Consider the following 58,924-nt stretch of genomic DNA (forward strand, 5'->3'; position numbering starts at 1 on the left):
TCGCAAACCCTAGATTTCATATTCGTCGAGTACTTTTCGGCTGAAACCTTCGAGATCTACTTGCCCTCTACTTCTAACTAAACCCTAGCCTACAATCTATAGGCATTGATAAGTTAATCCCTTGTCACTTGGTTTAGTCTGTTGATCTATCTTATACTAAAGGTTACTAAAACATGAGCATTATTGTGGAGCTTGTTAACTCCGGCATTGAGGGTTCGTGTAATCCTACGCAATGTGTTCATCATCCAACAAAAGTGTAGAGTATGCATTTATCCGTTTCGTTATGTGATCAATGTTGAGAGTGTCCACTAGTGAAAGTGTAATCCCTAGGCCTTGTTCCTAAATACCGCTGAGTTACTACTGCTTATTCATTGTTTCACTCGCGTTACTACTGCTGCGTTACTACTCGCTACATTACTACCGCTTGTTTACTCGTCCCGGGCAAAGCACTTTTCCGGTGTCATTGCCGTTGCTACCGCTTATTCATACCACCTGTATTTCACTATCTCTTCGCCGAACTAGTGCACCTATTAGGTGTGTTGGGGACACAAGAGACTTCTTGCTTTGTGGTTGCAGGGTTGCATGAGAGGGATATCTTTGACCTCTTCCTCCCTGAGTTCGATAAACCTTGGGTATCCACTTAAGGGAAACTTGCTGATGTTCTACAAACCTCTGCTCTTGGAGGCCCAACACTGTCTACAGGAAAGGAGGGGGAACGTAGACATCAAGCAACACAAAGGAAGATTTAAGTTTCAGCAGTTGCTTTCAACTTTCAACATGTATATCTCATGGATAATTGTCAACACAAAGTAATATGATGAGTGCAAATAAGCAAGTATGTAAGAATCAATGCACACAGATTGACACAAGTGTTTGCTTCTAAGATAGAAAGAAGTAGGTAAACTGACTCAACATAAAGTAAAAGAAAGGCCCTTCACAGAGGGAAGCAGGGATTACTCATGTGCTAGAGCTTTTTATTTTGAAAACATGGAAACAATTGTCTCAACGGTAGTAATAGTTCATATGTGTTATGCATAAAACCTCCTATAAGTTGCAAGCCTCATGCATCGAATACTAATAGTGCCCGCACCTTGTCCTAATTAGCTCGGACTTCCATGGATTATCATTGCATTACATATGTTTCAACCAAGTGTCACAAAGGGGTACCTTTATCCCACCTGTACAAAGGTCCAAGGAGATAAATCGCATTTGATTTCTCGATTTTGATAGATCTCAACTTGAGGACATCCATACCGGGACAACATAGAAAACAGATAATGGACTCCTCTTTAATGCTTTAAGCATTCAACAACGAGATAATATTCTCATAAGAGATTTGAGGATTAATGTCCAAGCTGAAACTTCCACCATGATACATGGCTTTGGTTGGCGGCCCAATGTTCTTCTCTAACAATATGCATACTCAAACCATTTAACTCATGGAAAATCTCCCTTACTTCAGACAAGACGAACATGCATAGCAACTCACATGATATTCAACAAAGGTGTAACAGGTTGATGGCGTTCCCAGATAACATGGTTACCGCTCAACAAGCAACTTATAAGAAATAAGATACATAAGCGACATATTCATTACCACAATAGTTTTTAAGCTACTTGCCCATGAGCTATGTATTGCAAAGACAAGGAGTGAAATTTTAAAGGTAGCACGCAAGCAATTTACTTTGGAATGGCAGAAAAATACCACATAGTAGGTAGTTATGGTGGACACAAATGGCATAAGTTTTGGCTCAAGGTTTTGGATGCACGAGAAGCATTCCCTCTCAGTACAAGGCTTTGGCTAGCAAGGTTGTTTGAAGCAAACACAAGTATGAACCGGTACAGCAAAACTTACATAAGATCATATTGCAAGCATTATAAGACTCTACACTGTCTTCCTTGTTGTTAAAAACACTTTTACCAGAAAATATCTAGACTTTAGAGAGACCAATCATGCAAACCAAATTTCAACAAGCTCTACAGTAGTTCTCTACTAATAGGTTTAAACTGCATGATGCAAGAGCTTAAACATGATCTACTTGAGAGCTCAAAACAATTGCCAAGTATCAAATTATTTAAGATCATATACCAATTACCACACGAAGCATTTTCTGTTTCCAACCAAATAGCAATAAGTGCAGCAGCTTTTAACTTTAGCCATGAACATTAAAAGTAAAACTAAGAACACAAGTGTTCATATGAAAAAGCGGAGCGTGTCTCTCTCCCACACATGGATTGCTAGGATCCGAATTTATTCAAACACAAACAAAAATAAAAGCACACAGACGCTCCAAGTAAAGCACATACGATGTGACAGAATAAAAATATAGTTTCACTAGAGGTGACCTGATAAGTTGTTGATGAAGAAGGGGATGCCTTGGGCATCCCCAAGCTTAGATGCTTGAGTCTTCTCGAAATATGCAGGAATGAACCACGGGGGCATCCCCAAGCTTAGACTTTTCACTCTTCTTGATCATATTATATCATCCTCCTCTCTTGATCCTTGAAAACTTCCTTCACACCAGACTCAAAACAATCTCATTAGAGGGTTAGTGCATAATATAAAATTCACATGTTCAGCGAGGACACAATCATTCCCAACACTTCTGGACATTACCCAAGGCTACTGAAAGTTAATGGAGCAAAGAAATCCACTCAACACAGTAAAAGAGGCAATGCGAAATAAAAGGCAGAATCTGTCAAAATAGAACACTCCGTAAATACGAATTTTTTCGAGGCACTTAACATGCTCAGATGAAGAAGCTCAAATTGTATGAAAGTTGCGTACATATCTGAGGACCACTCATGAATTTTTGCAGAATTTTTAGATTCTCCTACAGAGAGATCAACTCAAATTCGTGACAGCTAAAAATCTATTTCTGCGCAGAAATCCAAATCTAGTATCAACCTTACTATCAAAGACTTTACTTGGCACAAAAACGAAATAAACATGATAAGGAAAGGTTGCTACAGTAGTAACAACTTTCAAGACACAACAAAACAGTAGCAAAATAAAAACATGGGTTATCTCCCAAGAAGTGCTTTCTTTATAGCCATTAAGATGGGCTCAGTAATTTTAATGATGCTCTCGCAAGAAATAAGAGTTGAAGCAAAAGAGAGCATCAAAAGCAAATAAGAAACACTTTTAAGTCTAACCCACTTCCTATGAAAAGGAATATTGTAAATAAAGAAGTCATGTAAGCATAATGCAATAAGCATAGAAAAACAAGACAAGCGCAACTTCAAGATTTTCAGTAAAAAGAGAGGTGTTTTATTAACATGAAAATCCCTAAAACCATATTATCCTCTCTCATAAAGATTTTCAGTAGCATCATGAACAAACTCAACAATATAACTATCACATGAAACATTATTATCATGAGCTACATGCATAAAATTATTACTCTCCACATAAGCATAGTCATTACTATTAATTGTAGCGGGAGCAAATTCAATAAAATAGCTATCATTATTATTCTCATCACCATAATCATCATATATAGGAGGCATATTGTAATCATAATTAATTTTCTCCTCAATAGTAGGTGGACTGAAAATATGATAGTCATCATTGTAATCATCATATATAGGAGGTAAAGTATCATCAAAGTAAATTTTCTCCTCCATGCTTGGGGGACTAAAAATATCATGCTCATCAAAACCAGCTTCCCCAAGCTTAGAATTTTCCATAGCATTAGCAACAATGGTGTTCAAAGCATTCATACTAATAACATTGCCACTAGCATGCATATAAAGTTCCATAGGTTTTTTAATTTTCTCTTCAAACACCTCATGTCCTAACTCAAGATAAATACTATAAAGATCTCTAATATTTTTGTTGTTTTCCATTAAGCCTAACTAGTGAAATAAAAACAAGAAACAAAAAGATATAATTGCAGAATCTAAAGGAAATAGCTTCGAGCACTCACACACCGGCAACAGTGCTAGGAAATAGCTTAGTAGTCGGAGGATGTGAATACCTTTTACCTTACCTCCCCAACGAACGGCGCCGTAAAATAGCTTGATGTCTACGCACGCTTCTATTCCCGTAGACGGTGTTGGGCCTCCAAGAGCAGTAGGTTTGTAGAACAGCAACAAGTTTCCCTTAAGTGAATCACCCAAGGTTTATCGAACTCAGGGAGGTAGAGGTCAAAGATATCCATCTCAAGCAACCCTGCAATTAAGATACAAGAAGTCTCTTGTGTCCCCAACACGCCTAATACACTTGTCAGATGTATAGGTGCACTAGTTCGGCGAAGAGATAGTGAAATACAAGTAATATGGATGGTTGTAAGTAGTAATTGCAATCTGAAATAAAGATGGCAGCAAGCAAACATGTAACAGAACTTGTTGGAAACGGTGTTTCAATGCTTAGAAACAAGGCCTAGGGATCATACTTTCACTAGTGGAAACTCTCAACAATGATCACATAAATAAATAACTTCTCTTCACTTGTGCTACTCTGAATTGCTCTCCTATTGGAATCACTAATCATGTAGTGGCTACAAAAGCTCCGCTCAAAGTTCATCAAGTACTTGACAAACACCACTCATAGGGATATCCTCATCAAATCATAATCCAAGACAATACCGTTGCAATTTAGACCGAGTACTAACATAGCATACACACTGTCAACAATAGCTATGAAAGGGGGAATAGATCACTTCAATACTATCATAGTAATAGTTAACTTCATAATCCACAAGAGATTACAATCATAACCTACGCCAAATACTACATGATGCACACGCTGTCAACTTTACATCATGAAGGAGGAATAGACTACTTTAATTACATCACTAGAGTAGCACATAGATTAATAGTGATACAAAGCTCATGATCACATAAAGATCACACCATGGGAGAGAGAGATGAACCACATAGCTACCGGTAGAGCCCTCATCCTCGGGGAGAACTACTCCCTCCTCATCATGGGAGACAAAGAACGGCGATGAAGATGGCGGTGGTGTCGATGGAGATGACTCCGGGGCAATTCCTCGTCCCGCGGCGTGCCGCAACGAGAGACTTCTGTCCCCCGAAACTTATCTTCGCAATGGCGGCGGCTACGGAACTCTTCGTGGAATATGACTGGATATTTTAGGGTTTTTGCGACGGAGAGAATATATAGGCGAAGGGGCAATGTCGGTGGAGTCCCGAGGGGCCCACACCACATATGGCGGCGCGACCAGGGGTGGGGCCGCGCCCCCTAGGGTGTGGCCGCCTCGTGGCTCCTCTTCGTCTCCTCTTCGGTGTTCTGGAAGGCTCCGTGGAAAATAAGACCGTGGGCTTTTGTTTTGTCCAATTCCGAGAATATTTACTATGTAGAATTTCTGAAACCAGAAACAACAGAAAACAGGAACTGGCGCTTTGGCATCTTGTTAATAGGTTAGTCCCGGAAAATGCATAAAAATGATATAAAGTGTATATAAAACATGTGAGTATTGTCATAAAACTAGCATGGAACATAAGAAATTATAGATACATTTGAGACGTATCATAGCCCAAGCTTGTAAAAGATCTTTTAGAAAGCCAGGTGATGACATAGACTGTTTTATTGGGATTAAAATTTCCATCAAAACAGTGTCACCTCGTGGGCTTGGTAGTGGTGATATCCAGCCCAAGTTTGGCCCACCAAAATTTCAAGCAATGCAGACCATGTGTTTGTATAAAGAAAAGATAGTGACCTCTTTGTCTGAAAGAATATTCTCGCAAGATTACTTGGGCTGTTTGCTGGGGAGCTGGTGGGAGCGTGGAGTTAGGGTTCCTCAAGCTAAGGCAGTGGCGGCGGACTCGAGAGAGATGGGTGATAGATATGATAACCAGGGAGGTGGGGGAAGCTATGGAAGAGATGATGGAGGACCAAACAGGCAGCAGCCATATGGAGGATACAGAGGTAACAACTTTCAGCGCCCACCTTTCTCTCGTCCTGGGCAGTTTGGGGGGAATCAGTACCAAATCTCTCAGAGATTTGGGAGAGGGCAGGGGCAATTCAACAATCAAGGGAGAGGTGCTTATGGGCAAGGCAATGGGCAATTCAATAACAACCTGGGTCAAGGAGGAAGAGTTGGGGGCAGGGGACAATTCCAACGACAGAGCAGCGCATATGTGCGGAAAGCCATACCTGCAAATTCTGAAGGGATTTCAACGGCCAGAATAGAGTTACTAATGAAAGGACAACTATCTCAGCTACAACTGCAGCTGCCTCATCTGGGACAACACAGCAGGTGCAGATAGGATCAAGTGTTGAAGCAGAATTGGCAGTGAAGAAGGACACTGCAAGTGACAGTCTTCGTTGCAATAAGTGTGGAAAAAATAGCACATTTCAAAGGATTGCAATGAAGAGATTGAGTGTATGAATTGTGGTAAAGGACATCAGTCTATGAGATGTGCCTGGCTCAAGCAAAAGAAGCCAACTGCAAACCTGGTTGGTTTTGGAGGCCCTGGGCTATGTTGTTTTGTTGTTGAACATGCAAAAGAAGGAGCTGGAACTGAGGAGAAGGGGAAAGCTATAGCAATAGTAAAAGTCAAGGAAGTAGATTTTCAGGTTGATGAGGAACTGTTAGTGATGTGCCTAGGCAGAACATACCCTTGAAAGTGGAACTAGCAAGCAAAAGAAGTCTCTGCTGGCAGATTCTTGGTCAACTTCCCATCAGCTGCAAGGATAAATGAAGTCTCTATCTATGACTAGGTTACTTTGAGAGGTGCACACATCAAAGTGAATGTCAAACAGTGGTCAGATGAAAACCTTGCGTACTGAAAGCTGGATACAGTATGGGTCAGGGCTAAGAGAGTTCCAAAAACTCTGAAAAATTACCAAGGAATTTGTGAAGTTGGCTCAACTCTTGGGCAAGTTATTGAAGTGGACATGGAAGCTTTCAGGAAAGATGGAAGCATAAGATTCTTCGTGGGTGTGGTCAATCACAAGAATATTCCTGCAATGGCAAAGCTTACTACAAAAAAGCTGATGATCTACTACATATATTTCCAAGTAGAGCAGGTGGTAGAGGAAGGTTGGTTAAGGCCAGACGAGGAATACATTCAAGAATTTGATGAGATGGAAGACACTTTATCACAAGAGTTGGGAGATAGAAGAGAGAAAAGACAGAGAATTGAAGGAATTGAGGGGGCAGATAGAGAAGGGCACATACAAGCAAGTGAACAAACAAAAAAAGCTTTGGAAGAGAGGGAGAAGGAAATTAAAAGGCAAAATGATTTGGGTGCAATTGCTTTGACAAAAAAGAAAGGATCTTCTACTACTCAAGCTACAAACCAGCTACAATCTGAGGGATAGGCAATGGGAGCAGTAAGGGAAAACATGGCGATAGAAGGGAAAATCTGCTAGAAGAAACTGGTGACAATGTGAAGGAAAATGAGCAAGAGATGGAAGATCAAACTGAAGACTTGGAAAACAATGAGAGAGTGGATCTTTCTGGAGATGAAGGGGACAAGTGTTTGGAGTCTGACTCATCCTTGAGCATGACAACAAAAATCAAGAATGTTGAGGGTGGAAAATCACCAAATCATGGGAGGAAGAAGCACAAGGATGTGGGGATCTTAGAAGAAATTGAAGAAGTCCATGGGAACAGATTCAGCAACAGGCTTGCTCCAAAAAGTGATGTTCCATCATGGACAGGGCAAAGAAGATAGTTATGGCAAAAAATCTTCAGTCGTCACAAGGTAGTAACACTCTTCCCACTCTTGCTAACACTTCTGATTATAGTATTTTAGATATTGCTAGCAAGGTAGGGATTGAGCTTGGTACTACTCTAGATATGATTGACACTAATTTAGCTCTAATAAGAGAGCAGGAGCAGGCCAGGGTTAATATCTTTATGAATAAAGATGAAAGCCCTGAGGAAATGGAACATTCAGTAGACATGGACAACCAGCCAGATGCTGTTGACCAAGTTCTACTGGATATTCTAAAGATGGGCAAGGAAGATTGTGCAGTTTTTTCAGATAATCTGATCACTACTTATACTAATGGAGGAAAATAGATGGGGGGGAGTGACTCCTGTGGAGTTTCGCTGCAAAACCCCCATCAAAACTACGATGGTGTGTAGGAAAGTAAAAAAAGAAAATAATCAGAATGATTAGTGGTTTTTCTTGGAATAGTAGAGGCACTGGGGAAGAAAGTAAAAAAAAAGTTATATTAGGCAACACATAAAACACCATAGTCTTGACTTTGTAGGAATACAGGAAACAATGAAGCAAGATTACCACACTAAATTTCTCAAAGAAATAAGTGGGGGGGGGGGTTGAGTTTCACTGGGATGGTTGTAAGGGTATATTGCCCATATGTGTGGTTTTGGTAATTAATGACAACCCCTATGGACTAATGTTTTCATTGAGTTTATATGAAGGAATATTCCATAGGTACTACTTGTATTCCATGTGTTGGATTCAAGTATGGATGCCATGAAGATAAATATATACCTTGTGTATTGGCATCAAGATCATCGATTTGAAGATATATATGTGATATGATCAAGAAGAAGAAATGAAGATAGAGTTCTTATGTGAAACTCAATATTAGCCATGCTCTAGCTTATGTGATAAGCAACGAATGATAAAGATCTTGAGTGCTTGATTCCAAGTGAAGAATTCTTTATACACCTCAAGATAGTATGATAGAGCATGAGAAGATACAAGGTTGACCAATACAAAGAGTGAAGAATAGATCCAAGATTGGTCAACACATGAAGCATGAAGAATGTGCCACGAGAAGTCATGTGGTATGGTAAGCCGTGTCAATCATGCTTTATGAACTAACCCATCATATATGTTCCCTTGTGTTGTCTATGTGGGTTAGGTATCTTTCCATGGGCATGCATCAAAAGTGAGATCTCATATAGCCCATGAGAGGATGACATCTAGTGGTGATCGCCATCAAGGTTGAGTTGGGCAAGTTCAAGTTGAGCATCTCAAGAGGATCATATGCTTGAAGCTTGCCGTCCATTTGGTGACAATGGACATGTGAATATGTGCATCAATGGAGTTTTCCCATCATGGTGTATGGGGGAGCATTTGTGCGTCTTCACGAAGCAACAATGATCAAGTGAAGCATTCCAGCTTGAGTGGAGCTTGAAGAGTTATCATCAAGATCAAGCGGGATGCGCAAGGCAAAGGTATGGCCTTGATAGGTTTTCCTTTTACCGGTCTCAAGGTGGTTGATGGGAGACCGGATTATAGGATAGATAGCCGCACTATCAAGAGGGGCTTTCGGGTGGGTAACTTGATCACATCGTCTTAGGGAGCTCAATCCTTTGCATACTTTGCATATCCCTATTGCTTCTTGGTGTTTCTCTGTGAGAGGTTCTTGAGCTTGTTGCTAGCTTTACAATAAGCCCAAGTTCATCGAAAACGGAATCCGCATGCATCTTCTATTGCGTTTTCGAGTTTGGACGTCTTCACCATTTCTTGACGGTGGGAGACTCCCTCTCTAAAAACATCTAAAAATATCCTGTGAGGAGTCTCCATATTTCGTCCATGTCTACATCTCTTCTTATGGTGGCTTCAAAGTTAATATCCACTTGTGACATCATCTTCAATCCTCAAATACTTGCTGCCATCTCCTCCATGTGTGATCATGCTCCAATGCTTGTCCTCCTCATCAATGCTATGTCCATCATTCCTAAGAGTAACAAACATATCTGATTTAGGTAGCATCATATTCTCATGTATATGAGGAATAGTTCTAAGAAACGAAAGTACCTGATAGTTAAGTTGTTTGACACGAGCTCGAGTGATTGGTCCTTGTATTTGTGTGGCTGTAGGTACAGCGGTTGTATCAATAGATGAGATGTCCTCATCAATTACAAAGCTCATGATCACATAAAAATCATACATGTAGAGATAGATAAACCACATAGCTACCGGTAAAGCCCTCAGCCTTGGGGGAGAACTACTCACTCCTCATCGTGGGAGTCAACAATGGCGATGTAGATGGCGGTGGAGTGGATGGAGATGGCTCCGGGGGCAAATCCCTGTCCCGGCAGGGTGCTGTAACAGAGAGTTTTGTCCCCCGAATCTTGTCTATGACGGCGCCAGAGCTACGAAACTTTTCATGGATGGAGGCTGATTGATTTAGGGTTCACGCGTCGGGAGGCTTCTTATAGGCGGAAGGGCGAGGTCGGTGGAGGCCAGGTGGCCCCACACCAGCCCTAGGCGCGGGCCAGGGCCAGGCCGCACCTAGGCATGGTCTGGCCACCCTGTGCCCCCCTTCGTCTCTCCTGCGGACTGCGTCTTTGTTATGGCAAAATATGATCTTCGGCTTTTGTTTCATCCAATTCCAAGAATATTTCCTGCACAACTTTTCTGAAATACAAAACAACAGAAAACAGGGAACTAGCACTGTAGCATCTTGTTAATAGGTTAGTGCCGAAAAATGTATAAAAGTGCAACGAAGTGTGAGCAGAACATATATGAATTGGTGTAAAACAAGCATGGTGCATCAAAAGTTATAGATACGTTTGAGACGTATCATCGGTCCACTTGTGATTTAGCCTCATCTGCAAAACCATGAACGTTACGTTCAAACACGTATCCTCGGGCATGCATCCTTCATACAATGAAGTAGCCGCGTCTATATCCAGTTGCCCCATCTTGGCTTTCTCTCTGGCAACAGCCCTGGCGTTACTCGTCTGCTTGAGAAGCATGCAGTGCCTAAACATGGGGGTCCCGCAGGCAGCTTGGCGTTGTTTCAGCTGCACCGGCATCTTGATCTTCTTCATCATATCCGGCTTCTTCTTCATCATCGTCCTGTTCGGCATCTCCTTCATCATCATGTCCTGGATACTCTTCGTCTTCTCGCCCTCCCTCGTTGTTATTAGTGTTCTGCTACCCCTTTCCTCCCGCCCCATGGATTTCATCATCATCTTCATCACTCATCCACCGATTGTAGCCATCCGTGAAACCACGCATTAATTAGCATGTGCGTCTGTAATTGTCCGAAATCAGGGTTGATCAAGTTCGTGAGTTTGCACTTTTGGCACGGACATCTTATCTATGTCCGGTTATTTTGAATCATGTCGGACGTCGCGGATTTAAGAAATCTAGCCACGATGGACGTGCTCATCATGTGGACCATGGTTGGTTACTTATCTTAGAATCACACCATGTAGAGCCAGAAATTCTCCAAAACGGATATAAATCAACATTTCGATAAACATCGGCAACTCGAAACACCTGCACATACACACACGCCGGCGCAACCTTCACATAGAAACATGCACATACACGCCGACGCAACTTTCACATACAAACATGCATATATAGTTATATACGCGCACACACACCGGTGTAACCTCACATACGTACAAAACATGCATACACAAGCGTCAGCGTAACCGTAACCACCTCACATACGAATATACACTATTAGATATGTAACCGATACGATATACCGAGAGAGAGCTAGCTAGCGTGCAGGAGAAAGTAAGTGGGATTTCAAATATCTTTAAATTAGGAGAGCTTTCCCTTACATATCACTCAACCAAATTAGGTAAAACAAGAAAAAATATGTGAAACAATGGAGGAAATAAGAGGAGGAAGACGATTACATCTAATTTTGGTGGGAGAGGGAAAAGTGGGGGGCAAATGAGAGGTGGTGGAGGACATCATGTGGCTGAAATCTTGTCCCAAGTTAGCTATTAGCTTGCTTCGTTCGGCCTGACAGGCCCAGACGGCCAGTGAACAATAGCAGGTTTAGAGCAAGACACAGTACTCTGTCTGTCTTTTTATTGGAACCAAACGTGTAAGCTATCGTTACAGTTGAAGTAAATACACCACGGTGCAAAACATCACCATTCACTTCAAACTGTCACTAGACAAACGCGAACAAGATCAAGATCTGGACAAATGTAACACCAATTCCTAATGTCACACGATCGTACAGAATGAGGTGTTCGTCGATCTATGTACACCTATCTACGCAAAACTACAACGAAGAACAAAAATGTTCTCGTCAGTTGGAAACCTATGTGCCATCTACTTTATTCCCCTGATCCGTTGCATCGCACGAGAGTTCGACATCCCCAATGATCTCCCTGACTCTGCAATTCAGTTAGTGCCTTCACATCGGCGATCCCTGTGATCTCTGAACAAAGTCGTAGCTATGAACACCTGGATGCACGGACTGCAATGCAGATCACCGTACCCAAGTGCTTAGCAGCCAGAGAAAGCCGTCCGGGTGAAGCACGCCGAGCTGCTGAATCCCTGGGGCAGCACGCTCGAGGATGATCGACGCTGCTGCTGCCCACCGCTGGACCGCGTCGACGGAGCAGTGCTGGTGAAGAAGCTGCTTGGCGGTGGTGGTGGTTGGGGCGAGGAGAAATCCTGCATCATCCCGTTGAGCATGCACTGGAGTTCGCCCAGGGAATACACGGGCTCCTGCAACGAGGGAAACGACGGTTTGTTAAAGATTCGATCGAGTCGCACACTAGTTCCAGGCATGCACAACCAGTTAAGTTCTACCCGGATCTAGTAAATTCTAGAGACGAGGAAGGGTGGTGGTGGCATGCAACACAAGGTGCTCACCAAAAATATCATGGTTATCCTAGATTCTCAACGATTGACATGATTCTTCTAGATTCTTAAACGATTTTTTCTCTCCAAGGTTCTAGTGACACCATATCCACGCAACTTTATCTTCTTCCTAAAAGAAGAGAGCACTATTTCCCCTGTTCTATACTACAGGTCGAACATAACAAAATGAGAGTCCGTTGAAATTATTCAGTAAATAAATTACCTCTCGGCCAACTGTGGCCATTAGCGAGAGCATCTCCTGAAGGAAATCGTGGAAACCCTGGCATCACAACAACGCAAGCTTCGTGTTAGATGGACGCCCACGATCGATAGAACGCACGACACGAGCAAGGACTTGGGAGTAGGGAGATTGATTACCTCGACCTCCTCTTGGTCGTCGTTGAGGGGATCGTACATCCCGGCGTCGTAGAGCGCCCTCCTCTTCTCGTCCGACAACACTGCAAGTGCAAGAATCAAGCAATTCAAACGTTAGTAACAGGCACCCACTGCAAACCTATGAAGCATATATAGAAGAGAGAATTAGGCGGCCAGTGCGACGTACCCTTGTACGCCTCGTGTATCTGCTGGAACCTGGCCTTGGCCTCCTCCGCGCGCGCCGGATCCGCACGGCCATTGGCGATCTTGTCCGGGTGCCACCTCTGCGACATGACATAGACAAGCAGAGATCGAATTTGGCAAACGTCAATCTCTGTTTCGATCTCCCGCGCAAAAATTGAGCTAGCCAAAGGACTTTGATCGAAGCCAGCTAACGTAATCTAGTGGTACTCACCATGGCGAGGCGGTGGTACGCGGCGCGTATCTCGGCGGCAGACGCGCGGGGGTGGACGCCTAGCACGGCGTAGTAGGAGGACCGGTACTGCGGCTGCGACTGCATCCTCGATTCTCACCCTGTTTCGATCAATGCTGTACTCCAAGAAACTGCACGCGATCGCCGATCTCAAAGCCGGGGTGTTCTTGCTACTGGTGCTTCGATGACGACCTGATGAAAGGGGGAGGCGTCGCAGAGGAGGGAGGTGGCGTATATAAAGGGCGTGTCGCGCGGAGGTGGGAGGAGGAGGAAAGGAGGAGAGGATAGGAGAAGCGTTGCGAAGGGGAAGAGGAGTTGAAGCCGGGTTGGGCTTGGGCGCGGGAAAGGGGAAAAATATCTGGCGTCCTGAACGTTCTGGAGCCGCCGGCCGCCGCCACCTCATGCTTCCTCGCCTGCGGGCCGAGCCAAGATATTTTCGGCTGCGTCCGGTTTCTGTGGCTGCCGGAGACGGTTGCCCCACCTGCCGGCCTATGTTCAGCGTGGTTTTGATCCCGTGGGGCCGGCGTGCGTGGGTATCTTGGCCTTCGAGAAAGTTTCGTGCAACCACGGCTGCTCTCATACGAACACGAGATTTTTTAATTCAGCGACAGAACATGCGAGTTGCTATCTCCGTCGAGTTATACACCTCGTCAAGAATAGGATTACATATAATTTCAGAATTCTACCGATCCATTAATAATAATTATCAATTGCAGTACTGCAATGGATCCTAAAAATAATAAAAACTACAAATAAGTTTTTGAACCACCTATTGACGACTAGAAACACTATCGCGAGCCGAAGGAGCGCCGTCGTCCTCGCCCTCCATCATTGAAAATAGGCAAAGCTTGTCTTAGTAGAGACCTTGTTAGTAGACACCCGAGAAGTTATTGTGATAATGAACCAAAGGACCAGCGCGCCAGAGCAACAATCGTCGCCAATGATGACATTTGTAGATCAGAAGAGACTGACATGAAACCATACAATGAATACGATAACCGACCAAATCCTAGGAGATCCACCGGACACATGACTTCATGTGCTCTCCGTTGACGCTAGACACACCACCGGGGCTAGGATAGAGCGGGGAGGACATTATTCCGACTTCAGAATATAGTCATCGCCTCACCATCTAGAAGAAGACAATGAAAAAGAACCTAAACAAAGAACAAAAACACCTACCAACGAGCAGCCATGGTCCACCACACTTCCAAGGCCATAAGGCTAGAGGAGGCGGAGTGGACCGAAGGCGTTGCCGGTGAGGGAGACGAAATCCTAGATGGGTTCTACGGCCGCCTCAGATCGCCTCTCTCCTTTTTCCCGGACGGATCGGTGTGGTGTCAAGTTTACCACATGCAAAGCATATGAACGAAACCGGAATGCCACAAGTGTTAAGTGCTTAAATATTGACTAGATTAATGACTCTAGTGCAAGTGGGAGACTCAAGAAAACTAATATGCCCTAGAGATAATAATAAAGTTGTATTATTCTATATTTCCAGATTTATAATTAAGTTTATGATCCATGCTATAATTGTATTATCACCGGATATTGTGATGTTGGAGAAAAACCTAATTACATATGTGAAACAATAAACACCAAATAAGCTATGCCTAGTCACGTCTCTGTGACTAGTACGTGTAATGATGATCGTCATGTATTCCCCTTCGACCATCCGATTCGCTTGATTTCTTCGCCCACGGCCTTCGTCTGACCTAAAAAAAACTCCTATATAAAGGATTTTCGGAGGCTTCCTCGGTGAGATCATAAGAGAAACACTGAAACATCAAAACATAGCCAAAACTAGCGAAGATTGGAGGGGTAAACTCTACCGAAGCCACCGTCGGAGGGATCTCCACTTTCTCCAACGTCTCCACCGTCATCACCATGATGAAGAGGGAGTAGTCCACCTTTTGACTATGGGTTTGTGACATTAGCTTAATATCTCTCTCTCTGTCTTGTTCTTCATAGATATAGTGCCATATGAGTTACCCAGCATGATTATGGTCATATATGTAATTCCTATGTGGTGCATCTTTATTCTATGATATTGATATATGATATTAGAACCTATTATGTGTAAGATGTATTGATAGGTGCATATCATGCACCCCGCTCTTAAGCACTTGTTATGATCCAACTTGTATGTAAGAACATGTGTGGGGAGAAGTGTGTATTAGATGGAGTAGCATGATGGTAATAATTGAACAGTGACAACAAATTCAAGATCTACTATGGTATTTATCTTTCTTTTGCTTCCTCACTAGGGATAAAGTGAATACATGTGCTATAATTACCATGTGACATTACGATAATCTTGTTTGGTCAAGGTAGCATATTTGATATTCAAACATTATGTTAAATTACTTAAGTCTATACTCTGTTGCATGGAGTTTTCCCTTTCTTGAGAAGTATAAGAGAGATGTGTTGCAGCATCTCTATGTTAAGACGTAATGCCTATATGCTTATCAAACACATGTTGAAGTTCCACCAATATTATGTCATTAACGAATTGTTAGTACCCACTACAATTTAAAAGGAGGTAGACAATTGAAGCCATGAAAGCCGGTACATTTCGAATCACCAGAAACACCTTTCCAACACTATTAACTTACTTTATATTTACCACTATTATTTAATCCGAAAATGAAAAGGAGGAATAGGAGGAGCACATCAATGTGGTCAACATTGACACCGGCGACAAAGGCAAGAAGAGGAGGAATGGGGCGGAGGCTCGAGGGGGAAGATGTTGGAGGACGAGCCTTTGTAATGATTGGAAGGTTGTGAGCCTTGACACCATTACCGGTGCCCAAAAAAGATCCAACAATTATCGGAAGAGAATCAAAAACCAATTCGATTAGTGGAAGTGCTTTGGAGATTACAAGAAATGCACATGAACTGCAACGAGTTGGCTATGTCACATAGATGGACCATTATATATACAAGGGAGTTGGAACAAGCTAAATGAAAATCTTGAGCAAACTCATTGAAGATCCGAGAGTGACAAGTTCATAGAGGATTAGATGTATGCTCTAAACTTTGTTTGATTAGTCATCATGTATTTGATGTTTTTTTTTTGCTTAGTTAAAGGATGTGCTAACAATATTTCAAAGGAAAACAACAATAATGAATTCTCCATGATACCTTGCTTCACGGAGATCCAAACTTCCGTAATATGCTATCAAGTCCCCTCAATGGCGGTAAAACCGTCGTTGATTTACAAGGACCACCACCAATACGAGGTAATATGTGGCAACACTACCGCCAATATCGATAGTGCGACGCCATTGCCACACACTTAAGCTCCTATGGTGATGCCCTAACTAGCCTCGAGTAAGTTGCAAAAAGAATACTCTGAATTTACAAAGATTTATTAGTAGATTTATACAGTTTTTTCTCTCACTATGCATATGGCTAGAACTAGTCTTAAGGAAGGCATGCAAGCATGCCTTGATACATTATGAGATATGGTCCTAGTGACATACACCATGTACATATTCCACATTTTTTAATGAAAAACAAGTAGGAGTTTTTCCCTATTGTATTTATGTAAAAGAAAGTAAATTGCAAAAAGCTACCAACAATTCAAATAAAATTGTGAAAGACTCAGCACATTGCATCACGACAGTCATTTCTTGACGGCTAACGAGTGTTGTGATGGTTTTTGTTCGGCTTTCAGCTAATAAACTAGGCAACGTGTTCTTCTTAATTAATGAGAAGAGGCAACGTTTTTTACTTTTTATTTTTTCAAAATAGTAAAATACGTGCAAAGAGCAACTCGTCGACCGGATGCATCGGAATACCGAACTTCGCCGTCCTTCGCTACTTTTGGCTGGAGCTAGACCGTGGCATAGCAAGGCACCTTTGACCGTGCCATATTTAGCAAACGGAGACGTGCTATATTTGGATACTGGAGGGAACGTGCCAAGTTTGGTTGGGTCGGACGGTTGCACGAATACAGACTACACGTGTTCGACGTAGGTACTTCTGCTTGTCGGGTGAACACGATGCCACATTCATCTTTTTAGCTCACTTATTTCTCGTTGAGCACGAGATGGAGACGGCAGACAGCGAACGAATCACTTTTCACGAAACGTCTGGGTTCTTCTTAGTTTACCATGGCTGAATGGCTGCGAAGCCATACACGTACGGGCGAGGAAGAAAAATATCACGAGGCAGCACAAAAGATCTCCTACCACGTCTATCGGCCCATGGGGTTGTTGCACAAAATATCCCGAGGCATCGGTCATTTTTACGAAAGAAACCTCGCTAGTCGCTACCCATTTTTTGGTTAGCTTGATAATGATGGCTAGCTATACAAACTAGTAGGGCTCGACTAAGCAGGAGGCAGGAGCCCTCCGTTCACAATTAGATCCGCACTTTAGGTTTAATCAAAGTTAGATTTTATTAAATTTCACTAAATATTAAAAATAGAATATCAATATCTAATCTGTAAAATCTGCAGTTCTCCATATTTCCATATTATATCCATTTTGTATTATGGTTGTTCATTTTTTTCTATAGTTTTGGTCAAACTTGAATAAAATTGACTTTGATTGAAGCTAGTCAATCGTGTATTCAACAGCCTTTACGGCTACGTACTCCCTCCGTCCTTAATACTCGTCACAGGTAATTTAGATAAATTTTAGCATATATATTTTTACCGAAATCTGCGATAAGTATCACTGATTTAATGAAATTTTGTCAAAAAGGACCACCTGCCCCAGTGTAATGTCAAAAGAGACCACCTGTGAACGAAAATGCCAAAACTGCCGTGGCGGCAGCACGGCCAGGCGACGCGTGGCTCCTGCCGCCGGAGCCGGTGGCGGCAGGGCCTGCCGCCGTCAGCCGTGGCGGCACGTCCGCCTCCGTGAACCGACAGTCGACCGACGTCGCCCTGCCGCCGTAGCTGGCGGCGGCATGCTGAGCTGGCTGGCTTGCCGCCACCACCGGTGGTGGCATGTGCTGCTGGCCGACAGTCTGCACAGCACGCTGACGGCGCTGATTCCCACGTACTTCTTCGAATTATTGTACTGCTTTTTGGCTGATTGCACTGATTGAGGCATTTTCCCGCCTAATTCTCTCGCTCAGTTCGCTATAAAAGCCAGCGTCGAGTGTGCCTAATTCTCTCGCTCAGTTCGCTGATATTATTTGGTACACAAGTGCTCATACCTTAGCCAGCATGAGTGTGCCTTGCTCAGACCAGCATTTTAGACCGATGAAGGGAAAGAATGCAACTTTGCCGCCGGGGGTTAGAGCAGAGAGGTGTTGGTGCGGCCGCCTTGCGAAGGTGAAGGAAGTGGTGGATTTTTCGGATAAGTTTGGCATGAAATATTTCATGTGCGCATACTACGATCATGATCCACCCGCACATACAAGTTCATCGTCCTCGAGACCTGCGGTATGTTGTAACAGCATGATTAAAAATCATATTTGTATGTCATTAATTTTCATTTATTAATCGTCTTATTTTTGTTGCAGTCTCCGCCGTCCCTTTGCAACTGGTTTCACTGGATAGACCAGGAGCAGCCGGATTGGGCGCGCCGTGAGGTGGAGGAAAAACAGAGCCGTGCGTGGGCAAGGTTCCATGAGGAGGAGCGTTTCGAAAAGACTATTGCTAATGATAAAGCAGAAAGAGAGAGACAGATACAAAAATTAAGGGCAGAGCAAGCTCGAAATCGCGAGGTAAATCAGAAACGGATGGATGATGAGGCTGCACGTAGGTATGCAGAGGAAGAGGTGCGCAGGGAGGCCCGTGAAGCGGAAAGAAAGAGATTAAGAGAAAGGGCTGTTGAGGCGCAGGCAGCAGAAGAACGCGGCGACAAGACTGGAAAATAGCCACGCTGGACGCAGGGCAAATAGAGTGATTTGTTGTAGTAACTACGTATTTTAAATTCTGTTTTACTTTCGCGTTGTATCTTAAATTTCGTTGTAGTGATTAGCCGTATTTTAATTTAAGTTATATTTCCAACTTTATTTCGGTAGATGTATTAATAATAAATGTTGGTTTCCCGGAAAAAGTTCGCGCGTAAATTTTCCCGCCTAAAGTTCCCGCCTTATTTTTTTCCGCCTAAAGTTCCCGCCTTATTTTTTCCCGCCAAGATTTCCCGCCTTTTCTCTGAGGCGCGTGCTATAAAACCCCTCCCCGGGCATTCATTTCTTGTACACAATCGAAGTCGAGATGGCTCCTCGGGGAGATCGTAGTTTTACTGCACGTATGGCTGCTCCTCTTATCTCCTCTGCTACTTCAGTTATGAGTGCCAATAACATAGAAAATGTCGAAGATCTGGTCACGAATGTGAATCTTCTCGTTGAGGTAGGCAAGCTTTTTTCTAAGCACGCAGGTATGCCTGGCCGAACTCCGGTGGAATTACGACAAGAGCTTCTTAGGTTGCAAGCAAGGTTTGAGAAGAAGAAACCGAAGGATGAGAAGGAACAAGAAGAATTTCTAAGGTATCCATATACATGGGCTTCCTCGACGGAGGATGACGAAGAAGTCTTCACGCCGAGGAGTCCGGCTAAGAGCAATGAATATTTCAAGGGAAAAAGCGCTGCATCCGCTTGCGTTGACTCGGACGATGATTTTATGCCACCGAGTAAGAAGGGAAAGGCTAGTTCATCATCGAAGAGCAAGAAGAAGGGAAAAAAGTGAAGCTTATAACGTTACTCGTAGCGTTTATTTTAAGTTGTGGTGTTGGCATTGCCGATGTATCTTCATTTTGGTAGTAACTTAATTTTATGTTGAATTTTTGGAATGTTGATGTATCTTATTTTGAAGTACCTGTTGAATTATTATGCGAAATCATTGAAATATGTCTCATACTTAGGTCATACATAGATAGAAATTATAGTTATGTTTTCATATTTATTTCGTCAGATAGTAACCCTTAATTTTGTGTTGTATTTTTGCATGTTCATGTATCTTATTTTGAAAAACTGGTTGAATAATTATTCCAAATTATAGAAATATGTCTCATACATAGGTCATACATAGATAGAAATAATAGTAATATGGCAGAGTCGTCAACATATCACCCTTGTCGACGACGGCGTGGTGGTCTCTGCTTAGCACCAGAAGGCGACCAAGGATCTCGTATACGATGTTGGCGCAAACCTCGACCGTACTGTTCGTTCTCCTCATCTGTGTGGGCCTCATAGTTCTGTGGTGGAGTTTGTAATACATGTTGAGATTGTGTCGCCGGAGGAATTAAACTGCCTTGTGTGCTTATAATGTCAGCAACAAAGAATTCATTAAATATCCCTTGATTCTCAGGTTGACTAGAAGTTCCGGGATAGTATTCTTCCTGCATATGCTCGCACTCCGTGGCGGGGCCATATTGTGGCCGAAACCAGCTATCATGTTGGGCCAAGCAGGATCAAAAGATTGCTGCGTAAAAAAAATTAGTTGTAAGTAATAGACATGAATATTTTTATGGGAGAAATTATATATTAAAATTGAAGGAACCTGTGGAGGAGGCATATTGTAGCCGAGTCCAGCTTCCGTCTCTGACCAGTCAGGTTCAAAAGATTGCTGCGGATGGAAAATATTCGTAAATAATAGGCGTAATTTCCGACAACTGAAATCTTCAAGCAGCATAAGAACCAGAACCAGCTATCTTTGTTCTCGCTCTCCACCAATGCATATGCAATAGGAAGGAGCTGATTGTTTGCATCTGCTGCGATCGCCAACAGGAGTGTACCCTTGTACTTTCCAGTGAGGAAGGTACCATCTATTGACAACACCGGACGGCAGTGTTGAAATGCATGTATAGCCTGCGGGAATGCCCAGAATAAACGGTCAAGTATTTCTTCATTTTGCTCCCTGGGGTGTGGACGTTCTCTCCTGAATACTTGAGTCCCCGGGTTACTTGATGATATCTGATGGAGCAGTCTGGGGGCTAGGTCATATGCTTGCTCATATGTGCCATATAGCCTCTGGAAAATGTCCTCCTTGGCACGCCTTGCCTTTCCGAAGCTGACAGAGAAACCAATCTGATCTTCTGCAGTCTCTTGCAGCGTCTTCAAACTAACATTGATGTCTTTTTCCACCGCCACTTGCAAGATATGTGACAAATATTTTGCGGTGACGTTGCGATGCTTAGCCATAGCCCCCACCTGCTCGCAACTATGTGGTTCTATTTTTGAGATATGCCAGGGCTGACATACCCCAGAGCTCTTTCGAGCGATCACTCTCCCCATGCACCCCTCATTCAATTTGACACATATCACTTTTAGCTGACTTCGATCAGACTGCTTCACTCTGTGCTCCCGAGATATGCTCAATGCATACCTCTTTATTGCCTGGTCAGCGGAGTCCTTGTCAAGGAAACTTTGCCCAACTAGCAGACTATCCTCTCCTAGGCCTGGAACAGACCGAAATTCATTGCTTATGGTCATGGTCTGCAGGAAGTCAGGGTCCATTGGACCTGGGACCGCCCTCTGGGGAGGACCTACTCCTTCTTCATCCAACGATGATTCGGACGAAGATGAACGAGCATCATCATCCAACGCCTCAGGCAATCCCTCCACATGTTCGCTGATGTCGACGACCGCGGACCAATATCCTTGGTCAACATTATGGTGGCTAGGCATCTGCTCCGATGGGTCGATGCTATGAGCAGCGGTGATGGCAAGCTGATCCGACAGGCCGGTGCTAGGGCCTGCGGTGATGGACAGCTGCTCTTCTGCAGCGCTCCTACTGCTTCCAGCATCATCAGTAGCTGAAATAAACTTCACATACACCATTGGCCGTCCGTACATAGCAGCACCAGGTGTCCTTGCAAACCTCATGTACGTACGCCAATTTGTATCATTTTTTACCTCCCGCAAACCCCAACGGGCAGGTCCATTCCCTTCTACGACGATAAGAGCCTCAACCGTCATCCTCTGTCCACGAATCCCCTGACCAAATGGGGCTCGGATGATTTTTCTTACATCCGCAAATGCTCTATTGACCATATCTATCACTGCAACTTCCATCAAGTCGCAGTTCAAGAAATCCACCCCACCGAATTCGTCACGTACGACGTCCCCATAGTACACTACCAAATTTTCCATCGTACCTACCGCACAACCAGATTTTTAAAATAATATTAGTAACATCCTACCTTAAATCATATTACTGTTTTAATAATTTCATTACAACACTTATTCTAACATGCCGGTAAGACTTTACGAAAATAATTAATCCTTCCTTTTCTAAATAATACGGAAAAAAAATACACAAGACAAAATATTAAAAGACATCATATATATACCTTAATTTGCAAATAGATATTCTTCCAAATAATAATTTACGCGCCACAATAATCCAAGTAATAACAGTGAGAGAGCATGTGCATACTTCAATCCACCTAAAATACACATTAAAATTTGCGAGTTAAAGCATGTTCCTAACATACGGTTATTAGTTCAACAAATTATCCATCTCTTTAATTTTCAGTCATACATGCAATAATAGTACGCTGCACTACGTGTTGTTCTATTTCAAATTAAATTACATCCTTCATAAAATCTCACTCGCTGTACATAATATGCTAATACAAGGTATATAGTTATAACATGTGCATGTTTCTTTTGTTTTGCGATAATCCAAGAAGAATACACAGGGTCATCAACGAATAAAATCAACCTAACATACGCACACATTACTTCGAAACGAAAAATTAGACCATTTTCTCATATACGTCATGTAGTTACGTCCAATAATACTACACTATAATAATACTACACTACATATAGTCATGCTGCATTTCAATTTCACTCATACATATACAATAATACTACATTACACACCATCATGTTGCATTTCTAACTATAATTACGTGCTTCTAAAAATATTACAGTGCCTTACATGCTATGCTAATATAATGATGCGTGTCTACTTACTAGAAATGGAAACATAAAAAATATGCATGTACGAATAAAATCAAATATCCAAATGAACTAACCTTGTTGTTTTCCCTTCTATTGCATCATGCACTTAATCATGCACTTAATCAACGAACTATGGTTGTGTTCTCAGCAAGAGAGGAGACCAACTAAGTGTGTTCTTTCAGCTCATACGGGAAGACAGAGGAGAGCAGCTGCGCGTGTTCGCAACAATGCACTAAGCAGCGGCTGGTTATAAAGCATGCGGCGCTGCACACTTTCGGTGGTCACGTCTTCTCATGTCTGACAATCATACAATCAATTTTCTGTACAACTACAGTCTCTAGCATAGCTGAAAGTACAAAAACTAGTGCCAAATAGACTCAAACCGGATACATTAGCCTCAGAATCAGAGACAGGACGAATCTGAGAGTTTGCGTGGGAATCAGTGCCATCAGCGTGGAAAGCAGCGCAGTCAGCCTCGAATTCAGCGCCGTCAGCGTCGGTGGACTGTCGGCCGAAGAAGCAGCACTTGCCTCCACCGGTGGTGGCGGCAGGCGTGCCACGTCGGCGTGCCGCCACCGGCCAGGGCGGCAGGCTGCGCGACGTTCACGGCGGGCTCACGGAGGCGGACATGCCGCCACGGCTGACGGCAGCCGGCCCTGCCGCCACCGGCTCCGGCGGCAGGTGCCACGCGTCGCCTGGCCGTTCTGCCGCCACGGCAGTTTTGGCATTTCCGTTCACATGTGGTCTCTTTTGACATTTCACTGGGACAGGTGGTCCTTTTTGACAAAATTTCTGATTTAATTGACGCACCGTTGCTTTCAACTCTCATCTCGCATGTACCCCTTCAGCGTCCTTCAGCATCGATTAAATCTGACCGGAGAGAGTAGATGCTAAGGAAGTACGGCTTTTCATCTTCTGTACACAAAACGAAGAAAACCCTTCGACCTCCTTCTCCGGACATCTTCGCGCACCCGCTTCGTTGCGTACGGTCGTGTCATCTACGTGCTTTTGGACGGACACCAAGTAACAAACGTCTCTACTAAAGTCCAGACTAGACTAACTGAATAATACGAATGTGAGGTGGAGACGGTTATGGCGGGGGTGTATACATGCCGACCATCTCCATGTGTGCAGGTTCAGCTTATCGAATCGTGTGGATGCTTCCGCTGAGAACAGCTGCGTGCCGAGAGCAGGTTCCACTCGAGTATTCCAGCAAACAAATACTACGTAGTATCATGCATATCCCAAGCCCTACGTGCCCAAGGGTTAAATATCTCGTTTAGGCTTTGTTTGGTAGCAGTGTGTTCAGATGTTTAGCAGAGTATTTCTCCGGCCTAACAAAAATACACTGAAATACACGGCTAGGCTGTTTGGCAGGCCTCGGGGTGCAGATGGACACCGACGTCCGTGAGTCCACGTCCGCCGTCCGCGTAAATAGCCCAAACGGCGTCGTGGACAGGCCACATCATCTTGACGGATTGACGGACATAGGCCGGTTTTGGGTGGATTCAGCTCAAAAAAATCTCCTGAAAACTCGCCGTGTTCATATAAAACTGCGACACGCCCCCAAGTCCCACCTCGCGTTTTGCCCGCTGCCCGACGGGTCGCAGCTCTCGCAGCTGCGCCGCTAATGCTCACCCTCGCAGCATCACCGCGAACGCCTTCCTCCCTTGCCGACTCCACTAAAGCCAGTTCTTCCATCTAGAATTTTTGTGCTTGGTCTCCATGGCTGCCGCCAATTAGAAGGGAGTGAGCTCTGGCTTCAGATAGCCTACGCTAGATTTGTGATGAGTATATTCCCTTTGTCTTTCTCCTTTGGATCGTAGTGGTGCGGTAGTGGGTTGGAAGCAGCGGGGTAGCACACACGCAAGTGCAGCAAGATACAATTGGTTGGAGCATGGGGACGATGGTGTATGTCTCTGAATATGAACAAAGTAGTAAATGCATGCCCTATGTTGAAAAGATTATAGATAAGCCACCACTATTTTAGTTGATCTCGAATTTGTTTTTACAACCGTTCTCCAAAAGCTTGATCTCGTATTTTGGTTCAAATCACAATTTCTTGTCGACTGAATCGAATTTGTACTGCTGTGTGTGTTAACTCTAGTATGGGTTACAATGGAAGTGCAAACTCATGAAAATGAATAAGCGCCTTGTGCTTGATTGTTTATGATCATCCTTAGAATCATTGCGGTGGCAATTGAGCATTTGGCTGTAGAATTATATCTAGGGATGGAGCCAGGAAAAAAATGGAGGGGGCCAAATGAACATCGGTTTAGTTGGAGGGGGCCATGTGCGGAAATTCTAGCTAATTTAAGGACCAATCTATATAAACTATAAACTATAGCCCCCCCCCCCCCCCCCCCTCCCCCCTAGCTCCGTCCCTGATTATATCCCTGCCTTCCAAATGGACAAATTAATGAACTGTATTGGTGAGAAAGGGAATTATGGTGTAACATAGTGTTTTGGTGAGAAGTGTATTTTCACCCAATCATCTTGGGAAAATACACTTAAATACTCACAGATACACACCTGCCAAACAAGGCCTTACGATATCGTTAGAAACACTGTCTACAACAAGCGCTACTTATTTTCCCTTTAACAAATCTAATCTAATCATACTGATTTGCTATTGTAAATGCTTATGTTTCGTCTAAATTTGGTCATAGTCACTTTCGACTTTTCAGAAAACTAATGCACATTATAAGAGCAGCATATGAAGTATGCTACTAGTAAATGTGCATGTGCATCACACGTGTGATATTAAGGTTTCATTTAGTACTTATGCAAAATTCAAATAAAATTGATTTAACCATGTAGTATCTTAACATACACAATGCAAGATTTTTGACAATTCCACGACTATGTTTATTCAAATTATCGGCACAAAAAATTGGTATTTGTAAACCAGAATTAACCAACAATTTTCTGACAATGTTTCATTTTGCATCTTCGCAAATAAAAACATATTAATATGTATACCTACAGATATTCGTCATAAACAAATATATCTGATTATCTTAACAAATAACAAATAATGAAATTAACGTTTCAAGATAATAAGTTGCACTTTGAAATTGAACTGATGACAATAATCAAGAAAACACAGCGTATCTTCACCTGATTCGTTTTCCTGATGACTACTCCTCGGGTGCCTCCTCAGAATCTGAAAGAGGTAGCTTTGCCTCTTGGGGCGAGGGCGGCGCTCTTGTGTCGCTTTGCCTCTTGGGGCCTCGCTTTGGACGTCCACTGGTCAGAGAGGTTTGTGGAGTGTTTTGCCGGTTCGGTGGAGGCGGGTTCGTCTTCGGCCAGGTGGGACGCGACCTCGGGGTCGGTGTGGTAGTTGGAGCAGTGGCTCCGGTCTTTTCGCCTCCGCCTGTTGCGTTGAGGTGTGGTGTCGACCTGGTTGGTCGTCGACCCGTGTGGAGCGCAGCCTCGGGGCTGGCGTGTGGTGTCGTGTTGTAACGGTTTTCGGCCAGTTTTCCTCATAAACGGGCCAACTCTTTTCTCCTATATCAATGAAAGGCAAAGCTTTTGCCTCGTTTCAAAAAAAAAAAAGAATCTGAAAGAGGTAGCCGGGTACCCAATCCAATATCATGTCCATTCCAAGTACTCCACAGAATCATCGTAAGCCCCCAGCCTGGCGGAAGCACTCATCGGCATCGTATCAGCTTGCACCATGTTCCGTAGCATAGCCTTACTATGCCAGCGGAAAAACTCAAGTCGCCATGTTCCGCTTGATCAAGATGCTCGCATTGATCTAACACATACAAGATATCCAAACTACACTGCAGAGGCAGGAAGCTCTTGCCTGCAGTCCTTCAGAAGTGTATTCTAAACATAAATTGGCCAAGGGAATGAATATCTCGGAAGAAGTCTCTTTCGGTTCATCCATTGCAATAGATTAGCATCTTCCCAAGCGTCTCCTAGTTCCCGTCAACAATATAGCTGACATCTGAATGCAACATCTTGGGCGTCCTGGCATGATAGAACTTCTTCCACGGGACCTGCTGCAATACATTAACCATAACCAAGCTGCAAAAGTAAAAAAAAAAAACATGTAGTGAAATAATAACCACTAATATGTCAAGTAAATTGTTACCAAAATTCACGAGCCGAGAGCGACAATCGAACATCATGCTATACTTTTTTGACAAAGAGAACATATTAGTATTGCGAAGATACCAATTACATCCAGTCTCTGCGTTGCCCTAATAGAAATATGGATGCACATAGTAAAAAAAATCAAGCATCATGTTATCTGCAGTGAGAAGAACCATAGGTACTACCCCTCTGCCTCAGCGTATGCAATGCAATTTGAGGATTCGATCTGTTCCAGCGTTCAGCACATCATTTGGGGGTGTGATGCGTCTCTCAAGTGTCGCATATTCGCTTGGTTGGCAACCTTAGTACTTGCGAGTGTCGAGTGGGAACAGAAATTCCCTTTGGTCACTGTTCGGGCTTTGACTCGCTCTAGATCTGACCATACTTCGCTTTTGATCGATGCGGGGATCCAGACACATGTAGGTAATAAACCGCGATTCTCGTTTGAGTTGGCTTGGTTAGAATAGGACGGGTTTTATGAGCTCATTGCAACTGAATGGGCAGCCTGCCCCCTTGGAAAAACACCGATTCAAACATGGCAAAATAAAATTAGGCATTTGCGCCGTTTTTTACGAGGTTGGGCAAAGAATTTAGGGTTAATTGGATCTATGCCATTCCAATTTTCACAAGTTGGAGAAATGCCATTACAAAAACTGAAGTTGGAGATATGCCACTCCAACTTTGCTATACCTCTACATATGCCACTATCTCCAATACCAGGACATATACGGGCTATATACGGATGTGTACGTGGTTATGTGAACACTTCTTTTCTACTTCTCCTGGTCAACCCCCAGTACCCGCTCACACAATCGATCCCAAATTCACTCGACAGCTCACGCGACGAACCCTAACTACGGAGGCGAGCCGCGGCGGAGGGAGGCGAGCGCCGGCGGTTGCTGGAGGGAGGGCGAGCGCCACCGTTGTCTGGAGCCACGCCCCCGACGGAGTTGTGCCGGGCGCCGCCGCTGCCAGATGCTGCCGTGGAGGGCTGCCGTGGGTTGAGGTCCGCGTCGCTGCGGGTGGTGGCACGATCGACGCGCCTGATACGCGTACAGCACGCGTCCGTTGGGAACCCCAAGAGGAAGGTGTGATGCGTACAGCAGCAAGTTTTTCCTCAGTAAGAACCAAGGTTTATCGAACCAGTAGGAGCCAAGAAGCACGTTGAAGGTTGATGGCAGCGGGATGTAGTGCGGCGCAACACCAGGGATTCCGGCGCCAACGTGGAACCTGCACAACACAACCAAAGTACTTTGCCCCAACGAAACAGTGAGGTTGTCAATCTCACCGGCTTGCTGTAACAAAGGATTAGATGTATAGTGTGGATGATGATTGTTTGCAGAAAACAGTAGAACAAGTATTGCAATAGATTGTATTCAATGTAAAAGAATGGACCGGGGTCCACAGTTCACTAGAGGTGTCTCAGTAAGGTTTTCCGTATCGTGGCTCTCGGTACTGGGGGTTTCGCGACGAAGGCTTGATACGTCTCCAACGTATCGATAATTTCTTGTGTTCCATGCCACATTATTGATGTTATCTACATGTTTTATGCACACTTTATGTCATATTCGTGCATTTTCTGGAACTAACCTATTAACAAGATGCCGAAGTGCCGATTGCTTGTTTTCTACTGTTTTTGGTTCCGGAAAGGCTGTTCGGGCAATATTCTCGGAATTGGACGAAATCAACGCCAAACCTCCTATTTTCCCCGGAAGGCTCCGGAACACCGAAGAAGAGTCGGAGAGGAGCCGGGGGCCCCACACCATAGGGCCGCGCGGGCCGGGTGCCGGCCGCGCCGGCCTAGGGTGAGGCCGCCTGTCAGCCCTCCTGCGCCGCCTCTTCGCCTATATAACCCCTTTCGACCTAAAAACGCAGTACCAATTGACGAAACTCCGGAAAGACTCCGGGGGCGCCGCCACCGTCACGAAACTCCAATTCGGGGGACGAACTACGTTCCGGCACCCTGCCGGAGCGGGGAAGTGCCCCGGAAGGCTTCTCCATCGACACCGCTGCCATCTCCACCGCCATCTTCATCACCGCTGCTTGCTCCCATGAGGAGGGAGTAGTTCTCCATCGAGGCTCGGGGCTGTACCGGTAGCTATGTGGTTAATATCTCTCCATGTACTTCAATACAATGATCTCATGAGCTGCTTTACATGATTGAGATTCATCTGAGTTTTGTATCACTACTATCTATGTGCTACTCTAGCAAAGTTATTAAAGTAGTTCTATTCCTCCTGCATGTGTGCAAAGGTGACAGTGCGTGCACCGTGTTAGTACTTGGTTTATGCTATGATCATGATCTCTTGTAGATTATGGAGTTAACTATTGCTATGATAATATTGATGTGATCTATTCCTCCTACATATGCATGAAGGTGACGAGTGTGCATGCTATGCTAGTACTTGGTTTAGTAGCGTTGATCTATCTTACACTAAAGGTTACTTAAACATGAGCATTATTGTGGAGCTTGTTAACTCCGGCATTGAGGGTTCGTGTAATCCTACGCAATGTGTTCATCATCCAACAAAAGTGTAGAGTATGCATTTATCTATTATGTTATGTGATCAATGTTGAGAGTGTCCACTAGTGAAAGTGTAATCCCTAGGCCTTGTTCCTAAATACTGCTGAGTTACTACTGCTTGTTTACTACTGCTGCGTTACTACTGCTGAGTTACTACTTCTTGTTTACTGTTTTACTGCGTTACTACTGCTGCAATAGCACCACCATCAACTACACGCCAAGCACTTTTCTGGCACCGTTGCTACTGCTCATACTTATTTATACCACCTATATTTCACTATCTCTTCGCCGAACTAGTGCACCTATTTGGTGTGTTGGGGACACAAGAGACTTCTTGCTTTGTGGTTGCAGGGTTGCATGAGAGGGATATCTTTGACCTCTTCCTCCCTGAGTTCGATAAACCTTGGGTATCCACTTAAGGAAACTTGCTGCTGTTCTACAAACCTCTGCTCTTGGAGGCCCAACACTGTCTACAGGAAAGGAGGGGGAACGTAGACATCAAGCATTTTTCTGGCGCCGTTGCCGGGGAGGAAAGGTAAAAGGCACTCATACTACGGTCTCAGGTAAAGTATTTTTCTGGCGCCGTTGTGTGTGTGCTCAAAGCTATTTCCTTTAGATCCTGCAATTGCATCTTGTTGTTTCTTGTTTACACTAGTTTGGCATAATGTACAAGAGTGAGCTTCTTATTCTATTTCCTGATTTAAAACATGGATTGTTTGATGCGAAAATTAAAAAACCTATGAAATCTTCTTTGCATGCTGGTAGTAATATTAGTATGAACGCTTTGAACACCATTGTTGACAATAATATAGAAAGTTCTAAGCTTGGGGAAGCTGGTTTTCATGATATTTTTAGTCCCCCAAGCATTGAGGAGAAAATTTTCTTTGATGATACTTTGCCTCCTATTTGTGATGATTATAATAGTGGTCTTTTGGCGCCACCTACTATGGAGAGTGAATTTTATTGTGATTATACTATGCCTCCTACACTTGATGAGAATAATAATGATAGCTACTTTGTTGAATTTGCTCCCACTACAACTAATAAGATTGACTATGCTTATGTGGAGAGTAATAATTTTATGCATGAGACTCATGATAAGAATGCTTTATGTGATAGTTATATTGTTGAGTTTGCTCATGATGCTACTGAAAGTTATTATGAGAGAGGAAAATATGGTTGTAGAAATTTTCATGTTACTAAAATACCTCTCTATGTGCTGAAATTTTTCAAGCTACACTTGTTTTATCTTCCTATGCTTGTTACTTTGCTCCTCATGAACTTGTTTATTTACAAGATTCCTATGCATAGGAAGCATGTTAGACTTAAATGTGTTTTGAATTTGCCTCTTGATGCTCTCTTTTGCTTCAAATACTATTTCTTGCGAGTGCATCATTAAAACTGCTGAGCCCATCTTAACGGCTAAAAAGAAAGAACTTCTTGGGAGATAACCCATGTGTTATTTTGCTACAGTACTTTGTTTTATATTTGTGTGTTGGAAGTTGTTTACTACTGTAGCAACCTCTCCTTATCTTAGTTTTGAGTTTTGTTGTGCCAAGTTAAGCCGTTGATAGAAAAGTAAGTACTAGATTTGGATTACTGCGCAGTTCCAGATTTCTTTGCTGTCACGAATCTGAGCCCACTGCCCTGTAGGTAACTCAGAAAATTATGCCAATTTACTTGAGTGATCCTCAGATATGTACGCAACTTTCATTCAATTTGAGCATTTTCATTTGAGCAAGTCTGGTGGCCTAATAAAATCCATCTTTACGGACTGTTCTGTTTTGACAGATTCTGCCTTTTATTTCGCATTGCCTCTTTTGCTATGTTGGATGAATTTCTTTGATCCATTGATGTCCAGTAGCTTTATGCAATGTCCAGAAGTGTTAATAATGATTGTGTCACCTCTGAACATGTTAATTTTTATTGTCCACTAACCCTCTAATGAGTTGTTTCGAGTTTGGTGTGGAGGAAGTTTTCAAGGGTCAAGAGAGGAGGATGATATACTACGATCAAGGAGAGTGAAAGCTCTAAGCTTGGGGATGCACCCGGTGGTTCACCCCTGCATATATCAAGAAGACTCAAGCGTCTAAGCTTGGGGATGCCCAAGGCATCCCCTTCTTCATCGACAACATTATCAGGTTCCTCCCTGAAACTATATTTTTATTCCATCACATCTTATGTGCTTTTTCTTGGAGCGTCTGTTTGTTTGTTTCTATTTTTGTTTGTGTTTGAATAAATTGGATTACATCATGCTTGTGTGGGAGAGAGACACGCTCCGCTGGTTCATATGAACGCATGCGTTCTTAGCTCATAATATTCATGGCGAAGTTTCTCCTTCGTTAAATTGTTATATGGTTGGAATTGGAAAATGATACATGTAGTAATTACTATAAATGTCTTGGGTAATGTGATACTTGGCAATTGTTGTGCTCATGTTTAAGCTCTTGCATCATATGCTTTGCACCCATTAATGAAGAAATACATAGAGCATGCTAAAATTTGGTTTGCATAATTGGTTTCTCTAAGGTCTAGATAATTTCTAGTATTGAGTTTGAACAACAAGGAAGACGGTGTAGAGTTTTATAATGTTTTCAATATGTCTTTTATGTGAGTTTTGCTGCACCGGTTCATCCTTGTGTTTGTTTCTAACAAGCCTTGCTAGCCTAAACCTTGTATCGAGAGGGAATACTTCTCATGCATCCAAAATACTTGAGCCAACCACTATGCCATTTGTGTCCACCATACCTACCTACTACATGGTATTTTCCCGCCATTCCAAAGTAAATTGCTTGAGTGCTACCTTTAAAATTCCATCATTCACCTTTGCAATATATAGCTCATGGGACAAAATAGCCTTAAAAACTATTGTAGTATTGAATATGTAATTATGCACTTTATCTCTTATTAAGTTGCTTGTTGTGCGATAACCATGTTTTGCGGGAACGCCATCAACTCATTGTTGAATTTCATGTGAGTTGCTATGCATGTTCGTCTTGTCTGCAAGTAAGGGCGATCTACACTGAGTTGAATGGTTTGAGCATGCATATTGTGAGAGAAGAACATTGGGCCGCTAACTAAAGCCATGATTCATGGTGGAAGTTTCAGTTTTGGACAATTATCCTCAAATCTCTAATGAGAAAAGAATTAATTGTTGTCAAATGCTTAAAGCATTAAAAGAGGAGTCCATTATCTGTTGTCTATGTTGTCCCGGTATGGATGTCTAAGTTGAGAATAATCAAAAGCGAGAAATCCAAATGCGAGCTTTCTCCTTAGACCTTTGTACAGAGCGGCATAGAGGTACCCCTTTGTGAAACTTGGTTAAAGCATATGTATTGCGGTGATAATCCGGGTAGTCCAAGCTAATTAGGACAAGGTGCGAGCACTATTGGTACACTATGCATGAGGCTTGCAACTTATAAGATATAATTTACATGATGCATATGCTTTATTACTACCGTTGACAAAATTGTTTCATGTTTTCAAAATCAAAGCTCTAGCACAAATATAGCAATCGATGCTTTTCCTCTATGAGGACCGTTCTTTTACTTTCAATGTTGAGTCAGTTCACCTATTTCTCTCCACCTCAAGAAGCAAACACTTGTGTGAACGACTGTGCATTGATTCCTACATACTTGCTTATTGCACTTATTATATTACTCTATGTTGACAATATCCATGAGATATACATGTTACAAGTTGAAAGCAACCGCTGAAACTTAATCTTCTTTTGTGTTGCTTCAATACCTTTACTTTGAATTATTGCTTTATGAGTTAACTCTTATGCAAGACTTATTGATGCTTGTCTTGAAGTGCTATTCATGAAAAGTCTTTGCTATATGATTCACTTGTTTACTCATGTCATATCCATTGTTTTGATCGCTGCATTCACTACATATGCTGTACAAATAGTATGATCAAGTTTATGATGGCATGTCACTCCAGAAATTATCTTTGTTATCGTTTTACCTGCTCGGGACGAGCAGAAACTAAGCTTGGGGATGCTGATACGTCTCCAACGTATCGATAATTTCTTGTGTTCCATGCCACATTATTGATGTTATCTACATGTTTTATGCACACTTTATGTCATATTCGTGCATTTTCTGGAACTAACCTATTAACAAGATGCCGAAGTGCCGATTCTTTGTTTTCTACTCGTTTTTGGTTCCGAGAAAGGCTGTTCGGGCAATATTCTCGGAATTGGACGAAATCAACGCCAAACCTCCTATTTTCCCCGGAAGGCTCCGGAACACCGAAGAAGAGTCGGAGAGGAGCCGGGGGGCCCCACACCATAGGGCCGCGCGGGCCGGGGTGCGGCCGCGCCGGCCTAGGGTGAGGCCGCCTGTCAGCCCTCCTGCGCCGCCTCTTCGCCTATATAACCCCTTTCGACCTAAAAACGCAGTACCAATTGACGAAACTCCGGAAAGACTCCGGGGCGCCGCCACCGTCACGAAACTCCAATTCGGGGGACGGAACTCTGTTCCGGCACCCTGCCGGAGCGGGGAAGTGCCCCGGAAGGCTTCTCCATCGACACCGCTGCCATCTCCACCGCCATCTTCATCACCGCTGCTGCTCCCATGAGGAGGGAGTAGTTCTCCATCGAGGCTCGGGGCTGTACCGGTAGCTATGTGGTTAATATCTCTCCATGTACTTCAATACAATGATCTCATGAGCTGCTTTACATGATTGAGATTCATCTGAGTTTTGTATCACTACTATCTATGTGCTACTCTAGCAAAATTATTACTGTGCAAAGGTGACAGTGCGTGCACCGTGTTAGTACTTGGTTTATGCTATGATCATGATCTCTTGTAGATTATGGAGTTAACTATTGCTATGATAATATTGATGTGATCTATTCCTCCTACATATGCATGAAGGTGACAGTGTGCATGCTATGCTAGTACTTGGTTTAGTAGCGTTGATCTATCTTACACTAAAGGTTACTTAAACATGAGCATTATTGTGGAGCTTGTTAACTCCGGCATTGAGGGTTCGTGTAATCCTACGCAATGTGTTCATCATCCAACAAAAGTGTAGAGTATGCATTTATCTATTCTGTTATGTGATCAATGTTGAGAGTGTCCACTAGTGAAAGTGTAATCCCTAGGCCTTGTTCCTAAATACTCTGCTGAGTTACTACTGCTTGTTTACTACTTGCTGCGTTACTACTTTGCTGAGTTACTACTGCTTGTTTCTTGTTTCTTTGCGTTACTACTTGCTTGCAATACCACCACCATCAACTACACGCCAAGCACTTTTACGCACCGTTGCTACTTGCTCATACTTATTTATACCACCTATATTTCACTATCTCTTCGCCGAACTAGTGCACCTATTTGGTGTGTTGGGGACACAAGAGACTTCTTGCTTTGTGGTTGCGGGGTTGCATGAGAGGGATATCTTTGACCTCTTCCCCCTGAGTTCGATAAACCTTGGGTATCCACTTAAGGGAAACTTGCTGCTGTTCTACAAACCTCTGCTCTTGGAGGCCCAACACTGTCTACAGGAAAGGAGGGGGAACGTAGACATCAAGGCTTTAAGTAGGCGGAAGGGCAACGCGGGGGGCCACACGAGGGCCCCACACACCAGGGCCGCGCGGCCAAGGGCCAGGCCGCGCCGCCCTGTGGTGTCGGCGCCTCGTGGCCCCACTTCCTTTCCCCTCGGTCTTCCGGAAGCTTCGTGCAAAAATAGGACCCTGGGCGTTGATTTCGTCCAATTCCGAGAATATTTCCTTACTAGGATTTCTGAAACCAAAAACAGCAGAAAACGACAAGCGGCTTTTCGGCATCTCGTTAATAGGTTAGTGCCGGAAAATGCATAAATACGACATATAATGTGTATAAAACATGTAGATATCATCAATAATGTGGCATGGAACATAAGAAATTATCGATACGTCGGAGACGTATCAGCGCCCAAGGAGGGCCCTACAGCGGTGGCGGACGAAGGCGAGCGACGGCGGTTGCTAGCGGAGGCAAGCCACGCCGGTGTCTGGTGGCCGCGCCCCCCGACGGACTTGTGCTGGGTGCCGCCGCCGTCGCTTCCAGATGCGGCTGTGGAGGGTCGGCCCGGCTTGAGGTGTGCGCCGCCAGACGAAGGCGAACGACGGCGGTTGCTGGCGGAGACGAGCCACGCCGGTGTCTGGTGGCCGCGCCCCCCGACGGAGTTGTGCTGGGCGCCGCCGCCGCGGCTTGAGGCTTGAGGGCGCAACAACAGGATGAAGCTGACCCCAGAGTGCCTGTCCATGGAGTTGCCGATCCCGGATTCACCATACGAGTAAGTGCATGGCTTCTCTGTCTCAACTCTCTGTTTCTTGAATGTACAGATAGTTGTAGGCTCAAATTGACTATGTTCTGTGCAATTTTCCCTGAATTTGTAGGATCGAATTGACGAATAATTTTAGCTTAGATCTTGTTATTCAAGGGTTTGTGCTGAAGGAACCAAACGGTAGAAAATCATATGTGAAGGGAAAAATAATTAGATGGAATGTAACCTCGGATGATTTCATGATAGATGTGCTTATGGATGGATTAACTGCAGAGCTTAGAGTTGGCAGAGATCAGAGTATTACCGTGTGGTATTTTAACATGATAATGGCGCAAGATGTTAGACTAATCGAAAACGACCAATTTCATGTGATGTTTAACATGTACAGAGCAGAGAGGAAGCTTGCACTTGCTATTGTTGTGCTTGATAACATTTGTTCAGAAACTCTCGTGCCTATGCTTGACAACGGTGTTCATGTGCCTGAGCCTACAATTCCTGATAATGACGTGCTACTGGTGAGTTTCCAAGGATGCCCTCTAACTCCTAGTAAAGTTGCAGCATCTAATTCAACCTCGCCATTAAAGCAATTTGAACAAGTGGTGCCATCTGCCGCTATTATAGAAACTGACCCATTTGACATAGTTGAGGAGTATCACAGTTTTTTATTTTCTGTATTTTTGCACCTCGGTTTAAGGGGCCAAATATGCCCAGAAATGGCTGAAACTTGAACAATAGACTCATATCACAGTTTTTGATTTTCTGTATTTTTTTTAGATTTTACTGAGAAGTTCAAAATTTTGGCAAAAATTTGAATTTTTTTGAAATTTTTGGCGCCCAAAAATGTCAAATATGCTGTCAAAAGTTGAAAATGGTGGTATTATGGTAGATACGTATGTACACACTGAAATACATGTATTATTTGAACCGTTATTCCTTTCAAGTGCACAAAATGGCATACATAGAGGTATTGGAGAGTTGGAGTGGCATATATCCAAGTTCAGTTTTTGTAATGGCATTTCTCCAACTTGTGAAAATTGGAGTGGCATAGATCCAATTAACCCAAGAATTTAAGCGGAAAATACAAGAGGGAGACGCAACGGTTGTTGAGCATTATAGACGCGTTGGACATTGAGGGGAAACAATGACCTTATCAATAGTGGAGCGCAATGAACTAAAGCAAGGCAATAAAAAGTTGAATAAGCTTCATCGCGAGGAAGAGATTAAGTGGGCGCAAAGGACTAAAGTAAAGTACATCCAGGAAGGGGGAGATAATACCAAATATTTCCACCTCATAGCCAATGGTAAACATAGAAAAAAGAAAATTTATCAACTTGAACAAGATGAGGGTACCATTGTCGGAGATGATAATCTAAGGGTATACATTTTGAAGTATTATAAAAAGTTGTTTGGTAATCAAGAGCCTAGTTCGGTCACGTTGGACGAGGACAGAACTGAAGATATTCCGCAATTGTCAGGGGAGGAGAATAGAGTATTAGTTGCGAACTACTCGATGGAGGAGGTTCATGACGCTATTTTCCAGATGGAACATAATAAATCACCTGGACCGGATGGCTTCCCTGCGGAGTTTTATCAACACTTTTGGGGGGTTATTAAAAATGATCTGATGGCTTTATTTGAGAGCTTTCAGAAAGGAGATTTTCCTCTCTATAAGCTGAATTTTGGGGTGATTACTTTACTGCCTAAAAAACAAAATGCAACTCAGATTCAACAATATAGGCCAATATGTTTACTCAATGTGAGTTTCAAAATATTTACTAAAGTTGCGACAATCCGTACTTCTGCGGTAGCGCAAAAAGTGATTAGACCTACACAGACGACGTTTATTCCTAGAAGACATATTCTAGAGGGCGTGCTAGTTCTACATGAGACGATACATGAAATGCATAGAAGAAAACTCGATGGGGTGATTTTTATAATTGACTTTGAAAAGGCATATGATAAGGTTAAATGGCCCTTTCTGCAACAAGTTCTTCGTATGAAGGGATTTGATCCTATTCGGTGCGATAGAATAAAGCAATATATGCAGGGTGGGAGTGTTGGTATAAGGGTAAATGATGTTATTGGGCATAATTTTCAAATCAAGAAGGGATTACGCCAGGAAGACCCTTTATCCCCAATTCTTTTCAATATTGTCACTGATATGTTAGCGATTCTGATTGCTAGGGCTAAGGATGAAGGTAAAGTGGGGAGTTTGTTGCCTCATCTCATTGACGGTAGAATCTTTATTTTATAGTACGCGGATGATACAATTCTATTTTTGGAACATGATATTGCTAAGGCCGTTAATATGAAATTGGTCATATGCATTTTTAAACAACTACCGGGATTAAAAATAAACTTCCACAATAGTAAAATTTTTGCATTTGGCAAGGCAAAGGATTTGGAGGACCAGCACCAAACACATTTTTGGGTGTGGGTCTGGAACTCTACCTTAAAAGTACTTGAGGATTCCGGTACATTATAGGACTTTGAGGAATGCGGAATGGAATCCTATTGAAACTTGGTTTGCCTCCAAATTGGGGTGTTGGCGTAGTAAATTATTGTCTTATGGTGATAGGTTGGTTCTGATTAATTCGGTTCTTACAAGTCTTCCAATGTTTATGCTCTCCTTCTTGGAAATCCCAATTGGGGTGAGGAAGAGGTTAGATTATTATAGATCAAAAAAATTCTGGCAATCTGATGAACATAAGAAAAAATGTAGATTATCTAAATAGAATATTCTGTGTAGACCGAAGGATCAAGGTGGGTTGGGAATTGAAGTACTGGAATTAAAGAACAAATGTTTACTAAGCAAATGGTTCTTTAAACTTCTTTCTGAGGAGGGTATGTGGCAGCAGCTTTTATGTAACAAATACCTTAAAAACAAAACACTTGCACAAGTGGAGGTTAAACCGACTGATTCTTCTTTTTGGAAGGGTCTCATGCATGTTAAAGATGATTTCTTCCAGAGAGGTTATTTCAGAGTAGGGGATGGAACATCTGTTAGGTTCTGGGAGGATGTGTGGCTGAGAGATACGCCACTATCTCATCAATATCCGGCACTCTATAATATTGTTCAACATAAAAATGTGTTAGTATCGACGGTTTTTGCTACTGACCCTATTAATATTTCTTTTAGAAGAGGTCTGAACGATAATAAGTGGGTGCAATGGTTACATTATGCCAACGATTAATTACAATTGATTTAACATCTGAGCATGCTAAGTTTATTTGGAAGCTTACGGATTCAGGTATTTTTTCGGTCAAGTCTATGTACCTTGATTGGATGAATGGCCATACTATCTATCTTCGCAGGTATCTATGGAAGTCAAAGATTCCCTTGAAAATTAAAAAAAATTATGTGGTTTCTTAGTACTAAGGTGCTTTTAACTAAGGATAATCTAGCTAAACGGAAGTGGAAGGGATGTCAAAAGTGTTGTTTTTGTGATTTCACGGAAGTGGCGTATGATGTACCTTACTTATAACATTCCCCCACCAGCTAATATTACTAATATGTTTGGTAGATGGCTTAATGGGGTAAGGAAAGAGGACAAACAGAAAATTCGAATTGGTGTTTCAGATCTTTGTTGGGCTATTTGGAGAACTAGAAATGATATTATCTTTAACAAACAAAGTGAAACTATTTTTTTGCAGGTTATTCGGCGAGCTGCTCATTCAATTCAGCAATGGGTTTTACTTCTCCCAGTGGAGCAGCGGGAGGATATGGTTATTGAATGCAACCGGATGTTAGTGGTTGCTCAGGACTTCTTTTTCCAGGCTACCGGGTGGTGACATCTTAATAGAATAGCAAATGCATAGCTTTTCTGTTTGCCATATTTTCAACTGGTTGATTCTTGTATCGATCTTAGCTTTTTCGTGATTGTAATAAGTGATGATGGATTTTCGGTGACTTGATACTTTGTTTTAATAAAGCAAGCAGTGTGCAATAGATGCAGAGGCTGGGGCTATGCTCCTTTATCGAGAAAAAGTGCACACTGCTGATTGTTTGGCAACGAAGGGATGGCCGCACAATGTTGCATGCAATTTATGCTTGAGTAAACCCACTTGCTGGCAACTTGCCCTGTGGCCATAAGACTCTAGGATCAGGTGCTTGCGACGGCACAACTGCCGTCCACCTACAGCAGCCAAAGCCGAGAAGAAAGAACTGGACTCTGACATGGTGGATGCTATGGAAGGAGCGTAATGCTAGGTCGCATATTTCAGAATACTGCAGTCTCCCTCACTTGGTTACACGCTTGCATCATCGAGGAAGCTAAATTATGGAGGAGTGCAGGCTGTACAAGGGCACGTGACTTGCTGTTAAGACTGATGGAACCAGACTTAGGTCTAGTTTCAGTTTGTTTTGGCGCTGGAAAATCCCACGTATATGTCTTTTCTTTGCTTGTTGTTTAGGTTCTTCATTGTTCCCAGTCGTTCATCTGTAAATTGTACATCTTATACCCTTATACTTCAGTCTGCCTTTTCGTTAAAAAAAAACCACTGCCAAGTTTTTTTTTTAGAAAACTAGGCACGGCACCATTTTATTAAAACGAAGCCAGGGGTCCATGTGTAGCATGCGAGGAGAAAGAGTGTTATACTTCTAGCTATGTTCTGCACTACTTATTACATCTCCAGAATTAATTTTCTACTTCATTATAGACACACCATCATATACCAAAAACTAACAAGATCTGAAACATGTTATAAATCATCTACAAGTTATAGTTCTCGTTTCAGTTCAAAAAAATGATTGTTGTCAGTGGCGGAGCTTAGGGCAAGAGGGGGGGGGGCGCGCCCCAGCTTTGTACCAAACTGTGAAGGATTTTTTGAGAGCAACCCCCAAATGCTCATATTTTGCCATTTGCCCCCCCCCCCCCCTCCACCGACGATTTTCTGCCAAGCTCCGCCACTACAGATGATGATGAAAATAAAGAGGCTGCTGATGTGAACGGCGTAGCATTTTCTCCGACTCATGGTCTTTGGCCGCGGAAGGAGATGCCCGGTGAGGCTTAATAGGATGGTGCATCGGTTGCGCTCGGTTCGCCTTCAGCGGGGCAAAGAGTTGATCATGTCACAGTAAAACGCTCGCTTACCAGGATCCATGATGTTTAATAGTTATGTATTATATACTCAGATATAGATATATATTAGTACTATCCAATGATCTTTACTTATGGGCATGAATATTATTCTTCAAAGGGTAACCTTTAATAGTACTATGACAAAACTTTTGCAAGCATACGTATCATCTCACGGGCGCGGCGTGACGTGCCAGTGTGAATATATAGCTCGCAACGCTTCACCACATGGGCATTGGAGAGACATCATTTTCTACCAATTACGGCCGCCACGTCGACATTTGCTAAAAAAACATTTTTTTTTACGTTTCTCTCATTTTATTTTCTGACGGTAACTTTTAGGGACAACTTAACTTTTTACCGGTATTTACCCCACAGTACCTCCTCGACGGTGAGAAATTCTCCAAAAGTATTTCTTCAACCATTTTTTTGTTTCTCTCTTTTTTACTCTGAGACAGTAACTTTTCGAGATAATTTCCCCGCTGTAATGTCCCACTGCCAGAAGGTACCTCCTCTACGATGAGTAATTCTCCTGTAGTATTTCTCTAGTAGTGATTTATTTTTTTCCCTTTCCTATTCTTTGACACATTTTCCGAGTTGTAGTCTCACCATGGTAACTTGGAAGCTGATTTGTCGGTTTTTATGGTTATTTCTGCACACCGAATTTTGACCTCAGCAGTGATTATTCGACATTAATCCTTCATAGGCATGCCAGTAGTTATTCCACGCAAATCATGGGTCCTAAATAGTAATTTCTCTATGGTAATTATTTAACAACAGCTTTTTCAAAGACGCGTAATTCTTCTGCGGTTGTATTTTACCGATAACTTTTAAAGGTGCATAGGAAGCATCTTCATCAGTAATTTTTAAATGTGCACGAGCAGCAATCTTTAGCAATAATTTGCCAATGGTAACTCTCGATCCGTAGTTGCTTTCTTTCTATAGTATATTAGTGGTTCTCTTATGGTAACTGCGAGAAATAAAATACTCCACTATATATCGCCTCTTATATTAAAAAATGATATTAATCCCTTACGAGAATAGGACTACCTTCTTCCACAGCTATTTCGACCAAAAAAAAAAGCTACATTATCCATCGCCTCTTTTATTCACGATTCACGGGAGTAATTTTTTTATTAATATTCCCGTGCGGCACGCAGTGCTAATGCTTCCTAGTACACCTCAAGACTAGACCATGAAAGCGCGTGTTGCCGCGCCCGTCTATATTCAAGGAAATGAAGGATATGATGTACACATGTATGGACAGGCCTTCTCATCTTGTGTGAATAACTGTAGAATCTGCAGAAAGTATCGTGATATTCTAATCAAACTCTCAAATATATGGTTTGTGTACATTGTATGTACGCATTATCTATATCTATATCTATATCTATATCTATATCTATATCTATAACTAATACCTAATACTAAAGGAGCTAAGGTTTCCTTGGTTTCATCCGTCGAAGTGCGCTTTGGTCCAACCCACTCTACGTTTTCCTACCTCCCCCTCGTGTGCCCGTTTGCTGCTTCGTGTTCCTAAAGGAAACCTCCCGCTGAAGAATTATTAGCACAGCTTGCCGTCCATCGGAACCTTCCCCAACTGAATCCATCACAAAGTCCAAGTCCGTCCCGAGGCTTCCCTACGAAACTCAGCAGACGCAGTAGAAAATCTGGACCATTACGCCCTGATCGCACCAAATTATTTAATACCTAGAAATACCACCGTACCGTACCGTAGTCCAGCTCCATCGCGATCGGTCCTCGTGAATATATAAGTACAACCATCCTATTAGGTGGTTTACTAAACCTAGACTAGATTCGTTTGGACGCCACTCCTGATCCATCGAACGTCCGGCAGGCGGCGGCTCACCATGGCCAGCAACAACCAGTCGCGGATCTCACAAAGATGGAGACGATACAGCAGGGGGAGCCAGGACATAGAACGGGAGTGAAGTTGTCGGTGCTGTCGACGGAGGAGATTGCCGGCGGGGAAGAGGCTGCACTGCCCGCGTGGAATTAATCTCAGGCGCCGTGCACATTGACCGTGTTTGAGATCTCGATCTCGGTCCTCCACGCCGCCCCTTCACCTTCTCGGCGCGCCGCGAAGCACCTTCGCCTCCATGGGAGCCGTTCCGGCTGGCAGCGCCCTGCTCCAGCTGCTTCCGGACGCCTCGCAAAACCTTATTTGGCACCACCGACGGGAGAGATGGGTGTGACGGTTAGGTCGGCCCCGCGCGGCTGATGCCTCCAAAACAAAGGACATACGCGCAACCCCGCGTGGACTGCACCGCGCCCGCTGGCCTTCCACGAGCGTTGGTGTTCTTGGCGCCTGCTCTACCCTCCTTGGCCTGTAGTTGGAGACGGAAGACTGCAGACAGATAAATCAGGCGACGGTTGCTGGCCACGGTAGATCTAGATCGTATTCTCCTGACGCCGTGTTTAGGGCCTTAACAGTTGGAGGTGATCAAAATCTCCGAACCCTCCCGGCCGACGTCGCCATGGCAGCATCAACAACTGTTCACCAAAGACCGCGAGATTCCGGTGGACGTGCAACACCTGGGTGTCGAGAGTCAGCTTCTGGGGAAGCACGAGCACTTCAAGTCCGATCTCCTGAAGGTAAAAGTCCATGCCCATGACATCGAATATTGCTTTGAAGAAATAGTTGAAGCGTTTTAGATGTTAGCGCTGAGCATAGGACAGAGCGTTTAAAATATGGAAATACGAAGCTGCAACTATATACGAAGTTGTGAGATCAATATTTCATTATTTCTTTCTTACAGCAGTGTAAGACTGTATCTACATTGGACATACTGCAATCTCTGATAGTATTTACAACAGCTTATCTATTTCTTTTGAACCATTATTAAGATGCCAAGACAAATATATATTACTTTAGACTTGGTATTACTTCTCTGTGACACTATTTACATTGGACATATGAGTTGAAAAGAAAATATATGCAGTCAATTCAGAATTACATACAGGTAAGCCAATTCAGCTCCGCACGCAGACTTAACCAGGTGCGAACAAAACCGTCTGCTCCTTTGCTGAGCTATCTGTTTGTGACTCCTTGAAATAGCTTGCTTCTTTTTGTACATATTTTTTGTCTCTGTATTTATAATCACTAATTATTTGTGCAAATATGTACGCAAAAGGAAATTGTTTACCCCCGTTTATAATTCATACTTACTCCTAAGCAGAAGATGTCTATTTCAATTTAGGGATTCAGCTCACTTAAGTATGGCCACCAGCAGGGTCACCGCGGATGTGAATTTTGACAATTTGAGTAGGTAAATTCACTAGGAAAGCTGGATGAGAATATATTTGTAAGGAGAAATTATATACTCCCTCCGGTTCAAAATAATTACGCATAATTATTTTGAACTGGAAAGGGTAATAAATTAATTTTATTTTTTCTACTATTTCCTGATTGTATGGTCAGCATACAAACTTGGTATTTAAATAAAGTATGAGCTGAGATCAGAAAATTTCAAACTGTCCATTTACATGATTTAAAGTTTGGAAGGAGAAAGTGTGGACAAGCATACTCTCCAAGGTGTAATGGATGGTGCCCCGCGAAAATTCACCGGGGTTGGTGGAGAGGCAAAGGGAAGGGTTTTGTTTAGACGAATATGCCAGTCCGATCAGGTCAACATAATTTTCTTCTGGTTTTCGAGTATGGTTCTTAGATAGCATTCAACAATAATCTACCCGGAGCAACGCATGGGCATTTTTTGCTAGTGCATGCATAAGTGCAGAATACATGACAATAAACTTTCTAATGTAGCTGTAAAGTAATTATTGGTAGATGAAGGCGCAAGCTAGGTTCTTCCAATCCTCGCAAATCCAAGATCTTCACGAGGCGATGTCTTATGGTAGATGAAGGCGCAAGCTAGGTATTCATGAGCAGTTTCTTTTGGCTAGATTGATTTTTTCGATCTGTTTCTCCAGTCTCCACTGTAGTTACAATGTACTCTCTCAGTTACGTGATATAAGATGTTATTAACATCTTATATTTTGGGACGGACGGAGTAAATTGTTAGCTAAGCACATATATGAACTTAATGATGCCACACAAAAGGTGGTAGCAACTGAATTTATTTTGCCATTCTTCTTTCCATTGGATCCAACATCTTCACCGACTTCTCGGGACTGTTCAACCAGGGGTATTGGTGTGGCAGCAATCTACCATCACAGGAGAGAAGAGCACCATTACTATATGAGACTAAGGAGAGCAAGTACATAACGACAGAATCATACAATGTAATTAACTTACCATGGGCAGAGTAAGAGGCACCTCTGCTGTGGCAGATAGGGAGTGCAATTTCATTTCTTCAGTTCCAATGGAGTTGGAGTACTCGGCATCTTCTGATTCAGTCTGTTTCAGAAATAGAAATTTCAGGATAACAATAATGAGAAGCTAAAGGGAGAACTAAGGCATGGCCATATACTCACCAAATTGTTGTTGCTAGTAACACCCAGTGGACGTCCTTGTAACATGAGCTTCTTAGTTTGACCAAGAAATCATATTGGGTATCAAATTTGAATGAGATTCAAACTTATGAAATTAATACCACATCAGTATAAAAAATTGCACCTAAAAAGATGGTCCAAATAATGTATTCCTTTTTCTTTAGCACTAAGAAAATTCATCTTTGCAACTGTAGCTGAGCAATTCATAGGAAAAAAAATTTAAATTTCACTCGAACTGCAACTCGGCAACCAAAAATTGTGAATATGCATATCGTGGGAAATATGTCAGTACCTCAGGCTGGACCTGAATCTCGGTCCAAGGTGTGGTATTCATCATAAACCTTGCACACACAACTCCAAACATGTTTTTTGGTGATTGGACAAAGAAATCTTGAACAAGGCAGAACCTTCCTTTCCTAAAGCCGGAGTCTGAACTTGTCTGCAGCATGATTTGTTCATACACAGATACATTGTGTTCCCCTGCATAAAGTTTTAGTAATGAACACATAGCTCTATTGATTTGCGTATGTAAGCACATGCATAGATATATGTGAATAATAACAGATATCTTGCACAAGAAAATATTAAGTCTAGCAAAAAAAAGTAAAGTGCACACACAGTTCACGACACGCTTTACCAGCAAAAAAAATATTTATCTTTAGTTCATACGAAATTAAATTCTCAACGCAATTACCTCAATTTTATATGCTAATTTAGTGCTGAAGACAAGGATTAACTACAATGTTGAATGCAAGGATATACACTGGATGAATGGTTGAGCTCTTTTTTATTAACTCGGGGTTAGATCACTTCGCAGTGTGAAAGAAAACAATATACGGACTGGGTTGACAGGTTTGCAGTCATCCAATTTTCTAAGATCATTCTCCCTATGCAGCTCCATGTACTGAACTTGAAATGAATGAAATCCTCCAAGCATAAGATTTTTTCAATTTTAGGGATATTAATCCAAATTGTTCTTTCGTACAGAAGGTCTACGTGGTTCATTCACAAAAGACACCAGGATACCTTCAATACTAATGGGATGTGACTATAATCCCCATGAAGAATACTTGACATAACTGAAAGATAAACCGTGGGAATACAATAGGCTGACACAAAGGTTAATACACTAGTGGAAAATGGGGCATCCATCTAAGCCATTGGTACCGGTTCCCTTACGAACCGGTGCCAATGGGGCAATCTGCACCGGTTCGCGGGCTCAGGCGTGCGAGGAGCATTGGCACCGGTTCTTTAGGGGCTTTCGCATCGGTTCGTGTTAGGAACCGGTACGAAATGTCTTCGGCCATCTGTCAGACGCTTGGTGGGGCCCGGGCAGGACCTTTGGTACCGGTTTGTAACACGAACCGGTACCAAAGGGTTCCCCCTATATCATCATCGATCGAGCCCGTCCCTGGTCGTCCCCTGGCCGGCTCCTTTCCTGTTCTTCCTCTCACACACAAAATTTTTGCACCTCTCACACTCCAATAAATCACTAATTTTTCTCCACCATTTTAACAAGAATAAGGGCATTCATCTATCCAACGGTTAGCACTATCATCCTTTCTTCCGGCGTTCCTAATTTTGCACATCTCTTTGGTAGTTTTAACTCGTACTATTTTTCTAGTGCTAGCAAGGTGTTTGATGAAATTCCTAAGTTAGGGATTTTACTTTTTTATAATCAATTTGACCTGATATTATGGTATATTTTGTAGGTTTTAATTAGTATCATCCCCGTCTTACCGCCGTCGATCGCCAGCGTCGTCCCCTAGCCGGCACCGTACAACCTCGGTGAGCCTCTTCTTTTTTATAAAAAAACTTAGTTTTATGTGATGAACTTGAATATTAATTAAGTTGGTCACTCATATATCCATGATGTTGTGTACTTAATGATTTTTGATATACATATAAAATGCAGATGAGTCGACAATGGATGTACGGTGACCGGGTCCATCCCGAGTTCATTACTCGGCATGCATTATTTTCTCAACGTGGCTGAGGCAAACAGGCAGTCGAATGGTTTCATGTATTGTCCATGTAGTTCCCGTAAGAATATGAAGGATTACTCTACCTCGAAGACCCTTCACGTCCATCTGCTGGAGAATGGTTTCATGCCCAGCTATAATTGTTGGACCAAGCACGGAGAAAGAGGGGTTATATTGGAAGACAACGAAGAAGAAGAGGATAGTGACAACTATCCCTTATTCACTGAAGACGGTGGTAGTAGAATGGGGGAAGACGAAGCCGAAGAAGAGCCCATTTTCGATGAGCCGATTTTTGATGACCCGGATGACGATTTGGGTCGGGCCATTCTTGATGCGAAGATGAACTCGCGGAAATGAAAAGGAGAGGTTGAAGTTGGAGAAAATGTTAGAGGATCACAACAAACTGTTGTACCCAAATTGCGAAAATGGTCGAAAAAGCCGGGTACCACGCTGGAATTGCTGCAGAGTGGAAGGCGGAGAATGGTACTTCGACAAGGGATTTGAAAAGTTGCTGAAAATAATAAAGAAGATGCTTCCAGGGGAGAACGTGTTGCCCTCTAGCACGTACGAAGCAAAGAAGGTTGTCTGCCCTCTAGGATTAGAGGTGCAGAAGATACATGCATGCATCAATGACTCGCATCCTCTACCGCGGGGAGTACGAGAATTTGAATGCATGCCCGGTATGTAGTGCATTGAGGTATAAGATCAGGCGAGATGACCCCGGCGATGTTGAGGGTGAGTCCACCCCCGGGAAGAGGGTTCCTGCGAAGGTGATGTGGTATGCTCCTATAATACCACGGTTGAAACGTTTATTCCAGAACAAAGAGCATGCCAAGTTGTTGCGATGGCACAAAGAGGACCGTAAGAAAGATGTGATGCCGAGACACCCCGCCGACGGGTCGCAAGTGGAGAAAAATCGACAGAGAGTTCAAGTCATTTTCAGATGACGCAAGGAACTTAAGATTTGGTCTAAGTACAGTATGGCTTTAATCCTTTCGGGGAGCGTAGCTCCAAGTCATAGCACCCGGCCAGTGACTCTATGTATCTATAACCTTCCTCCTTGGTTGTGCATGAAGCGGAAGTTCATTATGATGCCGATGCTCATCCAGTGGCCCGAAGCAACCCTAGGCAACGACATTGATGTGTACCCGAGGCCATTGGTTGAAGAACTTTTAGAGTTGTGGCGTGACGAAGGTGTACCTGTGTGGGATGAGCACGAACAAAAGGAATTTAACCTACGAGCGTTGTTATTTGTAACCATCAATGATTGGCCTGCTCTTGGTAACATTTCAGTGGCAATCAAACAAGGGATACAATGCATGCACACACTGTTTAGGTGAGACTCGATAGTATTTATTTGGGAAACAAGAATGTGTACCGGGCATCGTCGATTTCTTCCAAAACAACATCACGTAAGAAAGAGAGGAAAGCATTTCGGAGGTGAGTGCAGATAACCGAACCAAGCCTACCCGCCCTAATGGGGAAGTTATATATGATATGGTCAAGGATTTAGAAGTGATCTTTGGAAAGGGTCCCGACGGACAATCTGTTCCGCATGATGTTGACGGACACGTACCCATGTGGAAGAAGAAGTCGATATTTTGGGAGCTACCCTACTGGAAATTCTTAGAGGTTCACTCGCAATCGACGTGATGCACGTGACGAAAAATCTTTGCGTGAACCTCGCTAAACTTCTTGGGCGTGTATGGGAAGACAAAAGATACACCGGATGCACGGCAGACCAGCAAAGTATCCACGAAGGAAACAACCCGAATCCAGAGAAGTATCAAGGTCCCGCCACCTATGCTCTTACCAAAGAGGAGAAGGAGATCTTTTTGAAGTCCCGAGTAGCATCAAGGTCCCGTCCGGCTTCTCGTCGAATATAAAGGGAATAATAAACATGTCGGAGAAAAAGTTTCAAAACCTAAAGTCTCATGACTGCCACGTGATTATGACACAATTACTTCCGGTTGCATTGAGGGGGCTTCGCCGGAAAATGTTCGAGTACCCATTGTGAAGCTATGTGCGTTCCTCAATGCAATTTCTCGAAGGTGATCAATCCACTTACTCTACAAAATTTGACGAAGGATGTGGTCCAATGTCTAGTCAGCTTTCGAGTTGGTGTTCCCACCATCCTTCTTCAATATTATGACACATCTCCTAGTTCACCCGGTCGAAGAGATTGGCGTTCTCGGTCCCGTATTTCTACACAACATGTTCCCCTTTGAGAGATTCATGGGAGTCTTAAAGAAGTACGTTCATAACCGTGCTAGGCCATAAGGAAGCATCTCCAAGGGCTATGGAACAGAGGAGGTCATTGAGTTTTGTGTTGACTTTATTCCTGACCTTAAGCCGATCGGTGTTCCTGAATCGCGCTATGAGGGGAGACTGCGTGGAAAAGGCACGCTAGGAAAGAAATCAGCAACGTGTATGGACGGACATTCTTTCACTCAAGCACACTACACAGCTCTACTTAATTCCATCTTGGTGGCTCCGTACAAAGAGGAACACAAGGAGATCTTACGCTCTAAATACCCGAGCAACGTGAAGATTGGATTGATGGAGAACACATGAAGACTTTCTAGCGGTTGGTTGCAAACACGTCTCATGAATGTCACCGATGACGAGCAGCTGTACTTGTTGGCCAAGCAACCATCTTCTACTATATCGACTTTTCAAGGGTACGAGATTAATGGGAACACATTTTACACTTTGGCCCAAGACAAAAAGAGCACCAACCAAAACAGTGGTGTCCGCTTTGATGCGTAAGATGGCAATGGGAACAAGGTCACATATTATGGGTACATAGAGGAGATATGGGAACTTGACTATGGACCTAATTTCAAGGTCCCTTTGTTCCGGTGTAAATGGTTCAACCTGAAAGACGGGGTACGTGTAGACCCGCATGACGGAATGACTACAAGTGGATTTCAAGAATCTTGGGTACGACACCGAACCATTCGTCCTAGCCGTTGAAGTGGCTCAGGTTTTTTATGTGAAGGATATGTCTAGCAAACCGAAAAAAAGAAAAGAAAGGCAAGAGGACACATCATACGATGAGCCAAAGCGGCACATAGTTCTTTCAGAAAAAGAAACATCGTGGGAGTAGAGGACAAGACAGTACATGTCGAAGATTATAATAAGTTTGACGATATTCCACCCTTCAAGGTAAAAATTGACCCAAGCATCATCTTAAACAATGAAGATTGTCCATGGTTGCGTCGCAAAGAAGAAGAAAGGGAAACGAGCGAAGAAAACTCAGAAGACTAGCTAGCTACATATAGGGATCATAACTTGTGTATCTCAATATGGAAATCACTTTTGTGTAATGATGTTACTCGTATGTAAGATATTAACAATGGAGATGGTTGGCTTGTTTTACTAGTTAAGTCACGGGCTTGTATGTAAGATATTAATATAGGGCATGTGCACCAAGGGCATATTCGAGAAGTTCCGCCACGGGAGATTTCCCACCGACAGGCGTCGTGCGCTACATACTTTATCTCATCGAGCAGAGCGTTCTTATCCTCGCCGACAGCTTTACTACCGGTTGCACCCACCAACCGGTACTAAAGGTTACCCACGCGTCCTTATCCCACCGACAGGGCGTCGTGCGCTACATACTTTATCTCATCGAGCAGGGCGTCCTTATCCCGCCGACAGCTTTAGTACCGGTTGCACCCACCAACCGGTACTAAAGGTTTGCCTCGATCTGTCTTCCCGCCTATTTTCTTCCCGCGCTTTCCACCGGTTCCCGCCTCTGTACGTCTTCCCGCCATTTTTTCACTATATATATGTAGGCTTGGCCACCATTTACATATCACATCTAGACTCATATCTGCAAACCTCATCATTCTCTCCCATGGCTTCCATCGCATCTCTAACCCCCCGGGAGGCGGAGGCGCTTTGCGCCTCGAACTACCCCTCGCCCGCCGGGCTACCGCGTCCCGACCGGCTGGTTGCTAAGCTGTCGGAGGCGTACCGGTCCCTCCGAGTCCCTCTAGGTGTGGCGCGCGAGATGGCCATCACGAACCACTACTACTTCGAGCTCACGCCGAGCAGCATGAGGAATCCCCAGTGGCATCCCGACTACAGCCCGACTTGGGAAAGCTTCTTCATCAATCGGCGTGAGAGGGCGCTTGCCAGGCACGAGGAGGGCGGCCCGCCTCCTCCGAACTTCAACGAGGCCGGCCGTCGGCTGTGGTGGCGCGGCCGCACTCTCCAGGGCGTCATGGCCTACCGTGGCCCCCGCCTGCGCTACCCTCAGTCCCAGCCCACGCGTGCTCACCCGCCGACGTTCGAGTACCGCGACCCCGATGCCAGCGACGATGATGACGGCGACTACGACGACTACAGTGGCGAGTACTATAGGGCTAGGCACGAGTATGACTGAATGACTCCAACAGTCAAATCTGGCCATGTATCTTAATTTTCAGTTGAGCTACTTTTAATTCGAGTTCAATCGTAACAAAATTGTATTTCCACCCTTTCTTTCTCGCCTTTTTTCTCCCACGCGCGCATCGTGGCGGGCAAGTTTCCCGCGCGACGTCGGGCGGGAAACTTTCCCGCGTGGACGGCGTCGTGGCGGGAGTAAAGAAAAGAAATAGAAAAGAAAAGAAAAAGAAAAGCAATACAAAAAATAAATAGAAAAGAAATAGAAAATAAAAGAGAAAGAAACAGAAAAGAAAAGAAAAGAAACAGAAAAGAAAAATAAAAGCAATAGAAAAAATAAATAGAAAAGAAATAGAAAAGAAAAGAAAAAGAAAAGCAATACAAAAAATAAATAGAAAAGAAATAGAAAATAAAAGAGAAAGAAACATGAAAAGAAAATAAAAGAAACAGTAAAAGAAAAATAAAAGCAATAGAAAAAATAAATAGAAAAGAAATAGAAAAGAAAAGAAAAAGAAAAGCAATACAAAAAATAAATAGAAAAGAAATAGAAAATAAAAAAAGAAACAGGAAAAGAAAAGAAAAGAAACAGAAAAGAAAAATAAAAGCAATAGAAAAAAATAAATAGAAAAGAAATACAAAAGAAAAGAAAAAGAAAAGCAATACAAAAAATAAATAGAAAAGAAATAGAAAATAAAAGAGAAAGAAACATGAAAAGAAAATAAAAGAAACAGAAAAGAAAAATAAAAGCAATAGAAAAAATAAATAGAAAAGAAATAGAAAAGAAAAGAAAAAGAAAAGCAATACAAAAAATAAATAGAAAAGAAATAGAAAATAAAAGAGAAAGAAACATGAAAAGAAAATAAAAGAAACAGAAAAAGAAAAATAAAAGCAATAGAAAAAATAAATAGAAAAGAAATAGAAAAGAAAAGAAAAAATAAAAGCAATAGAAAATATAAATAGAAAAGAAAAGAAAATAAAATAAAATAATAAATAGAAAATAAATAGAAAAGGAAAGAAAAGAAAAGAAACAGAGAAGAAAAAATAAACAGAAAAGAAAAAGAAAAGAAAAAGAAACAGCAAAAGAAAAGAAAACAGAAAAAGAAAAAAGAAAAACAAAAAAACCTTGGACACCGGTTGGTGCCACCAACCGGTACGAAAGGTCTTTCGTACCGGTTGGTGCCACCAACCGGTGCCAAAGGGGGTTCGCCTGGTTTACACTTAGCCGCGCGGGGAAATTTCCCCCAAATCACATTCACCTTCGCCGCCGTCCACGCCCTTAGCCGCAGGAGACCGCGCGCGCCGTCCACGCCGCCGCGCACCACGCCTTCGCCGCCGTCGCGCACCACGCTCGCGCCGTCCGTCCGCCGCCGCCACGTCGCTGCCGCCGTCCACACCGTCGCGCACCACGCCCGCAGGTATGTACCGGTCGCGCCCCGTCGCCTTCCTCCCTTCTCCGGCGCCGTTGGCCGCCGCCGATACGCCGCCACCGCGCGAGACCGTGGGCCACTGCCACTGTGCGCCACGCCGCCGCTGTGCGCGAGACCGTGGAGGCCGTCGCCGTCCGCGCCACGCCGCCGCACACACCACCGATCGACGCCGCACACAAGGTGCTCGACGGAATGGCCAGGCGTGCTGGGGCTGTGCGGCGGCGGCGTGGGCGTGGGCCTGGGCGCGGTCGGCGGCGAGTACTGCGGGTAGTTCGGCGGCGGCGCCTGCCCGTACCCTCGCGGAGGAGACTGCCGCGGGAACTGCGGCTGCCCCATCGCGACCGCCGGCAGCTGCTCCCCGCCCGCCGTCTTGGGCGCAGCCGCGGCGGCGGCGTTCGACCGCGCCGCGGAGCATGATGTAGGAGGTGAGCGCGAGGGCCGTGGCGGCGAGCGTGAGCACCGCCGCGCCGGCGAAGATGCCGTCCCTGAGGACGTAGCACAGCCCGAGCGCCGTCGTTTCCCGCTCCCCGGTTGTGCTCGACGCCGCGCCATCCACAAACAGCCCGAAGGCGATCACCGCCGCGATCCCGCACGTTTTAGTCGGCAGCTGATTCTGCCACGCCGCGACATGCATCCGGGCGTGCGTGCCGGGGCTTTGCTAAAATTGCTCATGTTCTTCCGTCAAAATGGCACTATATATTTTACATTTTGGCAAACTTTTATCCTAATTGGGAGAGGGCAATTTCTTTTTTCAAGGTGTGAGTGTGTGATAACCCTCCAATTTTTTTTCCTGCGTCCCTATAGTCCCATTAGATAGAGAATGAGAGAGAAAAAAGAGAAATTAGTATTGATGGTCACCGATAGATGGACACGGAAGATAAAAGATCAACAAATTGCTCAACTTGATTACATTGAGTTCTAGTTTATCTCACCTAATTACTCCTATGATGCTCCTCCATCCTCTCGTCGTTCCGTTTACTTTTGCATGTATGCATTATTACAATGAGGGGAGGAGGAGGGGAACGCCGAGTCCTTAGCGCCGAGTCTGTGGCGGTGCCGCCGCGACATAGAGAGAAGAACGAGAGGAGGAGCGCCGAGTGTTAGGGTTAGTGTCGAGAAAAAGAGAGAAGATCGAGAGGAGGAGGGGAACGCCGAGACCGTGGCCGTGGCCGAGTCCGTGGCGGTGCCGCCGCGACATAGAGTTAGGGTCGAGAAATAGGAGCGCCAAGTATTAGGGTTAGGGTTATTGCTTTCTTCATTTCAATTGTTATCCATCTAGCAATCTGTTATATGATCATGACAAGATGAATGAAATATAATTGCTTTCTTAATTTTGTAGTGACATTGAGCTATGGCGGACGGCACCTTCGTCCGAGATGAGGAGGGGGAAGAAGCGGTGCAGAAATTGATATATGAGAGTGCCCGTGGGGCTGATGGAGATGAAACAGATTTTGCCGACTTTCCGAATGATTTCGGCGAGGGACTTGAGTCCGAACAAGTTAGAAGAGACAACGAAGTTTCCATAACAAACTCCGCCGAGGTGTATATTTATGTATCAAGTCTATGTTCATATCACTAGATGCATTCATTTATTTGTATTTCACTTATTAACGAATAATTTTTCTATTAGCCTTCGGAACATCGAGCAAGTCCGTTAAAACAAAACGAGGCCCGACGCGAGTTCTAAAGGGCGAGGGTAGGTTAGCCCTCACGGCATTTAAGGATAATGGTGAACCGGTGCATCCCAAAGATCACTCGCACCAAATTTACAAGTCAAGCTGGAGTTCTTGTTAGGGACCATGTACCGATCAAGCATTCGAGAGTGGCATAAGCCGAAGAAAGCGGACAATGAAGCTAGTTATGTCAACGACGCGATGAAAAAGTTTCTTTGGGATACTCGCCGACACGCTTCAGCTCTACCGGAAGACATGACGGAAGGCCGAAGAATAAAGTCAAGGAATGGACTCTCAAGAAGATGGCCATACAATTCCGTACTTGGAAGAAAAATTTATGGGACAAATATAAGAATGAAGATCCAAGTATTCGATGATAATCTAGTGAAGATAAAGGATCACCGGCAAGAATTTAAGAGGTATAAGCAATCGTCTACTTTTGTGTCTCGATCGGTCACAAATAAGAAAAATGCCGCAAAGAAGACAATTTGGCATCATATGGGGTCGGTGGCTACAAGACTGCCATTCCGAGGTGGATAGCGTATGAAAATGAACCGATGGCCGCAGGAATCACTCCACGGACATGGGACTGGCCCGAACGGTCCAAGTTCTGGTTGTTCGCGCATGGGGCAGGGTTGGACCCAAAGACAGGGCTGATCGTTGCGGAGGGAAAATGGAAGGAAAAGATTGAGCAAATCGTACCGAAGCTTGTAGCTGCAATTGAACAGGTTCGAAAGGGAGAGTACATTCCCGATAGAGAGAATGACGAGCCGACACTCGCTCCGGGGAATCCCGAACACGTTGGACGGGTACGAGCTCGCCCAGGTCTCACCATGAAGGAAGCGTTCCTGCAGTCCGCCGACACTTATAGAAGCCGTTCGCGGAAGAAGAAGAAGGATGCCGACATTGTAACGGAATTGTTAACTAGGGTGGAGGCGCTTGAGAAAAATCGGAGGCCACCCGACCAGCCGATGTTCCTACGAGATCCTCAAGCCGATGCCGCCCCATCTCAGCCGAAGAAGCAAGTGTGGGTTCCACGCATCTTGACGGATGTGGAGGAAGCTACCCCGTGGATTATGTCACGGAGAAGACAAGCATTGCGAGCTCTATATGTTATTCGAACCGCGTCCGTTAAGGTGGCGGTCGGTTATGTTTACCCAAGTGAAGAAGGAGCAACGCACCACCATATGCCCATTCCACCTGGCTGTGTTCGTGTCGGGGTGGATGAAGTTGTTCCGGCTTTTGAATCGGTGGAGCTTGATATTCCTAGAGGTGACGATGAGAGGACACTTGCCGATGTCAAGCACGGTTTCGCCCTATGGCCGAAGAAGTACGTCGTCCTTCCGCAAAGGCCACCGACTCCTCATAGCAGTCCACATGAGCATCAAAGGCCTTCGACTCCTCCTCCTAGCAGTCCACATGAGCAAAGCAAAGTCCATACCTACCCGAGAGGGACCCCAAGCATGAGTCCACCACCTCGAGATCCTCCGCGTAAGACAGCGCCGGTAAGCGGAATGGTACGCCGCCTAAGAAGAGATCTAGAAAGGAGAAACCACTCGCCGCCTATTGAGAAGTTACCTTGGGAAAAACTCCCGAGGAAAACCAGGAAGCCGTTGAGTCCCGGCCGAGGGCCTTTTTTGCTAAGAAAGAGCCGGAGATACCTTTTGAGAAGACACTAGATCCGGTGAAGGTTTATCGTACAGTCGAGAATCAGTATAACCCTGAACCATCGCCGCCATCCGACTATAGGCGTTCTATTGAAAGGTCGTACGACCAAATGATGGAGGCGAAAAACCCCACTACCAGCTCGGGTATCGTGGAGATAAAAGGGATACACCAAGTCTACCAGCTCGGAGAACAACCCGTTAAATCGGTCCCCCCTCTAAAGGTGTTTGACGAGAAGGCCGTTCAAAGTTCTCGACAAATCTCAACCGATTACGCCATGGCTAAGGTAGTATATCAATATGTTCAAGGGAAAGATTTGGTCGAGAATCTCAGCAAGCTACCAACAAGTATGCGTAACTTGCATACGTGGTACGGTGTTGCCGCAAAGGGAGGGATGGAGACTATCATGGTGCGAGTTAAGGAAGAGCACTACTTCCAAGAATACTCGTGAGCGTTGACTTCTCCGAGCTTTTCCAGCTTATACAATCTTCGGCCCTCGACAAATCTATCGTCGCTGCTATTGTCTCGTAAGTGATTTATTTATATAATTTGAGAAGTCTTTAGCTCAGCTCCTTGATTATCCGCAAATTATAATCTTTTGTGCGCTATGTTATGCAGATTGAAGATGCTCGAATGCAAAAGGGATGAAATCAAGGACATTGGGTTCATTGACCCTGACACAATGCATGTCAAGACCATAGAAGAACCCCTCTATAACAGTGGGATACACCGGAGACTTTGCTAAGGTTTTTGAAGCGACAACGTGACAAAAAGACAATACTTTGGCCTTACAACTTCCAAAGTGAGTGTTACTCTCTTATAACACATTCTATTTTGCTCACTTATATATATGACACTACATATTTAAACGTGCGCAGGTTTCACTTTATTCTTATCGTCATTAAAATGTACGAAGGAGAAGTTGAAGTCTTTGACTCACTAACCAAAGAGCCTATACAATACAAGTCTTGTTTTCTTATGCTCAAAAGGTAATTCAAATTCTTATCGGTTTTTTTGTTAGTTTCCCGATATCAACTGATTGATAACTCTTTTGTGCATTTTCTTTTGTCTGGGCAGCGTATGGGAAACTTTCATCAAGGAAGATCAGTCCCATGATTGGAAACCGAAGCTGATATGGCGTGCGAACAAAGTAAGTAGTACTACCTAGGTCCACACACCTTTATCATACTTCATTATTGTTTGACTGAATTATATTCTTGTACGTAAATGCGCAAAACAACCACCGGGGACTAATCTATGTGGATACTACGTTTGCGAGTACATCCACGTAATTGTCAGCGAGAGAGCGAATAATGAAAGAAATAGAGAGGTACGAAAATAATATTCACAAATTTATTTTCTTACCATAAGTTGTGCTGAGTTTCAGTAATAATTGTTTGATTTGTGATTTGATATAACACACATAGCTCATGTATTCATCTTATTCTTTTACAGCTTGAGAAGAAAGCGGGAGAAGATCGGAATCGAGGAGCGCTTCAAAGCAATCGGCGATGAATTGGCGGGATTTTTCCTTCGGGAAGTCATACCACCATCCGGAGAGTACCACTATGCATAAAGATCTTCTCCAGCTCCTCGATTGCTTTGTGTGTATATATAGTTTGACTCGGAGTGTACCACTATGGTACATGTGTGTAATAGATCGATCGATCTTCATGCTTGTACTATGGTGCATCGACTTGATTTGCATCGGAGAGTACTACTTATGCAATTACATGTGTGTTATATTATATGCACCAACTTTATATGCATCACCTTGATCTTCATGTACTACGTAAACCCAAACGCATTTCCGGTGCATCGACGCGATATGAAACGCTCCGATACCCCTAAACCCCTACGTAAACCCTAAACTCTGAATTCTTCGCCGCGGCAGAGATTCTCGAATTTTTCCTGCCGAGGCAGCCTACCTTTGCCACCGGTTTGTAGTACAAACCGGTACGAAAGGTCCATCGCCGTGCGCTCTCCCGGGCGCCCACGTGGAGGGCCATCTATCCCGGTTCGTAAGGAACCGGTAGGAAAGGGGGGGCCTTTTGCACCGGATATTTTATACCGGTTGCTAAACCGGTGCAAATGGCCCTCTCGGAACCGGTATTGATCAGCGTT

The 58,924-nt window shown here is 43.7% G+C and overlaps 1 protein-coding gene, 1 long non-coding RNA gene and 1 pseudogene across 3 annotated transcripts; all 3 read right to left on the reverse strand.

Moving 5' to 3' along the window:
* Positions 1–12,161: 12,161 nt before the first annotated feature.
* On the reverse strand, positions 12,162–13,631 carry LOC124668057 (chaperone protein DnaJ-like). Its single transcript, XM_047205264.1, has 5 exons — positions 13,316–13,631; positions 13,088–13,184; positions 12,904–12,983; positions 12,749–12,805; positions 12,162–12,390 (listed from the first exon to the last, which is right to left on the reverse strand). The coding sequence occupies exons 1-5, from the start codon at positions 13,418–13,420 to the stop codon at positions 12,166–12,168; spliced, it is 564 nt and encodes a 187-aa protein (XP_047061220.1). The 5' UTR covers positions 13,421–13,631; the 3' UTR covers positions 12,162–12,165.
* A 12,718-nt stretch (positions 13,632–26,349) lies between these two features.
* On the reverse strand, positions 26,350–43,822 carry LOC124663519 (annotated as a pseudogene).
* Positions 43,823–44,948: 1,126 nt separating this feature from the next.
* Positions 44,949–46,109, reverse strand: LOC124658877. Of its 2 annotated transcripts, XR_006989372.1 has the most exons (4): positions 45,954–46,109; positions 45,644–45,855; positions 45,465–45,566; positions 44,949–45,373 (listed from the first exon to the last, which is right to left on the reverse strand). It is a non-coding gene; the product is annotated as an uncharacterized LOC124658877 (long non-coding RNA). The 2 variants fall into 2 exon arrangements; XR_006989371.1 differs by having other exon boundaries at positions 45,644–46,109.
* Between the last annotated feature and the right edge of the window lie 12,815 nt (positions 46,110–58,924).

Source organism: Lolium rigidum, chromosome 6 (genome assembly GCF_022539505.1).
Source record: "Lolium rigidum isolate FL_2022 chromosome 6, APGP_CSIRO_Lrig_0.1, whole genome shotgun sequence".
In the NCBI taxonomy this organism is placed as follows: Eukaryota; Viridiplantae; Streptophyta; class Magnoliopsida; order Poales; family Poaceae; genus Lolium; species Lolium rigidum.

Bases quoted from the DNA above. Each gene is read 5' to 3' on its own strand.
- LOC124668057 (XM_047205264.1), bottom strand. From the start codon at position 13,420: ATGCAGTCGCAGCCGCAGTACCGGTCCTCCTACTACGCCGTGCTAGGC. The intron at 12,984-13,087 runs GTACGTCGCACT...TTGCACTTGCAG, and splicing joins GATACACGAGGCGTACAAGG to TGTTGTCGGACGAGAAGAGG. The intron at 12,391-12,748 runs GTAATTTATTTA...CCCTCGTTGCAG, and splicing joins TGGCCACAGTTGGCCGAGAG to GAGCCCGTGTATTCCCTGGG.